The sequence below is a fragment of the Dendronephthya gigantea genome, unplaced genomic scaffold (genome assembly GCF_004324835.1).
Source record: "Dendronephthya gigantea isolate DGI-Jeju-01 unplaced genomic scaffold, DenGig_1.0 000072F, whole genome shotgun sequence".
NCBI classification, from domain to species: Eukaryota; Metazoa; Cnidaria; class Anthozoa; order Malacalcyonacea; family Nephtheidae; genus Dendronephthya; species Dendronephthya gigantea.
Window position 1 is genome coordinate 935,427 of NW_021163082.1, and position 70,225 is coordinate 1,005,651.

Genomic DNA, 70,225 nt, shown 5'->3' on the forward strand with positions numbered 1-70,225 from the left:
AATCTGGATAGATTGAAGAATTTTTCTTGTTAGTTCAAACATAAATTTTGGTATAACGAATTGTGCATTTTGCATTTTTCCAGTACCATTGAAAAAAGTTTTGAAAATCCATTATTTTAAAACTTGTGTTAATTATATTAAACAGAATACTGTATAAAAACCTTCAGAATTTTATTAGGCATGCATGCATTACCACTTTCGCATTCGGAACCTCTCCATCCTGGGTTACAAGTGCACTTCCAAGGAGCACTGCAACTCCCTTTACCATTACAACCACTGCATTCAGCTGAAAAAAGACATGAAATGGAAACTTTGACTAACAAGACGCCGTTCTGGCGTTAACTCCGGCGCACGTGCCAGTCTTCAATATAGAGCTTCTGAACATAAACAATACAGTTCGCGTATTGTTTCGCATACATATTCGCATTTAGATACCTAGCGAACCTAAATGTTCGATCGCGAAATTCAGAAGCACATCGCAGTATAGAAGTTCAATTGTTCAAAAATGTAAATAAACCGCATGATACATTCGCTTCGTCTTACACTTTGCCTTTGGAATTTGTGCTTATATAGTTATATTATTAATATTAAATCTTCGATCCTGTGCAAACTACTACGCGACGTGTCGACGCGCCCATACACGACGACCACATCATCTTTTTAAACGGCGAAATAGCAGCGAGATTACTAAAATAGGAATCTACATGTATTAAATATATTCTTACCCCAATTCAATCTAAACTTAATCGAACAGCATGAAAAGAACGGTTTATTTGTTCCTCTTGGAGGAATTGCCGTATCATGCGAGAGAAATCGAATCGCGCATTGGAAAATTAGCCAAAGCTGTGCACCACAACTCTTGGGAGATAATACTGGGACGTAGATAAATACGGTCACATACACATTTTAGATACTAGAATATTTTGCGCCATTTCTGACTTGCGACGACGAAAAATAAAAAAAAACAAAAACAAAACAAAACCGGGGCGAATTTTCAACTCCGTCGCTAACGCCGGAGTAATTAGTTTAAACACAGAAAAAATTGTCACCGGTTACGGCTAAACGGCCTTATGTTCTTGAAAAATTAGAAATGTGCAATTAATTGTTCAGTCAATTGGTCCGCGTACTTACGAATAGAGCACTCGGAACCTTTTTGCTTCCAACCATATCTGCAATAGTATATTGGGTGGTATTTCTTCACGGTTTCGTAAATTGTTTTATGGCGAGTACGAAGTTGGTTACTAAAACAACATAATACGAAAGAAATTGTCATTCGCAGGTTCCTAATTACTTTCAGCTGGGTAAATTGTGATATTATTATACTTATCGTAAGTGAATATGTCTATGCTGTGGACCAGCGGTAACTGGCATCCGAAACGTACCTATATAGAGGCGTTTTCTTTTACATGACATATGACAACCATATAGGTAAAACTCTACCATGTAAATTAATAAACATGTCCCTCATGCTCCTGTAGTTTGAATGTAGCTACCGCTGACCAGAGCGTACACGGGTAATGATGAGCTACAGAATAAAAAGTGAACAGTAGGACCACTTCATTATGTAACCCGGTCAAAAATAGTCAATATAGTCATGTGAATATAGTAATGCATTGCGTAATAAGATATGCGCAAAAGTTAACACAAAAATTCTCACTTGAGTGGTCCCACTGTTTATTCCTCATGATAATCTGGGTTGCTATATGACCCACAGGCAATTATGTTTTGAAAATATTAGAACATAAATCCATTATCATATCACAACCTTATGAGATTATAGAATTATATAACTTACTGGCAAACCGTTTTTTTCTTCCAACAAATCCCAAAGCGGATCTTGCACGTTTTACTACATGTTTTAACGTAGTATGTTTCAGGAATTGATCTCCCTTCGCTGTGATCAATCGCCTTGTACCTCGTCAGTACATTTTTTCTGAAAAATTTTTTTAACCTTCTAAGTATTTCTTCATGTAAACGTAGCGAATATTAAGACGGATGTTGGTTTATTCTACTGTTTTGATTTGGAAATGTATAATGATATGTTCAATACTGCTGCCAAAGACGTGCCGGGCGGGAAGCGTATTCGAAATATAAATATTAAAGCTCAACTTATGGCTTTAGTGAAAGCACTATGTTGGGCTTTAATATTTATATTTCGTATAATGATATGTACTAGTTAAAATACGAGCTGCCGTTTTGTATAGGTTATGAATACTAATCTTACTTGTATCAAAGTTAATAGTTCATAAGAGCTTTATGGAAAATTACAGATGAATACATATGACTCATTCATTAATTATTCAGGATTTCACGAAGTGAAATAGAAAAACTTTGGGGTGAAAATTATAAAAGTTTTCTTTTTTTTAATACACCTAATAAAAAAATCTTTATAGTATTAAAAGAGATAAAGTATAAAACCATGTCAGTGGCCAGCCATAACCAGTCTGGTGTCTTATAAGCCCTGTGTCTCAGGAAATTTGTATCTCCCCAAAGTTTGGCCTCTCTGAGCAATTTTTAATTCCTAGGAAATATGGGATTTTTTCGGAAATTTTGCATTGGTAATTACGTCATAATTCACACTCAGTATCATCGTATCATGAAAATAAGACCGAAGTGAAGGGATATTCTATAATCTAGCTTTTATTTAAACGTTTAATAACAACAATGTATATACTTGCATACTTACACAGGTAGTGCACATCGATACACACAATACTCTACAGTCGCTCGCTAAGTCGCTCTTCCAAAGTTTACAATGTTACTTATATTTATACTAAAGCTATGGGATGTTATTCTACATATTATAATATATATATATATATATTATATATTATATATATAATATAATTATATATTAACATAGTCGGAATTGTTCCCCAATTGACAGCTAAGGCCCACGGGTGCAAGGCGTGCAATGTTTTCCGCGTCTGATTTTAAAACTATTTTTATATAGCCTCACGTGATGCGAAAATGGTCTCTTTCATTCTTCCAGATGTCGAGATGGGCTTCTATCTGACCTCTTCCTCACTTATTCCCAAAAATGTTCAATGAGGTCTACGTCAGCAATCTCTTATAGCCCTGGAACGGTCAATATCACTTTCTTTCAGGCTCTTTTCTGAATGACATGGTGCCCCCATCTTACTGGAAGATATAATCTCCACCACAAAGCCATCTCATTTATTAGGAAAGTTCTAGGTACAAGCCAAACATACCATTTTCCGTATCTAGTTGAAAATTTACGATTTTGGGACTTTCTAAAAGGTGGAGAGAGCTTTGCGGTTAAGACTTTATCTTTGAACAAGATAGGGCACCATGTGACAGAGAAAAAAGCCCCACCGAAAGAAATATCAATCAGTTCAAGGCAACGAAAGAATTCTGACCTAAACCTGTTCGAATATCTCTGGGAAAAAGTGAAGAAGAGGTCAGATAGAAGACCATCTCGACATCTGGAAGAATGAAAGAGAACATTTTCGCATCACGTGAGTCTGTTGATCCAGATGTAGCAAACAAGCTTGTTAGGTCAATGACTGGGCATTGTGCCGCAATAATGGTCTCTCATGGTGGCTGTACCAAGTGCACGACCACTACAAGTCTTTCTACCTAGCATGTCTTGCAATACCATAAATTTTACTAACAAGTGACAATTTGACTGGGGGCCTATAAAACTTTTGCATAGTACTGTAATTACAAATAGATAAGCACGATTTAAAAAATCAAGTTGCAACGCACTTGAGCATTAGATTCTAAATATATAATAATGAAAAAAATAAAGTATAAAATATGTATACAGCTACATATCTCAGAGTATGCTAGAGTAGTGCTGAGGATGTTAAAGCAATGGCGATGACGCGCGTCAAATAAACCGAACACCTTGCTAAGCAAAGGTCACTCCCTATTTCTATCAAATCAAATAAAAATAAATGTATTAGCTTTATTAATCTTACCTCTCCGTCGAAATTTTCCTTCAAGAATATTTTAAGAAAGAACATGCCTAAGTGGTGACGTCAAAGGAAGTATATATATATATATATATATAGTATATATACTATACGTCTGTCCTTTCTTATCCAATGTAATTATCTGGTTACTAATGCTATTAGTGTTAAAGTGTCTATCAAGTGAAAATTTACAAATGAGACATTTACATATGAAAATGCACTGTGCAAAATCTGAGCTTAATCCATACAATACTTTCCAAGTTACAAGCCCTTAAACATAGGAAATTTGCCGATTTTTGGCGACATTATTTTGAACGGCCAAAAGGTGACCAAAGGTCATGGATGACGTATGCAAATGGACACACTGAACATCGTAGATTTAATTTACTAAACTAGAATACACAACATATTACTTATTTCAAACACAAGTGCTCAGTTTATGGATAAATTTCGGTTTTTCTACGTCTGTGTCATATTTAATACTCTGAAGCACAAAAGTGTTACTGGTAATTGTGCGTTTGAATATAATCATAAATCTGTATACTCGACCAAACTCTTGTCAACCGACGCAAATGAAACATTAGATAAGAAGTCTGTATGGCTACGCTCGTTTATGATGTTTGTTCTTTGCAGTTTTAAAGTAAAATAGCCAAAAGCGAAATAATAAGAAACATTTGCATTTATACGCAATTATGTAAATATTACGAAGTCTTATTCGCGCAAACCCTAATCTCCGCATTTATTTCAAATGAAGCGTCTAGAGCCCCAACCCTGATAATATTGACGCAAATTTACACGCATTAACTTACTGAAATCCGTCGACGATTTTTATATAAATATGGAAGTCTTAGGTTTGTTCACCAGAAACTTTTGTAGCTACACTAGTCACTAAACTACATAAACCGGAATGAACGTTGCTTATAAGTCTGCACATGGCATCGCAGCAAACGACAAAAAGAGGAGGTTTATACTGCGCTTGTGGCGGCCGAGGTGGTTACTAGCTGTACAATTGTACAAACTCGAGTCGCTACTAGCAAGCGGTTCGTTTGAATACGGTACAAAAAGAGACGATTGCTCCAAAAATTTCTTCCTCGCTAGCGCTTTCTTTTGAAGATGTATTCGAGCTCGAAGAGCATTCGCTTTCCTTAGTAACTTCCATCGCCGTAGCTCTATTTTTGTTATGATTGTCTACTATGTTTATCGTGCGTGATAGTCATCGTGTCCATTTGCCTACATCACAAAACATTAAACTCATCCCCAGGTTCCATAAAAAATGGTCACCTAAAACTCTAACTTTAGGCAGCTCTATCTCGGTCACTAATCTACGAAATTTTTTAAAGCAATTTTTCTACTTTCCGTCCATCCCTAATCTATAATTTTAAAACAAAAAAAATGATGTGATTTTTTCACTTCATAGACACTTTAATTAAGCTAATACTGGAAGATAATGCCTCACATAGTGTACGAGTATCACTGGCATTTCTACACCAAAGGGAGAACCTGTTAATTATTACGTCGTTTGCATAATTCACGGAAATGTTATGTATTCTGATAAACACAATAATTTCGTTAAACAAATTAAATTTGTACCCATATTAATTAGGGGTGCACAGGGTGTTTCAAAAAAGAAAACTTTAGATATTCAACTATTGTTGCAACTTAAATGCACCGTCACTATGTTAAGCCTTTGGATGCGTAAAATGGTGTCAGCTTTGTGCATATATTACATATCTTGTCACAAGCACATGCAAGAGCCTTTCTTCTCCTGAAAATTTGACGTAACTTCTAAAAGCAAAATTCTGCACAATAATGAAGGGTGAAAAAGAGTTTTTATCCATACTTATATCCTGACAATGTTTGCCGCGTCAGTGATTTTAAAACTATTTGCCTTTATAAAACAGACTAGTTAATCGTATACGAGAGCTCATCCCGTCTTATAGCTATAATCAGGGTTGAGATACTGAAAAAAGAAGCCAAACATTGTTGTGGTCGGCCTTTTGATATATTTTTGTTTGTTTTAAACCAAGAAAACACGATCAGTAATAATATTTGGCAATTACATTTATTAATCATAATGTGGATTTATGTTGTACGCAGTTACAAATGGATGAACACGATTTAAAAAATCAAGTTGCAACGCACTTGAGCATTATATTCTAAATAATATCAAAAAAAGTAAGCATAAAATATGTATACAGCTATATATCTAAGAGTATGTTAACGTAGTGCCGAGGATGTTAAAGCAAGTTGGTTCTGCGATAATAGACCTCAGTTTACAGTGCAACGAAACAAAACCCCAGCTACTTACCTATTGGGATCCAATAAAGACGCTTTACACAAATACGCATTCACCAGCGCATAAAACAGCAGCAAACTAACGGCGGTCATAGTCGAAGACAGCAGGTTCTTCATCCTACCACTCACTCCAATCTTAAATCAGTAGTTATTTCAGCGAGGGTATTTATACCTCCGTGAAGAGTGAGGGGAAATGTAACTGGAACTGTTTCTTTCAGGAATGGAGTGTCAAACTTATTAAACCGGATGTGTATTTTTTTTGGCGGATTTCGATTTGCAACAATGCATCTGGCAACTCAAAAAACCAATGTGCTGCCAAATCCTTCAAGTCTCATGACGTCAGTGTTGATATTATAGTTTATTCGGTTTGTAATAGCACAGTTAATAGTAGCTAGAAATTTAAATCGCAAGATCATATCTTGTCCCATACATATTACAAACGCTGATAATTACACGGTGTGTATGATCATTTAATTTTTACCGCCGGTGAAAATGCAATCTTTTTATTGCACATGCATGCACCACATGCGGTGGCGTTGACACGACGGGCGGCAAGCGTATTTAATAAAGCAAATAATAAATAACAGACAATGTAAATATAAAACAAAACTTCAAAACACGACATATAAAAATAAATATGTGTATCCTTAGCTTAAAGGTGACTCGATATAGTTATATACCAAAAACCCTGCTCGAAAAACTAGCATATTAGTTTTAAAATCTGCCCCATGGAAAAAATGATAAAATTTACTGGGGGTAGGCGTGTTTCACCTAAAATAAGACTGACTCAGGAGTGAGGGAACCCAAGTTAGTTTGCACTGTTTGCGCTGGACATTTGTGTCAAGGTCAGGCCCGATATAAATAGAATGCGATTGCTAATCAAACCCGGCGTACGAATTATACAAGTTTAGCCCATCCACTTGAACGCATTCCAAAAGTATCAAGTGTCAAAAGTAAAAACCGTGAAAAATTATCATACACGAACAAAATTTTTAAAGTTTTTGTTGAAGTGAGATGTTTGGCGAAAATTTATAGTGATAACGTGCATCATGTAAACCGCACACCTTGCTAAGCAAAGGCCACCCCCTATTTTTCTCAAATTAAATAAAAATAAATGTATTAGTTTTACTAATTTTTAACTCTCCTAGGAAGAACATGCCTAAGTGGTGACGTCAAAGGAAGACTATATACTACACGTGTGACCTTCCTTATCCAATGTAATTATCTGATTAATAATGCTATTAGTGTTAACTTAATACTGGAAGATAATTCCTCACTTATTCCTCACCACTGTGCGCGAGTATCACTTAAATTTCTTACACCCAAAGGGAGAATCGATAATTCACGGAAATCTCATGTATTCTGATAAACACAATAATTTCGTTAAACAAATTAAATTTGTTGCCTGCATACTAAATAGGGGCATATATACAGGGTGTATCAAAAAAAGAAAAGCTTTAAAAATTTAACTATTGTTATAATTTAAATACCCCACCACTATGGATGCCTTTGGATGAGTAAAATATTGTCAGCTTAACCCCCTTTGTGCATATATTACATATCCTTGCCACACAAGCACAAAAGCCTTTTTGCTCTTGGGAATTTGACATAACTTTCTAAAGCAAAATTCTGAACAATAATTAATGCATGGTCAAAAAAGATTTTTTATCGTCCGCACTTACTATCCAGACGTAAGTACACTTGTGGTACAAAACACGTTTTGACAAAGGTTCTTGATCGAAATCCACCGTTGAAAAGCACAACCTTGAACAACGCCGGTGTGAAATCAATAATGAGCAGTAATAATTCGTGCCATGCATTAGATTTCATTTGATTGTGCATGCGCACACTAGCGAGCTTAGAAAATTAGGGCAGCAGGAAGATGTTTGAATAAATGCTCTTTTTTATGTGCCGAACCTAATGTTAATGAGCTAAAGTCTTTGTTCAAGGGTCAAGGTTTGTACTGAAGACTTCCGACTTCCTATATGCATGTATGTGACGATATGACGTATATCATTACGATGAAAAAAAATGGAAATGATTGGATTGTAGCTTTGTATGCTAATACTAATGAGTGAAGAACAACAAATATATCCGGGACACATTGGTACACAGCTCTCTATAGCAAAACTGTTCAGAGCCCAATGGCACATCTCTTGTGGCATTGGCCATGCAATGTGAGACAAGCTCTTTCACCGATTCCGACACTGTATTTCGGCTACAAATTCACATTTTTTGTCAGGCACGAAGTCACCTCCAACAATGTTCATTGCATCTCCTGCACTAAAATCTAAATGTGGTTGACTTTACATCACTAAACTGGAAGATCTCGAAGGGAAATGTTCAGTAAACAGTGTAGCCGTTGGTCGGTCAACGACCGCAATAACACGAAGCCTTTTGCCAGATGGCTTGACAAAAGAATAGTACGTCTAATAAAACAATGAAATATTTATGTCTCTCTACAATAAAAGGACTGAAAAACTTTCTTGAATAAGTCGATGTTGTTGAACAGCCGCTGTATATAAGATTTTGCATTAGATTTTATTCGATTGTGCATGCGCACACACGTGAGCTCAGAAAATTAGGGCCGCAGAAAGATGTTTGAATAAATGCTCTTTTTTTCATATGTCGAACCTAATGTTTATGAGCTAAAGTCTTTGTTCAAGGGTCAAGGTTTGTACTGAAGACTTCCGACTTCCTACATGCATGTATGTGACGATATGACGTATATCATTACGATGAAAAAAAGGGAAATTAAGTTGAATTGTAGCTTTGTATGCTAATACAAATAAAGAGTGAAGAACAACAAATATACCCGGGACACATTGGTACACAGCTCTCTACAGCAAAACTGTTCAGAGCCCAATGGCACATGCATCTCTTGTGGCACTGGCCATGTATGCAATGTAAGACATGCTCTTTCACCGATTGCGATACTGGTATTTCGCCTCCAAATTCACATTTTCAGTTTGTCAGGCACGAAGTCACCTCCAACAATGTTCATTGCATCTCCTGCACCAAATGTGATTTACTTCATAACACTAAACTGGAAGATCTCTAAGGGAAATGTTCGGTAAACAGTGTAGCCGTTAGTAGGTCAACAACCGCAATAACACAAAGCCTGCTGCCAGATGGCTTGACAAAACAATAGTACGTCTAATAAAACAATGAAATATTTATGTCACTCTACAATAAAAGGACTGAAAAACTTTCCTAAATAAGTCGATGTTGTTGAACAGCCGCTGTATATAATTCAACTGCGAAACTTCAACAAAGATGCTTTTGCGATGTGATTTGATGCATCACAAGAATGGTTTCCTGAATGTGATGGACTCGTGTTATTGATTCGTAAGATATTTGTATTTTGATTATATAAAACCTCGCCATTGTCATTGAATTATTATTTTAGATTTTTATTATTATTTAAAAAGTTCGGATTTAGTAGAAAGAAATACTAAATTGCAATGCGAAATGACAAATGACAATAGACTACACATGCACTGATATAAAATTACAATTTTAAATACCCTAGCCTACACTACTTTAGAGATAAGTTAAAAATTATTATATTTGTCAATCATTTACAATTCCACTGTTTTTAAATCTGAGTTCTACAGTTAAAATTATAAAATTTATCGCCACTTAGTCTTGTTACTTTTGACTTTACTTTAGTTTAGGTCATTAGGTGGCAACAAGAATGCGTGTATCTAAGGGCCATTCGTTTTTCGAGACACAGAAAAAAGAAAAACAGTCTTCAAACTCGTGTTTTCATTTTTCAATTGTATAAAATATTCTAGAAAACAAAACAGAACACGTTATAAGTTGTTGAAAGGGCCAGCCGTTTTCCACAAGCTTGAAAAACGAAAAAAAATCATCATTTCTATACTTTGAATTGCTCGAGCAACAAAAACGAATTTCGAAAAAAATTCTGTTTTTCGTTTTTCGTTTTTGGAAATGAGAAAATCTTGTTCGGAACAATTCGGAAAAATCCGGAGCGAACCAACTGTTCATTTAAAACAAATCAGTATCAAACATGGCTGCTCTGGAAGAGCATGAACGTTTTATCCGAGAATTTTTGGCCAAAGAAGAAAACACCATAGAAGATTTATCAGATATATAATCATATGTAATAAACGGATGCATCGGTAGAACAATAAACATTTAAATAACATATTCCCTTAAGAATGACATAAGAATGTTATTTAAATGTTTATTGTTCTACCGATGCATCCGTTTATTACATATGATTATATATCTGATAAATCTTCTATGGTGTTTTCTTCTTTGGCCAAAAATTCTCGGATAAAACGTTCATGCCGTCTTCCAGAGCAGCCATGTTTGATACTGATTTGTTTTAAATAAACAGTTGGTTCGCTCCGAATTTTTCCGAATTGTTCCGAACAAGATTTTCTCATTTCCAAAAACGAAAAATGAAAAACAGAATTTTTTTCGAAATTCGTTTTTGTTGCTCGAGCAATTCAAAGTATAGAAATGATGATTTTTTTTCGTTTTTCAAGCTTGTGGAAAACGGCTGGCCCTTTCAACAACTTATAACGTGTTCTGTTTTGTTTTCTAGAATATTTTATACAATTGAAAAATGAAAACACGAGTTTGAAGACTGTTTTTCTTTTTTCTGTGTCTCGAAAAACGAATGGCCCTTAGATACACGCATTAACAAGGCATGCCGCTTAAAATCAGGATTATTGAAAGATGTGATAAGATTTACACGGGGCCGTCTTGAGAGGGGGACATGGGGGGCATTTTGCCCCGGGCCCCAAACCCGAAGGGGCCTCCGACTTAAGAAAAAACTTAAAATTAAAGCACCTTGAAAAATGTTGGGCGCGGTGTATTATTCGCACACTAGTCGAAAGTATTAGATGAGTGACAGTCATTGTTATTTTAATTTCTAAGATATGTTGATATTGTTTGTAAAAAATTTTGTTTGTAAAACTTTTGCACAACGCTTTGAAGTACTTTATGCCTCACAGATATTTAAAACCATGACGTCATAGGGCCCCAGAAAAATGTTTTGCCATTTTCCGGTACACTCGACCATGCATGGTCGAATATGTCGTTTTCCGGCACACTCTACCATGGTAGAATACGAAATTTTTGGCTGGACTCGACCATGGTCGAATACGCCGTTTTCCGGCAGACTCGACTATGGTCTAAAACGCCGTTTTCCGGCAACTCAACCATGAAGTCGAATACGCCATTCTTCGGCGGACTCGACCAAGGTCGAATACGCCGTTTTCCGACGAAAAAAGTTTGTAAAACTTTTGCACAACGCTTTGAAGTACTTTATGCCTCGCAGATATTTAAAACCATGACGTCATAGGGCCCAAGAAAGAAATTTTGCCCCGGGCCACACGATTTCTCTGGGCGGCCCTGGATTTACACCCTGGACTTTCCAGAGTATTAAGACTATTCATTATTCGTTGACATTATTCATCTAACCATTCAGCCTCTATCAATATATAATATTAATAACGAGTATCGACTTTCACATTCCAAAACATTTACTTCCTGTGAATTTTTTCTCTTCATATTAAGCGCTGAAGCAAATATGTGAGTGGGCATTCGAAATCCAATGCAAAGGAGTCTGCATGTATGAGACAAGTCTGGTCCAGCCCAATTTATCGGTTTAAAAGGTCTGACACTAAGCTATATAATGGGCCTTATTAACAGGTTTGATTAACGTGAATCATTTTTTAACTTTTATTTATCAACCCACACATTACATACCAACAAAAACTGAGTCACATCAATGACTCAAAAACGGATATTAAAAACAAACAAAAAGTGGGAGTAAGATATTAATATATAAGCCGTTTCAAAACAAAATAATACATGTGTACATATGTTCCCCAATTTTAATTTGTTGCCTAATTTTAATTGGTTGGTTGATCGCTTTTAATTTGCTACAAAATTAAGGGAGAAAGCTGTGAGCTAAAACCTCTTTGCGGCTTTGGCTTTGATGACACAGGCTGATGTAAAGAAAGATTTCTAAATATTGAAACTATAACACTATAAAGGCTGTGCAGGTTAAAACTAAAGTAATTTCACAATCAATATAATACATACTACACAGTATCTCACATACAATTTATATTTTTACCAAATAACAGAACTAACCCTTCTGAAAACATAATTACACCATGTAAGCCCTAATTTACAGCTACATGAGCACACAAGTCAAATCTTTTGTGAAAATTTATTCACAGATATATACATATACATATACATATATATATATATATATATATATATATATATATATATATATATATATATATATATATCTATCTGCGGCCAACGTTTTTGCAAATGGGTGTATATATATATATATATATATATATATATATATATATATATATATATATATATATATATATATATATGTATATATCTGTGAATAAATTTTCACAAAAGATTTGACTTGTGTGCCGTAGCTGTAAATTAGGGCTTTCATGGTGTAATTATGTTTTCAGAAGGGTTAGTTCTGTTATTTAAATATACATGGGTCAAAGCACAGAAAAATCTGTATATATACCTCGAAACAAAAAGATATCCTTACAATAATACCTCTACAATGCTCAATTAGTTAAATTTATTACGTGTAGGTAATTATTAGGACACAATTTGATATGCTAGAAAACACTGGTTTATAGCATGCTATGTTTACCATATTTGTGTATATCGCTCTGCATTGGCAACATGTGGTAGCTGCTAAATTTCTTCTTTTTAATACCCCCTTGCAAACAGCTGAGTCTAATATAGTCAAGTAAAAAGTAAAGGAATACCAAACATTACCACAATCTGTGACATGAAAGCAACCACAATATGAGATGAAACAGCCCATCCATGGTTAGGGTGCACAGTACCAGTACCACAAGTTGAGTTACCACAACAAAATTCATTATTTTTCAATTCCACAAACTTTTTCCCAGCAACCTTCTTTGGCTCAGAACATTGCCAATTATCTTTGTCACTTGTCTTTTCAGAAAGATAGGATTGAAGCCAAGCCAAATTGCAATCACAATTGAGAGGGTTATTTGAAAGCTGGATTATGCTGAGTTTAGTTTGGGATGTAAATTCATCTTGTGGAATGGTGGTGAGATTGTTATTCTTCAAGATGATTTGGGAAAGAGACATCTTTTTCAGGAATCCATTGAATGTAACATTGGATGTGAGTTGGCAACCATTACATTGAAACTGTGTCACTTTAGAACCTTGGAAAGCATTCTCATTTATGAATTCAATTAGGTTTCCATCCAGGATTATGCTTGCAATCTCAGTTCCTTTCAGTATATCAGCCCCAATAGACTTTATTTCGCAATTTGAAATTCCTAAGGTCTTCAGTTTTGGCAAGCCACTGAATAAACCATCCTTCAAATGTTCAATAGGCGTGCCAGTTATAAGCAGTATCTGAAAATTTTTACCAAATTGTCCTTCACCTATCTTATAGATTACATCTGGATCCAATCGTGTATTATCAAGCTGTAAGTTCTGGACGTTTGTTGAATTTTCAAACAGATCATCAGGCAATATATTCAATCGATTATTGCTCAGGAAAACTTGATCCAAACGCGGAAGGTTAGCGAACAAGCCAGCAGGCAGTGAGGCAATGTTATTATTATTCAAGTTCACTTTAAACAAACGTTTCAAACCTTGAAACACCAAACTATCGTTAAAGAAAAGGCGTTGTTGGTTAAATATTTCCAGGTGAGTTAGATTGTCCACATTCTTGAAACTGTCCCGATTTAACACCCTTATACCACAATTTTCAAGCTCCAGAAGAGTTGTGTTACTTGGTAGCCAAGACGATAAGTTAGTATTTACATTAAAACCCTCGCATTTGACCTCATAATTACCCAGAATATCGTTACATTTACAGCCATTTGGTACCTGGGGAGGACAAACTGTGCTCTTCGCTGAATCCAGAAGAAAATAGCCAAAAAAAAGCGAAATATAAGACAAGACCTTCATGCTGAATATGGAATGTTTGGTTAAATATTGAATGACGCAGTAAGATTTACTGAAGGCGTTACCAGCCAGCGGGAAACAGCTGCGAGTCGGTAGCGGAAGCAAGGACTTTGGACCACTGATCTGAAATAAGACTGGACTAGGTTACCTGCAAGGTAGGGATTGCTGCGAGCATTTTAGGGTCCAAGTGAATTGTTATGTGATATGTTAGTAAACTAAATCCGTTTTAACTAATAGCAATAGCAGGTCTAAAACACGTAAAGTGAACCTCTCGTGAGCGTTAACTCGCTGGGGCTGTACATTAATTAATACCTGTTAGCGAGAACACTGTCAATGACTTCAATATGTAGGCCATGCAATATATGCTATATCAAGTTCTAACTTTTATCTCGAAATTGTTTTGAAATAGGCTGGTTTATATTATGATTTCGCGAGTAAATTTGCTATAAAGCAAATGTTCAATTGCCCAAAGGATTTGTAGATTGCACTCGGCAAAAACGAATCGTCTGAAAATAGCCATTTTACAGTGTCGTGAATACCAATTTCCCCGGTGTTGGATAGACCCGGGAGTGTTTTTCCCGCTGTCGAAGGGTAAAGGAGAGAACGCTGTCTTGCGAGTTGCAGCTCGTTGAAGTCAAAGTCTTTAGAAGCAGCTAGTTTTAAAAATATTTTAACATACGAATCACAACAGGAGTATTAACAATAATAGTAATATTAGGTAGAACTTTGCGCGTAGCGACATTTTCCCCGCAACAAAGTTGAAAGTATTGCACTTTTCAGTTTCCGCGCGGAAACTATTGTTTGGGTGCAAAAATTCGGCCGCCTAGCGAAAATACAGGCCCTGAGCAGTAGCACATATGCTATGTGAAATATGCTATGTGCTTTGAAATATGCTATTTGTCTTTGTTGTAAGTCCATGTAACTAAACATCACTTAATACTTTGAACTTTGTACGCGCTCGAGAAGACGTGTAATCAGAAACCACGTGAAGACCCGGTAAAAGCACTAAATAAAAATATTTAGCTCATTGTAAAATAGGAAAAAAAACATATGCCTATGCTTACAGTAACCTAATATAAAATAAGTCAAACATTGCAACAATCTGAATGATTCAGTCAGGCAATTTAGACGATCAATTGCATATTTTATCTACGACTGTGTCATGTTATTAAACACGACTCGCAAGCGTCAAGCCGCATATAATATATTACTTGAAACATCATTTGATGCAAAATATGGAAATCAGCAAAAGAATACAAACGTCAATGGGTTAAAAAAGACTTTAAGTTTAAGGCATCTGTATGTAAGACTTGATTTGCTTCACAGCACTGACAGCTCAACTGCTCAAGCAAAGCGAATGAATTGGATAGTACATCTCAATATTCTAGAAGAATTTATATAGTTCGTATATAAACAGCATGAATCTAGCTGTGATCGATTGTATGCTTTTAGCGTTTCATAAATATACAAGCTAAAATTGTAAACAACTGTAAACGTAACATATGAACGAAAGTTGAAAATATCTTACCTTGAATAGTCAAAATATTTTCCTTACGCACAGACGAACTATGAAACTCCGAAATTGTGCTGAACAGTGAATTAAATAATATCTTTGTAAAACTTTATTTGGAAACACTAGGGAAAATAGCTTCTGCGCATTTCCGATCGCCTTTATTTGGAAACACTAAAGAAAATTAGCTATCTGCGCACTTCCGATCGCGCATGACCACAATGCACTGCGCTAGACTGTTTTGAGATAAAAATCCCCATCTACACAAATTATAACACATCTATAGAAGGCAAAAGTTAAGCCGGAAGTGATCTGGCTGCCACCCGATTGTATCATTTAATATAGATTTCTTCAGGGTGTCTCAAAAAAAACGCAACCACTTAAATATGCAAGAATATTAATATTGTTCGGGTTTGCACCATAGTTCAGTTAAAATGACTTTTAGCGTTTTAAATGAAGGATTAAGAACAATTTTCAATTCCTAGGGGTACACTTCAGAGCTGTATTAATGTTCTTGCATATTTAAGTGGTTGCGTTTTTTTTTAGACACCCTGTATTACAGAACTGTATTTTTTTGCGGTTTTTGCTTTGTTCACGTCTCTATCCGGGCCAATTTCACAATCACAAACATACGAAGCATGCGAGAAGAAATTTTAGCAAATAATTTGGAATATTTCGACTTCATGACATTTTTTGCTCAAATTTCTTCTCGTATGTTTCTATGTTTGTGATTGTAAAATTGGCCCGGACAGAAACGTGAACAAAGCAAAAAACGCAGAAAAATAAGGTTCTGTAATAGAAATCTATATTAAATGATACAAAAGTGGGGCCTTTGAATCGGGTGGCGGCCGGGTCACTTCCGGCTTCACTTTTGCCTTCTATAGATGCGTTATCCAGTCTTATTTCAGATCAGTGCTTTGGACGGCACTGTCGAATTTGCGATTGCTTTTTTTTTGCTTATTAACACAGACTTACGAGACTTCTCCGGATATTTCTGTCTGATATAAAAAAAATGGCGAGAAACAACATCTTGAACATTCAAGGTATGAGTTCTACTGAACAAGACTTGATTATTGCAGCGATATTTCAACTTTATCTTATATTAATCCTCAAACCTCTATATGGATATTTACACGCTTTGTACACACATTACTGGGTGTAAGATGACTTAAGACCAATCAAAATATCACTGCATGCAAAATTCTTCTCTAGTTTCTATAAACTCAAATATATTTTATGTTTATGAGAACATGTTTTTCTTAGGGCATTTATTTTCTTTTAATTATGAAACCAGAAATGAAACAATAAACAATAGAGAACGAAAATAAATATCGCAAATTCAACAGTTCAGCCCAATGTCTGGACTAGCCCAAAGTCCAATCCAGTCCAAGCGCAGTCCAGTTTTTACAGTATGCCACATTTTCTTCTGTCACTTATAAGGCTAGTTTCCACTAAGCAAAATTCTCCTTTGGATCAGACAGGACAGGAAAGTTTCCTTTGTATAAACGCCGCCTGAGAACTCACCGACAAAGCAAATTTTCCTGTCCGTTCCGATCCAAAGGAGATATTTCCTGAGTAGAAACTAGCCTTTAACCGAACACTGAAATCTGCGCTCTGTTGTATATTACCCCTGATTCTCCCTCCACTAAGTTCAGAGTTTCCAAAAACTTTCTTAACGCTAACGGGCGACTCTGTTTTGCTTGACATATTCGTCTATACATAATTCGCCGATATAGTTGATAATTCGTCGTGTGTTTGTACTCAGACAGGATGAAATATCGGCTGTCAGACGGATCATACGTATCTATTATCATCGGGCCCATGTTTGACATAAAAGATTTTTATGCATGATGACAGTTAATTTGTTTGAACCACAAATAATTAGGTTTTGTTTTGTTTTTATTTTTTTATTTTTCGTCGTCGCAAGTGTCTTTTGGCGCGAAATATACTAGTATTTGAAAAGTGTGTGTGACCGTATTTATCTACGTCACAGTTTTGTCTCCCAACAGTGGTGGTGCACAGCGCGAAATCTCTGACTAATTTACTTGTCCTATTTTATTAATATCGCTGCTATTTCGCCGTTTAACAAGATGTGGTCGTGTATGGGCGCGTTGACACGTCGCAGTTTGCACAGAATTGAAGATTTAATATAAGCGCGAATTCCAAAGGAAAAGACAAAGTGAACGTATCATGCGGTTTATATTGAACTTCTATACTTTTTAAAGTACTATGTGCTTCTGAATGTCGCCATCGAACAAGATTTAGGTTCGCAAGGCATATAAATGAAATGAGTATGAACTGTATTGTTTATGTTCAAAAGCTTTATATTGAAGACTGACACGTGCCCGGCACGCCGAAGTTAACGCCAGAACAGGCGTGTTGTTTTATTAAAAATGGCCTAATTTATACTAGAGACGGATCATTCGTCAAAACAAACTTGCATGGGCAAGTGCAAGACAGTTCGTCCTCTAGTTCGTCTGTGTGTAAACACGCTTAGCTACGCTTGACATTTTTATTTCTACCTATTTTAATTCGTAACAGTAAATCTATGTAAATATGGTTTATAGATTGTATGGCGAAAAGAAAGCTATGGTGTGTCTTATTGTCAGTTATTGCGATGATTTAGGGAAGCCAAAGTTGTTTTTTACTCCAATTGATCTCCAATTAGGGTAATGTGATTGTTGTAGCCTGTGGGGTCGCGAATCCCGATGTGATTCCTCTTGACGAATCGCAGACTAAAGGCCATGGGCTTTGTCACCGTATTTTGAAAGAGTTTTTTTCTCGCAAGGGATTGTTTCTACTTTGTTAAACCAGTAATATCGGGATCGCATGTCAATCAGTGCACTTCCAGGCTGCGCGATTTTGCTCCGAACTGTATTGAGCATAGCTATATATGTAATAGACACCATTTAACCGAAAGATCTGTCGTGTCACGTTTACTCTATTGTATTGTCAGTCTTGACCCCTGATTCTCCCTCTAATGATCGAGTCTCTACTATATTCAAAGAAGAGAACACGTGATGATCAAGCTCAAACACTTCAAAAACACGGATATTAAAATATTGGTGTTTGTGCTAAAAGATTTGTAGTGCCGCTTGATAATTTTCATTATTTGCCATAAAATGAGATTTTTTGATGGCATTGACTCATGCAAAGAATCTTTAAATGGCGTTAAAATCGGCAAGATCAATAAATCACATACACATCATAGCCACTGTATCTGCGAAAAAATAATGCAATTCTTAGCCGCGGCACCTAGTTCACTTTCACCGACTTTGAATTCAACAGACGGCTGTGATTTAAATACGTTTAAGTTTGTTGCTTTTTGTTAGGTTTCGCGCGCCGATATTCTTCCCTAATACACCCAGAGTAACTGAAAAAATATTAAATGAATATAGTTTTTGTAAATGTTTTAAGTGTAAGCAGTGAGTATAGCACTGTCAAAGCCAATCTACAGAGCAAAACGCAACAATCTCTATAGGGAAAAATATAACTGAATATACCTATCAAACAGAATACGTAGTATAAGTAAGTATATAGTAAGTATAAGTAAGTATATAAGTACATGGAATGTATTGTTTATATACTATAGCATACTATTGTATGAATCTCAACAGTTTGTATGTTGCTCAACCTTAGCAAAACGTTACATTATATATTTATAATTGGTGAGAAAAATCGTTAGTTGGTGAGAAAATTGTTGGTGAGAAAATTTAAAATGATCAAACGAAGAGTAAAGGAATGCCAAACACTACCAAAATCTGGGACAGGAGGGTTACCGCAATATGAACTGAAACAGCCCATCCATTGTTAGGATCTGGCACACCACAAGCTTTGGTTGATGTACTATTACCACAACAAAATTCATCAAGTCTAATGTCCATAAAACGTCGCCCAGCAACACTCTTTGGCTCCGAACAATTCCACCAGATTCCGTCCCCAACAAGTTTCTTCTCAGTGTAAAAAGATCGAAGCCAAGCCAGATTGCAATCACAATTGAAAGGGTTATTTGAAAGCTGAAGTACCATTAATTCACTATGGTATGTTAATGCATCCTCTGGAATGGTGGTGAGATTGTTATTTTTTAGGATGATTTGGTAAAGAGACATCTTTTTTAGGAATCCATTAAATGTGACTGTCGATGTAAGTTGGCAACCAACACATTCAAATATTGTTATTTTAGTACCTCGAAAAGCATTCTCATTTATGAGTTTCATTGGGTTCCCATTCAGGGTTATGCTTGTAATCTCAGTTCTGTTCAGTATATCAGCCCCAATAGACTTTATTCCGCAATTTGAAATTCCTAAGGTCTTCAGTTTTGGTAAGCCACTGAATAAACCATCCTTCAAATGTTCAATGGGCGTGCCAGTTATAAGCAGAATTTGAAAATTTTTACCAAATTGTCCTTCCCCGATCTTGTAGATTACATCTCGATCCAATCGTGTATACCCAAGCTGTAAATTCTGGACGTTTGTTGAATTTTCAAAGAGATCATCAGGCAATATATTCAACGGATTATTGTTCAGGAAAACTCGATCCAAACGCGGAAGGTTAGCGAATAAGCCAGCAGGCAGTGAGGCAATGTTATTATTATTCAAGTTCACTTTAAACAAACGTTTTAAGCCCTGAAATACGAAGCTGTCGTTGATGGAAAGGCGTCGTTGCTGGTTGAATATTTCCACATGAGTGAGATTGCTCAGATTCGCAAAACTGTTCCGATTTAAGACTGTTATGCCACAATTTTCTAGCTCCAGTTGATTCGTATTATTTGGTAGCCAAGAGGACACGTCAGTAATTGTGGCTATATTCTTGCATCTAACCCTATGATCATCCAGAATCATGTCGCATTTACAGCCATTTGGTACCCCGGAAGGACAGGCTGTGCTGTCCCCTGAATCCAGAAGAAAATAGCAAGAAAATAGCGAAATATAAAAAGGCAAAACTCTCATGTTGGATATCGAATGCTTTTAATGCAAGCGAACAACTGCAATTTTCAATTGCAAATGTCAATGGCGATGGTGGTTAGGCTAGCATAGCCTATAACTATGCGGCCAAAAGAAAGGAAACCGGAAAGCTATTAGGCTGCCGGATTACTGAATGCATTTATTGAATGCACCGAATTGCATGATTTAATGAATGCAATCTGAACTGAGTGCAATTACTGAATGCAATTAAGCCAAATACTATTATCATAATCTATGTTTTCTTTTGTCCTGATTGTTAAGTGTTGTTGTTATGAATATTAATCTGGAAATTGCGTTGTGATTGCCGCAAACAACCGAGAACTTGTAGCAAAGGTTCTTTCGAATAACAAACGGACGGTTGATAGTTTATAAATATTATTTAAGTATCAATAAAAGGAAAAAATACGCGAGAATAAGTGACTACAAAACCTACTTGAGTTAATGTCCAAAAATCCAACTGTTCATTCCCGCTCTTTCCTTAACATTAACCAATAAGGTTCAGAGACTGTTGCTACGGTAACATGTCCTACTGATCTATATCTTATATTAACTGTACTGTCGCTAATCGGCGACAACTTTGTCTAAAACAATGAACTCAAACGACCGCCTATATATTACCCAGGGTAATTTCGCTGTATCTATTCCGGAATAAATATTTTCATACCTTTGTTGTTACGTCCCATCTAGTCTACTGTAATTCCCATCTTAGTCGGAGTCCCTCAGTACCAACTTCAAAGACTTGAAAGAGTTTTAAATGCTGCAGCAAGGCTTATTCCAAAGTACAAGATCCTACAAAATACGAATGTACAATTATGATCAGATCAATATGAATAGAAAATGTGGTATTTGTAGTTTGGTTACTTTTGTACAGTTGTACCATAATTTTTATACAAGTTGTAACAACGAATTTAAATATGATTTTTAGCCGCAAGCGGTAGGAACATAATCCTGCGCTTTCAATGTGGTATTTAAGTGCTTTGCTTGAAAAATAACGCTTCGAAAACATTCAAAAAACCAAAATCACTAACGCGCACTCCTGAGCAACGGCCATTTTGAATGTATTATTAGGCAATGACATTAAATTCCATACTGTTTCAACGACCAGTCAGAAGCGCTTCTGATTTGGATTATCCAAGAGCCCCCTACTCCTTTCCCCGATGGATCGCGCACTCTGGGTTCGAGATTGCCGTCATCTTGGCTTCAAACTTTCGACAGAGTGAGCGTTCCAATCTTATTTGAGCTCACTGGGTTCCTGAGACGTCCATTTGTTCGATTTATGGCAGGCATCTATTCAACATTTTTTGTTCTCGCTTCCCCGACTCAGCTAGCCCAAGCCAAATATGCAAATTTTGGATTGGACTTAAGGCTAGCCTGGACATTGGGCTGAACTGTCGAATTTGCGATTTTTGTTTTCCTCCTCTATTGTTTATTGTTAACGCAGGCTAAAAGACGTCACTTTAGGATATTTCTTGTTTCATAATTAAAAGAAAATAAATGCTCTGAGAGAAACATGTTCTCGTAAACATAAGATTTTTATGAGTTATAGAAACTAGAGAAGAATTTTGCAGTGATATTTTGACTGTGCTTTAGTCATACTACCCCCAGTAACATGTGTACAAAGCGTGTAAATATCCATATAGAGGTTTGAGGATAAATATAAAATAAAGTTGAAATATGGCTCCAATAATCTAGTCTTGTTCAGTATATAACTCATACCTTGCATTTTCAAAATGTTGTCTCTCGTCATTTTTCCTTAATACATGAAACAGGAATATGCGGAACAGTTTCGTAAGTCTGTGTTAATAACTTAACAATAAGCAAAAAAAGAAATCGCAAATTCGACAGTCCAGTCCAATGCCCCAGTACAAAGTCCTTATGCTTTACGTGAGGTTTCGCGAGTAGATTACCCCCCCCCCTCCCCATATACGGGGATGCCGCCAATGACGTCACAATGGGTATACACGAGGATGCCACTTGAACATGATGTGAGAATACATGATAGTTTCACGTGAACATCATGCGTTTAGTGTTCAAGATGTCAAACTAAAATGTACACGGGTGTTTCACGTGTACATCATGCATTTGATGTATGTAGTGTTTATGGGCCGGGGTATTGTGTAGGAGTCAAAACCAAATTTTAGTGTAAATCATTTATTGTTTCCATTTGTTGAAACATGATGATACAGTACGATTTATCTATAAGATAATTTTTATTAATATAGTTTAGGTAATTTATGATACGAATAACTATATTGTTCTATAATCACTTAAACTTGCGGTTCGTTGTATTTTGATGAAATGTGCAATCATCAATCAGTAAAAATTAATGTTTGAGGGAAATATGAACGAATCTAGTAGAAACATCTGATCACGTCTCAGCATAATACAGTCGGTGACTTCTATCCACCAGTCATTATCATAGATCATACACCACGTGTCGGAAGTGTGCATGTGTATATACTCGATTGGTTCTTTGACGTTCATATGGCGTTCATACGACCTTAAGCATGTTGGACGGCAACACGACGACGACGCGGCTTAAATTCTCCTTTAAATAATTGCTATGGCAAAGTGGTTGTTGTATATTATTAATTGTACCGCTTTAGTAAGATATAAGGCGTTGAAAACATTCTGTTTATGTTTAAGGACAATTCTATAGAGCCTAATTCGAGGTAGGGCTCGCTGGGTCCTGAAATGCAACCTAGACAAGACGTAAAAAACGACGTTTTCCCGTTGTAAACAGAACGAAGAAGACGTCTAAAACCCATCATGGGTCTTTAATTATTCATTTCTTTTCAATGACCCATTGTATTGATAGCCGTCGTCGTCGCGTTCGCGTCCTACATGCTTAAGGTCACTAATGTATACATATTACGACGCTGATGCGATGTCTACGTTAATATAGGTACAGTTTTATGCAATGGCCATATAAATCTAAGGCCACTGTTAACAAAATGTTTCTTATCCTCAAGTTTCAAAGTTGGATTTCGCGCAGAATGCAATCATAACTTCGAAGGGAAAGGGAAAGTGTTCCGTGTGTTTACTCAAACAAACTGTCATAAATTACTATCTATTTAATAGTCGTAAAGTACGTGGCATCCTCGTTTATACCTATTGTGACGTAATTGACCGTAACGAAAAAGATGGCGGCATGTACATTTTACCAGAATGCATTGCGGCCGTTAAGAATGATTGACTAAAAAAAGATGGCAAGAAAAACTCCTAATGACGTGAAATTTTAACACAGCGAAGAAAATAACTTCCTGCTCTATGCCTGTCCTTTAAAAGACGTCAGTTCGCTTTTTTAAATGATTTCCGACCGCAATGTTTTCTGGTAAAATGTACATCTGCAATCTTTTTTGTTATGGTCAATTGGCGGAATCTTTTTCATCCGTATATATTTGGGGGGGGGGGTAATCTACTCACGCTGGCTGCCAACGCCTTCAGTAAATATTACCGCGTCAATCAATATTACTGAAACTAAACATTCCATATTCAGCATGAGGGTCTTGTCTTATATTTCACTTTTTTTGCCTATTTTCTCCTGGATTCAGCGAAGAGCACAGCTTGTCCTCCTCAGCTACCAAATAACTGTAAATGTAACGATATTCCGAGTAATTATAAGGTCAAATGCGAGAGTTTTAGAGTAAATACTAACTTATCGTCTTGGCTACCAAGTAACACAACTCTTCTGGAGCTTGCAAATTGTGGTATAACCGTATATAAGCGTGTTAAATCAAGACAGTTTCAAGAATGTGAAAAATCTAACTCACGTGGAAATATTTAAACAACAACGTCACCTTTCCTTTAACGATAGTTTGGTGTTTCAAGGTTTAAAACGTTTGTTTAAAGTGAACTTGGATAATAATAACATTGCCTCACTGCCTGCTAGCTTGTTCGCCAACCTTCCGCGTTTGGATCAAGTTTCCCTGAACAATAATCCGTTGAATATATTAACTGATGATCTTTTTGAAAATTCAACAAACGTCCAGAATTTACAGCTGGGGTATACACGATTGGATCGAGATGTAATCTATAAGATCGGTGAAGGACAATTTGGTAAAAATTTTCAGATACTGCTTATAACTGGCACGCCTATTGAACATTTAAAGGATAGTTTATTCAGTGGCTTACCAAAACTGAAGACCTTAGGAATTTCAAATTGCGAAATAAAGTCTATTGCGGCTGATATACTGAAAGGAACTGAGATTGCAAGCATAACCCTGGATGGAAACCCAATTGAATTCATAAATGAGAATGCTTTCCAAGGTTCTAAAGTGACACAGTTTCAATGTAATGGTTGCCAACTCACATCCAATGTTACATTCAATGGATTCCTGAAAAAGATGTCTCTTTCCCAAATCATGTTCAAAAATAACAATCTCACCACCATTCCACAACGTGAATTTACATCCCAAACTAAACTCAGCATAATCCAGCTTTTAAATAACCCTCTCAATTGTGATTGCAATTTGGCTTGGCTTCAATCCTATCTTTCTGAAAAGACAAGTGACAAAGATGATTGGCAATGTTCTGCGCCGAAGAAGGTTGCCGGGAGAAAGTTTATGGAATTGAAACCTAATGAATTTTGTTGTGGTAACTCAACTTGTGGTGCTGGTACTGTGCACCCTAACAATGGAAGTGGTAACTCAACTTGTCGTGCTGGTACTGTGCACCCTAACAATGGAAGTGGTAACTCAACTTGTCGTGCTGGTACTGTGCACCCTAACAATGGAAGTGGTAACTCAACTTGTCGTGCTGGTACAGTGCGCCCTAATCATGGAAGTGGTAACTCAACTTGTCGTGCTGGTACTGTGCACCCTAACCATGGATGGGCTGTTTCATCTCATATTGTGGTTGCTTTCATGTTACAGATTGTGGTGGTAAATGGCATTCCTTCTCTTTTTACTTAACTATATTAGACTCAGCTGTTTGGAAGGGGGTATTAAAAAGCAGCTGCCACATTTTGTCCATGCAGAGCAATATACACAGATATGATGAACATAGCATGCTATAAACTAGTGTATTCTAGCATATTAAATTGTATCTTAATTATTACATACATGCTAAGAGCAATAAATTTAACTAATCAAGCATTGTAGAGGTGCTATTGTAAGGATATCTTGTTGTCTTGAGGTATTTTTTTGTACAATTGGCCCAATATATAAGAGAGCAATAAATGTTACAATATAAGCGTAATAAATAGTATAAGAGCAATAAATGTAACTATTTGAGCATTGTAGAGGTGCTTATGTAAAGATATCTTGTTTTCAGGTATATATACAGATTTTTGTGTGTGTATATATATATATATATATTTAATATATATAACACCTTCGTCCACCTTACTAAGTTGCTTGTTGGAGCCAGATTGCGATCCCTACGGCATCTTAAGCTGAGCACTCCCCCCCCCCTCTCCTCTGAAAGCTGACCCTTCACACCAACTTTGTTGGTGGAGGAAAAGACAGACATATGAATAAAAGTAAACAAAGGGAGAAAAGAAAGAAATTTACTAATAGCACTTTACCACAAGCTGCTCTTGTCGACGTTATCGCTCGTTCGCCGACGGGTTGTTAATGCCCTCCGCAGGCTTTGCTCCGCACCTTGCCACCACTCGCCCTTTCCATTCGGTCACGTGGTTTGCCTGACGTCATTGAAGTGGTCTCCTCCCTCTCAACCCTGGTTATTGCATAACCCCATTTAAAACCTTCGTCCCCTTACTTACCCGTTTGGATGGTTAGGTGTTAGCTCTGCCGCTCGCGGGAGGGGTAGCTTGCAACGAGTGCTGTTACTTGGAGCCAGGTTGAGATCCCTACGGTATCTTAAGCTGAGCACGCGGGGTGATGTTAACTGACATTACCCCTCCAAGTAACTACCCCTGATTCAGCCTTTTTTAGGGGCGAGCTTGCAAGAACGGTGATCCCTATCACGATTGTGCCGACTGTGCAACGGATGTTGTTACCAACCGACATGGTTGCACAAGCTTAACCCGAAGACGCTGTACTTCTCATCACACTGCGTGGTAAGGCAATGCCTGCCCTGTGACGCTCTGGACGTTGTTCCCAGCTTCAATGAGAGCACAAGGAGGCCGAACCAACCTTGGCACCGAATCTCCTCGCCACCCTCGGTGGAGAGGACACGCCTGCGCCGACATGAGCCAGGTCGTTGTTACCATCTGAGATGGTAGCAACAACGTGTACCTGTTGGGTTGCATTCCCTTCTCCGACAAGATGGTAACGTGACAATGGTACCGACTCGTGCGAGGACGTTGTAGCTAGCTGGAATGGCAGCACAACGTTCGTTCTCGCCCATCCTTTGGGTTGACCCTTACCGGTTAAGCTCCAAGGTTGGGGAAAGCACCGCATGTATAAGTTTGATAACTGACATACCAGGCCCGTCCTAATGGCACTAGATCGATAAGTAGGCGGACCGGACTACATGACACAAAGCCAGAACCCAGGATCTTTTATTGTTATTGACAACCAAACGTATATACACTTTTGGGGGGGGGGGAGTTGGTGGTTTTTTTGTCTGTAGCTATGGTCTGCGCAACGAGACGAGCAGCTGCGCCGTCAATTACACTCGGCGGAGTTCTAATGTACCCTTGGCATGCGTCGCTTACCCACATGCCCATCGTTTTAATCAGATGGTCCGGAACACCGACCACAGCGGCTGTAGTCGCCGCACCAATGCGGAAGCTGTGGCCTGAAAAAGTACCCTCCAAACCTAGGCGTGCGAGAGCGTCGCGTGTCTGATTTCGACAAGAGGTGATTTCCGGATAGAGGAGTGCAGTTCTCGAACACGAAGAGTGGGCCTGGAGAGCAGCCCCGGAGATGGAGGAAGTGGACCAGGGCATGCACGGCACAGATCGAAGTGTTCGTAAGGCCCAGTCGCAATGTATGTCCTCTACGAAAATGATCCGTTTTTGAAGCTTTGATACGTAGAAACAGTACCGACGGATTCACTCGATATGTCCGACAACGACAAATGGACTGTAGGGTCGTAGGTACCGGTCGTGGTAAACTCGCCCGAACGCAGAAAACCGAAGACCCTGTACAGCACGCCGCCCAGAACAATGCGTCCCGATAGTTGCGCAGGTCAAGTAGCGAGTATATCGGACGAGAAATGGAGGCCGTTATCGGTAAGCGCGGCCGACTGGCGAGACCTTGAGTGCGTTTTATCCCGCAAAGGACCTGTTCCAACCAGGGACCGTTGGAGAGAGAATTCCCGAAGCCGCTTTCGACATGTAAGGACCAAACTCCTGACAGATATACCTTATAAGTTTATCGAGCTCGCCTTGAGGGATGAAGAAAACGGGAAAACGGCGTTGGGCCGCACTGTATGTTCGCCAGGTCAATTTGGCTTAGCTGTTGATAAGCAAGACGGCAGCTTTCTCCCTCAAAGATTTCAGGTCAGTATCAGTCAATTATTCTATTTTAGAACCTCGGAAAGCATTCTCATTTACGACTTTGATTGCGTTTCCATCCAGGGTTATGCTTTTAAGCTCAGTTCCCTTCAGTATATCAGCCCCAATATACTTTATTCCGCAATTTGACATTCCTAAGGTCTTCAGTTTTGTTAAGCCACTGAATAAACCATCCTTCAAATGTTCCACGAACGCGCCAGTTATAAGCAGTATAAGTGGTCATATAAACACTAATTAGTGTTTGTATTACAAGCAGGATTTCGGAGACTATCCCGTCCCGGCTAGGCGGGATCATATAAACAGGCCCTTAATGAAGCGAAAAACTGCGATTTTCAATTGCAAATGTCAATGGCAATGGTGGCTAGGCTAGCATAGCTTATATTTATGGCGAAAGAAAGGAAACCGGATAGCTATCAGGCTGCCGGATTACTGAATGCATTTATTGAATGCACAGAATTGCAGATTAATGAATGCAATCTGAACTGAGGCATTACTGAATTCAACTAAGCCAAATACTATCATCATAATCTATGTTTACTTTGTCTAAAACAATGAACTCAAAGGGCCGCCTAAAACGATGTTTGGCACATCTATTCCAACCTCGTACCCAGGGTAATTTCGCTGTATCTATTCCTGAATAAATATTTTCATGGGACTTTTTTGTTCATCACAAATGTCGACATACCGTGTATCTCTAACAGAACAGAAAACGGTTCAATGTTATCTATTTGTTAAATAGCATATACTATATAAACATATGTTTGATAGCCTTAGCCAGGGAAAAACCCATAGTTGCAGTCAAGTCTAAAGCCGGTTTTCCACCAGCGATATTTTTCGCGCGAAGCGTCTTTATTCTTTTGTATTTGAGAAATTTGTTTCACATGGTTGCAGTTGAGAGCTCTGAAACAAAAGTAAAATGTCGTTTCGCGCGAAAATTATCGCTAGTGCAAAACAGGCCTTAAGCCGGTTTTCCACTAGCGATATTTTTCGCACGAAGCAACTTTATTCCTTTGTATTTGAGAAATTTGTTCCAGATGGTTGCAGTTGATAGCTCTGAAACAAAAGTAAAATGTCGCTTCGGGCGAAAAATATCGCTAGTGGAAAGCCGGCTTTAAGCCGGTTTTCCACTTGGCGGAATTTTTCGACCGAACGAAATTTTTCGCCTGATATTCTTTTCAATTGCGAGAATTCGGCCGTAGCGGATCCCCTTCACCTGTCACAATTGAAAAGAAAATCGAGCGAAAAATCTCGTTCGATCGAAAAATTCCGCCTAATGGCAAACCGGCTTAAAGGCCCATACAAACAGGACGCGAATTGGCAACGCGACGCAAATTTTCAACGTTTTCTATTTTTCAAAATCAAATAAATTTCAACCTATCAAAATATTCTTGTATATTACATAACAATAATACATTTTGACTGCTCTGGCGCCCATAGATTCCAAATTTTGCTTCCAGAAGTTTATGCTTCTGAAAACTCAAAATTCGCGTCGCGTATCCGCTTCGCGTCCGGTCTGTGTCGGCCTTAATCTGATAGTCAAGCAAAATGTAAAGGAATGCAAAATATTACCACAAACTGGAAGATTAGGGTAAACACATATTGAGCTGAAACAACCCACGCATTGTTACCACAAATTTTGGTCGAGTTACTATTATCACAGCAAAATTCATCAAGTTTAACATCCAAAAAACCTCGCCCAGCAGCACTTTTTGGCTCAGAACATGTCCATGAGGCTTTGCTACCTAAAATTTTCTTTTCGGGGTCATAGGATCGTAACCAAGCCAGATTGCAATCACAGTTGAGAGGGTTATTCACAAGGTGAATTATCTGTGGTTCACTATGGTATGTAAATGCATCCTCTGGTATGGTAGTGAGATTGTTATTCTGTAGGCTGATTCGAGTAAGAGACATCTTTTTTAGGAATCCATTAAATGTGACTCTTGATGTAAGTTGACAACCAACACATTCAAATATTGTGATTTTAGTACCTCGAAAAGCATTCTCATTTATGAATTTGATTGGGTTTCCATTCAGGGTTATGGTTGGAATCTCAGTTCCGTTCAGTATGTCAGCCCCGATGGACTTTATTCCGCAATTTAAAATTCCTAAGGTCTTCAGTTTTGGTAAGCCACTGAATAAACTATCCTTCAAATGTTCAATAGGCGTGCCAGTTATAAGCAGTATCTGAAAATTTTTACCAAATTGTCCTTCACCGATCTTATAGATTACATCACGATCCAATCCTGTATACCCAAGCTGTAAATTCTGGACATTTGTTGAATTTTCAAACAGATCATCAGGCAGTGTATTCAACGGATTATTGTTCAGGAAAACTTGATCCAAACGCGGAAGGTTAGCGAACAAGCCAGCAGGCAGTGAGGCAATGTTATTATTATCCAAGTTCACTTTAAACAAACGTTTCAAACCTTGAAACACAAAACTATCGTTAAAGGAAAGGCGACGTTGTTGTTTGAATATTTCCACATGAGTTAGATTGCTCAGATTCGAGAAACTGTCCCGATTTAAGACTCTTATATCACAATTTTCTAGCTCCAGTTGATTCGTATTATTTGGTAGCCAAGAGGACACGTCAGTAATTGTGGCTATATCCTTGCATCTAACCCTATGATCATCCAGAATCGTGTCACATTTACAGCCATTTGGTACCCCAGAAGGACAAGCTATGCTGTCCGCTGAATCCAGAAGAAAATAGCAAAAAAATAGCGAAATATAAAAAGAATAAACTCTCATGCTGACTACCGAATAATTTTAGACCCACCAGACGTAACCTGACTCCTGAGCATCGCGAGCAATTTATTTACTCAAATATTTATCCAACTGTACTAGAAGTTCTTATCAGAAGGGAAAATTGCTGCCGAAGATACATCATTTAAGTGCAAAAATGACGAACCAGTTGCAAATAGTCGAAATCATTGTCGAAATCTCGATTCGTATCCGTTTTTCCGAATGATGTCTGTCCATTTGCTCCGAGGTAAAAGGTTGATCATCAAGTCCCTTCTAAAATTTGGTGAGTGGACAAAATATTGTACATATGCTAATATTGCAATTGTTAAATTTATGGGTGTGAAAAAGTTTTACAGAAGATCGAAATTTTCAGAACAGGGAAATATTTCATTCCGCTTTTATACAGAGCATATACATCCAGGCGATTAACGTTTAATGTTCAATCTCAAGAGGAGCGCTTTCATGAGTTCATCGGCTACATGTTCTTATGGCAAAAAAAATTTTATTGCTATAGCTAATATGGTTCTTCTTATATGACTTCATTTAAAACAAACACATATTAAATATATACGCAAGCGAACGATTATAGTAAATATGTTATTGCATACACAGTAACGCAGGATAAGAACGGAAGATCGACAGAACGGGGATATCTCTTCTGATTTAGTGCTTTCACACAAACACGTACATCAAGGGGATTAACTTTTATTGTTCAGTCTAGAGGCGTGCTTTCATACGTTTATTGGCAATAGCCGATGAATTTTGTGACTTTTTACGCACGCTTATAGTCAACCTTATGCGCGCGTCATTACTTTTCAAATCTAAAGTCGTGAGTTTATCGGCTATATGACTTTCAGGGTACTAGACAAATACAGGATCTATACATGGTTCGGAGTAATAAACTCTGGAAAACCAGTGTCAAGAATAGTGTGCTGCCTTGCTAATGTTTGGTAGCAAAAAGCTACCGATTACAGCGGAATGAGATATAAAATTGGTTACCACGCTTCCAATCCAGTGCTGGGTTTAAATCAGTCTCCACCGCAGAGACTTTTAAAACTTACACAAAGACCTCTGCGGAGAAGAGTGGGTTTATATCGCGAAATGGGGCAAATGACTTTTAAAATAAGCAATTTGCGCAAGCGCCCGGCCACGGTTTGCAGGGGCCCCCAAAATACAACATGAATAGAATAAAACCACCCTTGAAAATATGTAGTCCTTTTTCTATATAGGTAATGCAGAATATTATATTTAATTCACCATAAATTAAACGAAGCAAATCGCATGCATCTGCTCTATTCTAATGTTCAAAATTTTCTTAGCCTTTAATAGAGGAGTACGCCCAAAAAAGTGTCACCCCAACAAAATAACCTGTGAACGCCACTTTCTGGCGATGAATTATCGCATCACTGTGGCAAAAAGTTACATGAACAAACCATATGATTTTCGGGTCTTTTTTGCCGTCGGATTCCTATAGTTCACTAATTCGAAAACAATCATTCACTACTAATTGGAAAACAATCATGCATTAAAAAATACAGGAACACCAAACACTACTAGGAGCTGAGACAAGAGGGCAACGACAATGTGACCAGAGATGACCCATCCGTTATTGGGATTCGGATCAGGCAAACCGCAAATCTTTTTCGAAGTGTTATTGCTTTCACAACAAAACTGATTGATATTAACCGATACCAAACTTTTCCCAGTAAATCTCTGTGGTTTCGCACATTTCCAGGAGGATTTGTTACCTTGAATACTGTCAGCAAAGGATCGGAGCCATGCTAATTTGCAGTCACAATTGAGAGGGTTATCACGAAGAACTACACAAGTGGTTTTATCACAAGATGGAAGGTCGGCGTAGGGATTATCTTCAATAGTTTCAATAAGGTTTTCCGACAAGTCAATTGTGTGAAGAAATCTTTGGTTCATAAACGCATCTTTGGGAACGTAAGTGAGTTTGTTGCGCTGTAGGCTGATTCTATGAAGTGACATCTTTTTCAAAAAGCCATTAAATGTAAGATTGGAACAAAGATGGCAACCGACACATTGGAAATTCGATATTTTTGAATTGCGGAAGGCCTTCTCGTTTATGAACTCGATTGGATTACCATCAAGCTTTATATTTGAGATCTTAGTTCCTTTTATTATGTCCGCCCCAATAGTCTTAATCCCACAATTCGTAATTTCTAAGGTTGATAACTTTGATAAACCACTGAATAAACCATCCTTCAAATGTCGAATTGGAGTGCCGGTGAGTTTCAAATTGAGAATATTCTTACCGAAATATCCTTTCCCGATATTATCAATCGCACTTTCATTTAATGATGTATTCTCACATTCAAAATGCTTAAGATTTGTGGAATTTTCGAGCAAATCAACAGGCAAGGTTACCAATGGGTTATAGTTGAGAGAAACTACTTGCAAACGTGGAAAGTTTGCAAACAATCCTGCGGGGAGAGAATCAATATTATCACCACTGAAGTCAACTCCAAATAGACGTTTCAAGTCTTGAAACATCGAACCATCTTTAAAGTAAAGACGTTGTTTATTGTTTCGAATTTTTAAGCCAGTCAGATTAACTAGATTTTTGAAACTGCCGCGATGTAGAAGGCTTATACTACAATTTTCAAATGTCAGAAACTTTGTATTGTTCGGTATCCATGACGGTATCTCAGTGATTCCCTCATCATCTTTACATTCAACACTTTTCCGTACCAGATTACACTTGCAACTACGCGGAGCCTCAGAAGGACAAGAATAATTTCCAGCTAAAACCAGATAGAAACGAAATAAGTGAATGACGCCTAAACACGGGCAATGTTTTTTAAATAAAAAAGACTATTCGATCAGTTTGAACAAATCGAACCATCCAACATTGAAACAATCAACATGTTCTTACATAAAATAGAGTGCTTTAGCCGTGACTGTGACAAAGAATACGTATTATAAGTAGGGTAACTAGAGATTATTTTTGTGTCCTCAAATTTCCCCCAAATGTACACGTCATGCACACGTCACGACACTTGCTGGAAACATGGCCACTCTTCGAATATTTTACTATTTCTGCCGCTTTAGTAGTAAATTGTTGGCTTTTAATTGATATAAATAAATAAATGAATTTTTATCTCCGCAAATGCAAAAAAATAGTGAAATAGGTGACACGGCACTCACGGCAGAGCGCATAAAAAATGACGTAATGACAAATGAAACGAATATTACGCATTGTTATATTGGTGCTGTGTATTTTAGATGTGATTGGTTTATTCGTAGTCACATGACTTTAAATAAATGCAATAAGTGAAAAATTGTTGCCCGCTTCTTGTCATAACAAAGTAAAGTAGGTTTTTTTTTAAATGAAATTGTTGTGTAACATGTATGTTTTTGTTCCTATATAACAAAACACTTAATGTACACTACCTCGGGAAATAGTGTTTTCTCTCGAGTCTCCATGTTTCAGACATTCAAACATTCAGACTCTTGGGAAAACAAAACTCATCGGGAGCATACATTAAGTGTATAATATCCGGTTAAATTTCATATTTTTACTAGGTGTGACGTCATATCGAGGGATATTGATTTTTTGTTCAAACTTTGATCTCGCAGCACCGCGGCAGCAAAAGCCCGCGAAATCAATAATTCAGAATTGAAAAAAACAAATATAATCATACAGTTGGGTAAATTGGCCACATTAAACGCGGAAGAATTAAAATGTATAATAAAACTTAAATTATTAGACTCGGCTTTCGCATGATATCAAGAATTATTCAAACCGGTCAAAGGTATCCGTCTTAGCTTCGCTTCGGCAGATAACTTTGACCTCGGTCTGAATAATTCTTGTTATTGTATACCCAAGCGCCAGATATGAGGTATGCTGCAATTTCATTGGTTGGCTACTAGACAGATATTTAACAGTTATTCTGCGAACTCGAGTCGTATATGAGCTGATGGCTATCGGCCATATAGTGAACATGCACAATTCAACGAGAACGAACGACTATGCAGTTATGTTAATAAGGGTTATGCTGTTGGTGAATTGTTTATGCTAATCGGGCTTGGAACGGAATAAAGTTATCACATTCGTCTAAGTGCTTGTCGAAAATTCATATTTAAGGTCTCATCCAGTAGCCACGCGAGTTTAAACGAGTGCAGACAACTGAGTCGCTCGGTTAATGAGGCTACTCCTTCGTTCTCGTTGAATTGTGCATGTTCACTAATACGACGAGAGTGAGCAGAATAACTGTTTTATTATATACACAAACTTTGTCGCCCTTTCGGTGCATTTTGGTGTCCTATTATCAACTAAAGCTTGGATTTCTATTTCACTCAACTCCCCAAATCTTTCAGCTATTTTGTTTACTTTCTCTACTAGACAGATATGAGCTAATATCTGTCTAGTAGCCAACCAATGAAATTACAGCATACCTCATATCTGGCGCTTGTGTATATAATAATAGCTGATATCTATCTAGTTATTCTAGTAGAGAAAGTAAACAAAATGGCTGAAAGATTTGGGGAGTTGAAAATAGAAATCCAAGCTTTATTTGATAATAGCACACCAAAATGCACCGAAAGGGCGACAAAGTTTGTTTATATAATAAAACAGTTATTCTGCGCACTCTCGTCGTATATCAGCTCATATACGACTCGAGTTCGCAGAATAACTGTTAAATATCATGCTTAGCCTCATCCAATAATTGTAAAATATTCCGAGGTCGGAGGCAACCTCGCACCCAGGGTCTTTCCTCATGGGTCGGAGGTCGCTTGACTAAATCAGAGGCCAGGATTTACAATATTCACTTTTGTAATTATACTAACACGCAATAAACACTTGTCAGCAAGAAGGCTGATATGGCTGTGGAACATCTGCACATCTTTTATCTATGACTGTGAGTATACGACCATTGTCGCGTTTGGGCAGGCAAAAGCACCGAGTTTGACGAAACTCAAATCAGCAGATTTTGTCCTCCACAATTGCGCAACACTGCCGTGAATATTGCAATATTACTCATTCGCTACTTGTCCTAGCATGTTTGTAGAACAAATTTCAAAGGTAGCATGCATTCCCTTTCGGTGATTTCAAAATTTCCATGGTATATTTTCACAGCAAAATAATTTGTATACTGCAAATTTTAGGTTCATATATAGGCAAAAAAATTATCACATTAACAAAGAGCCAGGACTTGCTTGAAACAACTGATTTGACCCTTAAGCTCACCCCAGTCTTTCCCATTTACCCTTGTTATGTAAAAATGAAAATAATTAAAATAATTGTGAAGATTCAAAAGAATATGCTCAATTTGTCAAATCATATGCATGGTGATCAAATTTATGGGTTTTTTAAATCAGACATAAAAATTCCTGGAAAGCTTACATCATTGCTGGCTGACTGACTGGTTCTATTTCTTGTCAGTCATGATCATCAGATAATGCAGTTTCAAAGAAGTTTCAAATAGTTTAACATCAGCTCTTGGCAACCATGACAGCAAATTAAAAGTTAAATTTAGCACACAACACACACTTGAAACAGAGGCTCAGGAATGAACACTTCATTACATATCAGGGAAGCAGGGCATGTTAGAATGTCATTTCCTTTTCGAGACATTTATCTTATATCTACACAAAAGCAGAATTATATACTTACATTGGTAGCAAAACTCTTCTATTTTAAGCGAAACAAAAATTTGGCCAGCAACACTCTCTGGTTCAGCACATTTCCAGGATTCCTTGTCACTTGAAACTTTCCTGGGTAAGGTTTGCAGCCAAGCTAAATTGCAATCACACTGGAATGAGTTATTCGATAGCTGAATAACATGGAGTTGTCTATGGTATGTAAATGCATCCTCTGGAATGGTAGTGAGGTTATTATTCTGGAAGCTGATTTGAGAAAGAGACATCTTTTTAAGAAATCCATTAAATGTGATAGCTGATGTAAGTTGGCAACCATTACATTGAAATGTTGTCACTTTAGAACCTTGGAAAGCATTCTCATTGATGAATTTGATTGGGTTTCCATCCAGGGTTATGCTGGTAATCTCAGTTCCCTTCAGTATATCAGCCCCAATAGACTTTATTTCGCAATTTGAAATTCCTAAGGTCTTCAGTTTTGGCAAGCCACTGAATAAACCATCCTTCAAATGTTCAATAGGCGTGCCAGTTATAAGCAGTATCTGAAAATTTTTACCAAATTGTCCTTCACCGATCTTATAGATTACATCTGGATCCAATCGTGTATACCCAAGCTGTAAATTCTGGACGTTTGTTGAATTTTCAAACAGATCATCAGGCAATAGATTTAATCGATTATTGCTCAGGAAAACTTGATCCAAACGCGGAAGGTTAGCAAACAAGCCAGCAGGCAGTGAGGCAATGTTATTATTATTCAAGTTCACTTTAAACAAACGTTTCAAACCTTGAAACACCAAACTATCGTTAAAGGAAAGGCGACGTTGTTGATTAAATATTTCCACGCGAGTTAGATTGTCCACATTCTTAAAACTGTCCCGATTTAAGACGCTTATATCACAATTTTCAAGCTCTAGTTGATTTGTATTATTTGGTAGCCAAGACGATATGTCAGAACGTACGGTTATATCCTTGCATTTAACCTGGTGAATGACCATGTCACATTCACAGCCATTTGGAACCCCCGAAGGACAAGTACCGCCGGCTGAATCCGGGAAAAAATAGCAAGAAAATAGCAAAATAAAGCAGGACAGAACTTTCATGGTGAATGTCGAACGCCTTTCCCTTTTGCTTTATATTAAACGCTTCAGTGTTAATATTTACCAAAGGTGGTTTAGCAGCTGCAACAAAGTCTTTTGTGATTGGATATAACTAGCTTATTGCTAATATGTCCTTAAATATATTAGCAATATATTAAAATATTACTAAAGGCTAGTTTCCACTCAGGAAAATTCTGCTTTGGATCGGACAGGACAGGAAAGTTTCCTTTGTATAAACGCCGCCTGAGAACTCACCGACAAAGGAAATTTTCCTGTCCGTTCCGATCCAAAGGCAAGTGAAAGGAGATTTTTTCTGAGTGGACACTAGCTTCGGTATCCGGCGAGTGGCGACCGCATTTGATTAGCCTGCGACTGCGTGGCAGCCGTGGCAGAAGGTCAGACAAAGCCCTGTTAACACTACGCGCGATATTTGGTACGGCACGGGTAAATCTGACACCTACACCATTTTTATCCGTGCTTGGACTACCTATTTAACTAATTTAGCCCCGTTTACACTACAATTGATTTTTTGGCACGGCACGGCTAAAACGGGTATATCTGTGCCCATTTCATCCGTGCTTGGCCTTTGTTTTGGTAGCCTGAGCAATAATAAAATTGGGCACAGTATCCGTTCTAGCCATGTCGTGCTAATAAATTGAGTGTAGTGTAAACGGGGCTAATATAGACGAAGCAAAATGGTAAAATATCAAAAGCAAAGCACGATTAGTTCGCTGAGCACTTCGCTAAGTGCAGAGTTGCAAAAAAGCGCGGGTAGGTGGGTACCACCCGTGAGGAAGGTTTGCTTTGAATGAGGTTTGTGAGGAAGTTGAACACTCTAATTGATCACATGCATGTACTGAAAAACCTAATATTTCTTTATGCTGGTTGCCACTTGACTTAGTGACGTGACGTCATTTTGAGGAAGGTTTTCAAAACTTGAAATCCTACCGGAGGAAGTTTGAACTCTTTTTGCAACTCTGGCAAATCACTGATCAAGCTTTGATGTGTGGTCTGATGAACTGTCTTGATCTGAACTACCTTTCCTTTCCTTCCTTTCACTACCTTTACTTTCTTTGAACTACCTTTGAATCTTTGTAAAACAATCACCCATAAATGAAAAAATGCAATGGGTGAAATCAAACCAGTCTAGTAGTCCTACATCTGTATAATTTTCTACTCTGCTAAGACACGCGTAAAATACCGTAAATTCCAAACATAGCAGAGTTGGTTGTATGCAAATATTTCAGCCTTTTTCGGGCCAAAATAAATTATCATTATTCATTAGTATTATCAAGACAACAAAAGACCACAAAGATGTTGCTTGCCCTAAAATATGCAGCTATCTACCAACCCTGATATATAGTATCTTCAGCTGTTTGCGATTTACGTACCGTTTAATATGAGTGAGGAAGGTTACGACGGTTATAGTCACGTTAAACAACTAAATGCTGACACTACCGAAGAAGAACTGATTCAACTTTACTCAAAATGGTACAAGACATATGACAAGGTACTTAATATATGTAATCAAAATACCTTCAACTTCTGGTCTTGGTAAAATGTTGCAATTTTAATACCCATTGCTTGGATATTTGGGGTTGGTCAGAAGGATCGGTTGCTAACTGTAGCTCTTTGTTAAAGATTCGATATTTAGGAAAACAGGTTTGGTAATAAGGAAGGGCAATTTAATATAAGGACATTTAATACAAATAATATTAATGATAATATTTATTAACAAGCATATAGGATTATAAATAACAGATTATTTATGTGTATGTTCTATTCATGCCCTCTCAGAAAATAATGTGGACAATTTTGTCCACTATTTCCATGGGTGGCTTGCGCAGCATATGTCACAATTAAATGACAATTTAATCATGCAATTCCTAGCTGACAGGTTGTCACAAAATAAACCCCTATTTGATTTTAATTATCATTTTGGTATATAATATATTTTATAAACTAAGATCAATTAAGTGATAACAGAATTTCCTGTGAAATGTAATTGTCCTGGTTATGACCTATATGTGCCCTGGTTTTGGAGGAATAGGCTTTTCTTCTAAACAAGGGGCCTAGAAGGGGAATTAATTAACTCCCCACTAGCTTGTCCATACAGTACGTGATAAAGGTCATGCACACATTGCAATATAATTGTAATTTGTTTGTGTAAAATAATATGTTTTAGGCTTAGAAAAATGTTAAATTTAGGAGTGGAAATATCTCCTGGAAAAATAGAGAGGCAAATATAGAATGAGGATAATAGTGGATACAGTTCCAACATAACCAGAGAGCTGAGCATGGCAGCATCTTCAAGTTAACTTAGCAACAAATGTGGTATAACAACTGCCTATGATAGACAAAAACATTTCTCAACGTTTCGTCCTGAAGCCTTCGTCAGGAACATCTTTCCAAGGAACATCTTTCGAAGGCCCTCAGGTCGAAATGTCTAGAAGTGTTTTTGTCTATTTTAGGCAGTTGTATTATATTTGCCACATTTGATGGTAGGATAATAGTGCATGAGTAGAAAATACCTTCTTTATTGTTATTTTAGTTATGCCTTCCAACTTTTTCAATAAATATATGTATTATTTAACACAAGAGTTAAGTGAGTGTTTTATCATATTTAAACGAGATGTGTAGCGAAGCATTTTAGATATTATAAAACATTAGTTCAAGTGTTTTAAATTACTTCAAATACACCACATTGTTCCAAATTTTTGCCAAGTATACAGTGCTAATTAGAATGAAAAATTATATAAGGAATACTAATGAATGAGACAAATTATATATCATGTGCCATCCTAATTAGCACTCATATGGTACTTTATCACATAACACATATTATGACTTCTTAATAGGGTTGATTTCACATGCACAGGCTAAAATGCTTATGGATTATTAATCAGTTTTTGAAATGTAGGATTTGTTTAAGTGGCAAAAATAACGAGTGAACACAAGTAAGATTTTTTTTGCCATGAGACTAAATCCATATCTTATCAAAGCCATTTAATGCTTAGACTGTTCTATAGTTATTTTCGTCGCAAGAATACAACACAAAAATTAAAGCATTTTAGTAAAAAGAAGTTCAAAAAAATCAACAAAACACAACAATGACGTAATAATAATCCCTACTGCAGCTTGTTGTTTTGCTTTTCCCAGCCAGAGTTAATAAAATATCAGCGAAACTTCAACTTCAAAATTGAAAAAAAAAACACTGTAAAGAGCTGCCATTGTAATATTACCCATAGAGATTATAAATAACACTAGAGGGGGCATTGGTATCGGAAACATCAGTCGAAAAAGGGAGCGCGATAATGGGGGGCAAATTCAAGTCCCGGATGCTAAGCCAAGCGCTGATTGGCTAGATCAATGCCTCCTTAGCAACCACGTTAGCAACAATTTTAAAAAAATTATATTCGTTATTTAGGTCGCTTTGCCGATTTTTTAAGGAAAAACAGTGCTTTTTGAAACTGGTTTTACTAATTTAGACATCCTGAGACGATATTTTAGGCAAAAAAACATTTAGAAATAAAAAAAACTCGTTAAAAACGACATATTTTGGCCTCGGACATCATGAATGAGTGAACATCCGGGACTTGGATTTGCCCCCCATTAACGCGCTCCCCAATTTCTCCTCGATGACTCCTCTAGTTTTATTTATAATCTCTATGATATTACCGCCATTTTTCGTTATGGCGTGATCACTGAGCTATCATGTCTTCTGGATTGTCTATGCTGTACGTAATAAACCTGGAACGCTAACTTTGCCGCCATCAGTTTGAAGCCAAATTTGAAGGTAGTTTTTGAGCCTTCGAAACAGACGTAGGGAATAAATATCTAGGAATATCTGGAACTATGTAAAATACTATATATTTATAAAAATTGAACGAGAAACAAACAAAAACTCAGTTTTTTGCCTTAACTTTAATCGATAAGGAAATATTGTCAGTCGAAAAATTATATGCTGCATGCGAGGGCAGTAAGATTGTAATGCCATTTAGTGATTATCTGATCTGAATCATCTCATTCTGAGGCAAAAGTATTATTTAATTTCAATAATAATATAGATATTAAACGGTAGATAGCAGAGCTTAAACTCCACTTTATAGGTTAATGAATGGAATTCCCAAAATGCAACTGCTTACAAACTAATACTGTGTTCTTTTGCATAATATATTGCATAATGCAGAAATAGACATTCAATTCTGTTCTTTGTTTTAAACTTTAAAGATTCCGGCTTTTGATCATTCCTTGTTTTAAAGATTCCGGCTTTTCGCATTCTTCAGTTGTTTTAAAGAGTCTGGTTTCTCATTCCTTGTTTTATCGTTTCCTGTTCCCTTCCCCGTTTCCTCGATCCCCCCAAAAAACAAAAATTTTTGCCGACATTTTCAGTGTAATTTGAACAAAGTGATAAATTGTACAATTGACAATTATAAGTGAAATCGGCAACTATTTTGTATCTTGATGAACTTCTTATTATTTTGTAAGGATGTGCATGACCTGGCTTACATTGGTCCAGTTGTTGCAGCAAATCAGTTAATGAAACACCTAAAAGATTTTGGGTATAACAATGACGTCACCATTCTTGATCTTGGCTGCGGAACTGGTTTGGTTGGCGAACAGTTACATAAGAATGGTTACAAAAATATTGATGGCTTAGATTGCTGCCAGGAAATATTGAAAGAAGCAAAAGCAAAAAGCATATACAAGTAAAGTCATTATAGTTGATGTCGAAATTAAAATTATAAATATAACTGGGATATTTCAAACTCATAATTAAGTTCTTTCTGCTGTTCAATGTGTCTTTCAATCTGTGTGTCCTACTTTCTGTCTTTACGTCACTTTAATATTTAGGTACAAAGTATAAAATGTACGAAAGTTGAAAAATATTTTAATCACCTGATGATTTATATAGGTCACTGCAGGAGGGTTACATGGCATCCGATGAATGCAAAGATTTGGGTGTTGGTGCAGACCTATATGATGCTGCCATTTGTGTAGGAGTGTTCACTCTCGGTCACGTGAAAGGTAAAGGCTTCGATGATCTTGTTCACGTGGTCAAACCTGGTGGCTTAGCGTGTTTTAATGTAAATGAAAAAGTCGCAAATAACCCTGAATACAAATACGATGAAAAAATGAGTCAACTCGTTAAAGAAGGAAAATGGAAACTATTATCAAAATACTATGAACCGCAATATTATGAAGAAGGCCAGGCCTGGTTCTATGTTTATCAAATATTGTAAACCTTTTTAGACATATGAACGTAAATTAACTGTTCTCTCTCTCTGAATGATTCTCTCAATTTTTTGCAACAATTTTCACCTCCTATTTTACGGAATAACGATAGAAAAATTAAAATTGTGAAACATGGCTGCATTTAGCCACAAGGGCATAAAAATAAACCAAGTCAAAAATTCGATGAAATATTGCCAAAGAATAGTATATCATAACAGCATCTATAAAGACAGGTTGGTTGTGCGCGGGATATCCACGTGTGAGTACACAAACTCGAAACGTTGCTTCAGCGTTGTACGGTAACCAGAGTTATACATGGCAGCGATATATATTGCTGGTCGTCGTGTTAAGGCTAGTTTCCACTCAGGAAAATTCTCCTTTGGATCGGAACGGACAGGAAAATTTTTTTTGTCGGTGAGTTCTCAGGCGGCGTTTAAACAAAGGAAACTTTCCTATCCTGTCCGACCCAAAGGAGATTTTTCCTGAGTGGAAACTAGCCTTTAAGGCTAACTAGCCTGTAAGGCTAATTTCCACTCCGGAAAACGAGCAGCGGATCTAATCGGATATTTTTCCGAGCTGGTCCGATCCATAAAGTGATTTCGAATCGGATAAAAAAAAGTTAAAACTATTTGAACTTTTTTTTATCCGGTCTCGGACGCTTTCGGATCAAAATAAGCCAAAAATTTCAACAGACGGCGCACGCGCGGATTATCTTTCGTTCCCATCCGATCCGCTGCTCGTTTTCCGGAGTGGAAATTACCCTTAATGTCATCTGATATGTGCTATGTTCACACTGTCGTTCTTGCTGATGGTATCCGATAGCCAAAATAATTCACCGTGAGTACTTAGATAAGACCCCAAACACGCCGAAAGGTGTAGTAATTCTAGTTCGGATTTTATACAAATTTAATATATTTATGAGTTGAAAATTTGCCATGCACGACTAGTTCATATTACAAAAATCATGTTCCAGGTCTGGTCCAGGCCATCTCTTCTCTTGGCCTGAATTTTGCGCCCTAGACCTGACCTGGTCCAGGTCAAGTCAAACGGCACGTAGTGTAAATGCGGGATTAGCCGCATTTTTACAGTGGATGGACGGTGGACTAGAAACTAGACACAGCCACAGACTATACTCTTGGTTGATGAGCATGAGATCAATTAATTTCAAAACCACATTTAGGTCTGATCTTTCGCTTGTATCTCCGCATGGATTTTCTGGCATTAAGGGCATAAACCTTTGGTAGCTTGCCAAACCTCCGAATCTTTTAGCTTGTCTTTAATTTATTCTGAAAAACCTAACCAACTGACGACCGGAAATGAAGGTATTCAATGGGTAAATTCACACTCAAAGTAATTCTACGTCTGTATAATTTTCTACTCTGTCTCAGTAAGACACGCATGGTCTTCACAACGCAAGGAAATTTCCTTGTAACTGTGATAACCACGAGAGAGGGAATCTGAATATTTTATGCATCTTTTTCAAAAGTTCTTTGTTGCTCTCTTTTGTCATTGCTATCCCCCTATGAGGACATTCATATGCAAATACGTTCTCGAAACCCTGAAGACACGCCTTCCATTCATAATATGTATAAGTGTTTAGCATTTGCGGCTCATGAAAGGAATCCAGCCCGGGCTGTGATTTCTAGCTTATCTTGTTTGGGACCGACTGCAAAAATTCTTGAAGGCAAATATATTTAAAAATAAACCTGTTCCTTACCGTGAACCCTAAAACTAACCAGAAGGTATTGTAGATTCAATTGTTTCAATATTAAAAAGGGTTTAAGAAAATTCGAAAAAAGTGAAAATAATAAAGAACATACCAAGGATCGAACTAGGATATTCCGCATGAAGAGCTACCTTTCGACCACTGGATCACTACTGTTGTAGTTTAGCTGTATTAATACTGCTCAAGAACGAAAAGAGATCAAACAGACGTGGTTACAAAGCTATACAATAACAAGCTGGACTTCCTTTCTTTAGCAGGGCTCTCACTTTGGGGAAATTTCCCCAAAACGAGGAAATCTGTGGAATTTCTCTTTTGGGCATATGATTATTTTGGTCTAGTTGGTCACATGTGGCCAATTAAAGTTGCAAATTACGCAAATAGCTATACTTTATGTTACTACGTTATTTATGTCTAAGGAATTCTTCGGAAATCTGGGGAAATTTTGAGAAATTTTTGAGGAATTAATCAATTTTGTTGTGAGAGCCCTGTTCCTTACCGGCAATTGTGTTTAGCTAATAGTTAGTTTGAGATCAAAATCTTTGCTGCTGTTTGCTATTTACATAACCGTTATGAGTGGAAAAGGTTACGACGGGTATAGTCATGTAAAAAAGCTAAATGCTGACACTACCGAAGAAGAACTGATTCAACTTTACTCACAATGGAGCAAGACATACGACAAGGTATTTAATATATGCAATCAAAATACAAGAACTTCAATGTAGCCTTGTAACATGTTGCCAAACTTAATACTGGGATATTATTGACTGACCCAGAGGGAAGGAAGTTTCTCGTGGACCCGAGACCACCAGACGCAAAGAACGCGTGACAAGCAATGAAACATAGTGGTCGATCTCCACAAAACATGTTTCCTGATGATATCAATCAATAAGTGTTTTATTATATAGCAAGTTTCAAAAGAAACAACGAGTGAAAATACGCGACAAAAACGTAGGCATAGACACTTTTCATCCCCGAGCCGGTGCGGAGCACCGCGCGCTTGCGAGGGTACTAATTCCGCTCGGATATTTACACCCAGTCACCCACGATGTGCAAATGCGAAATCAAAGTCACAGAATAGACATTATACTGTTAAAATGGGCAGCTATTTTGTATCCTGACGAACTTCCTATTATTTTGTAAGGATGTGCATGACCTGGCTTACATTGGTCCAGTTGTGGGAGCAGATCAGTTAATGAAACACCTAAAAGATTTTGGGTATAACAATGACGTCAGCATTCTTGATCTTGGCTGCGGAACTGGTTTGGTTGGCGAAGAGTTACATAAGAATGGTTACAAAAATATTGATGGCTTAGATTGCTGCCAGGAATTATTGAAAGAAGCAAAAGCAAAAAGCGTATACAGGTATCTATACGGTCATTACAGTGAATGTCAAAATTAATATCGTAAGCATTCGGTTGGCATTTGTTGCTTTTATAATTAAGCAATAGGCATATAGCCATAGGGCTGTACTACCACATACGTTCATGATCGACACATGTGTCATGTCCTATAATTTCACTTGTAATATAAATATAATTGTGATGTTCACAGTTAAATAAGTTTGCGAACAATAGGAGTTATCCGAATAACCGAATGACGGTTTTTCAGTGTAATATGTCTTGTATGAAGTGTTTTGCAGTTTAATAGGAAGATTTAGCATGCATGAGGACGTGAACGTCAAAGACGACATGAAAATGGCGAGTAAATGGCGTGGCATGTCCATATTTGGGCGAATCACGCCATTTATTCGTCATTTTCACGTCGTCTTTGACGTTTACGTCCTCGTGCTAAATTGCCCTAATATGTCTTTCAATCCGTGCGCCCTACTCCATGCCTTTACGTCACATCAATGTAATAAAGACAAGTATGGAAGTACCTGCTCAGTACGAGAAAGATTTTAATCACGTGATGTTTTATATAGGTCACTGCAGCAGGGTTACATGGGATCCGATGAATGCAAAGATTTGGGTGTTGGTGCAGACCTATATGATGCTGCCATTTGTGTAGGAGTGTTCACTGTTGGTCACGTGAAAGGTAAAGGCTTCGATGATCTTGTTCACGTGGTCAAACCTGGTGGCTTAGCGTGTTTTAATGTGAATAAAAAAGGCGCAGATATTCCTGAATACAAATACCATGAAAAAGTGAATCAACTTATTGAAGAAGGAAAATGGAAACTGTTATCAAAATACTATGAACCGCGATTTTATAAAGAAAACGAGGCTTGGTTCTATGTTTATCAAATATTGTAAACCTTTTCAGAAATATGTACGTAAATTAACTCTTCTCCTTCTGAATGATTCTTTCTAATTTTTTGCCAGCATTCAAAAAGCGCGGGCGTACGTTATGTATCAAATTATACTAGGCTAAGATAATTTAAACTTAATTTAAACTTTAAATTTTAACTTATAATTCTACATCAAATAGAGTGTAAAGACCTGGGTTTTACCGAAAAGAATAAACTTGCTGGAAAAATGACATCTAGGGATCGAGTATGTATGGTTAAACTTCCAAAGCAACTATTACTCTAGTAAATTGAATTTGAAAATAATTATTTAAGACTGATTTTCACCAGTACAGCTGGAATGAGCTCTCAAAATAGAAAGTTTGGTTGTGATATATTGTTAAGTGGCAATTTTGAAGGTAAATATCATTTATCGGCGCGAAGAAGCATTACCACACAAAGTTGATATTTGTTATCATCTTCTTAATATGTAATAATAATCAACAGGACCACGAGTTTTAAGGCACACTCCATGATTTCGAGTTATCTAACAGTCTTAATCTTTATGAATCGAAGTACGCACGTGCTATATTTAATCTCGGGTAACCGGATGTTTTTTTACCTACTTTTTTATCACCAAGGACCGGTTATATAAAAAGGGAGTTGACTTATAGGTAGTCGCAAGAATTAGCCAATCATGAAATTCTTTATGATAACTAAGATTTAACTACTGATATCGTATATTAGAGTTTTCTTACGATTGGGTACCACGCCTCTGCCACAACAATCATGCAGTTACACCTCCGAGATATTTTTTGATTGAAATCCGAGTGGTACTGTTTGTTTACATCCTTTTATATGAACATAATTTCTAAGCAAAACATACAAAATTTAATTTTTCTACTACAATTAGTTCTACTTTCTCATATTCATGACGCTGACTGCACGTTTCAGCCCGTTTACGTGGTTTTTATATTGTCCTCGTTTTCTTGAAAGTTGATCTGAGAGACTACTGCAGGAAGATGCTGATCGCGGAATCTTTCGTCGTTTTGCTTGAGGGAGTTCGTTTTCCTTTGAATGGCACCTTCGAAAAGGGGGAAAATTATAAGAAAGGAAACGTTTTTGGGCGTAAGCCGTTTTGTTTTTTGTTTTCAAAAGATTCAAATCAATTTCTATTTATCTTTCAAAAGTAAAATAAAGCGCATGTATTGTTGGTTAGGGAAAAAACTGATTGTTGATGATAATGGCGATGTTAATCATTTAACAATAACCAAAATGAGCGAGGTGAGATTTGATATGCAAGCCATATTGTTTTAAATCAATTTTTAAAATTTGAAGTTTCGCATGATGTGAGTTGGGTAAAGCCAGGACATTCCGAAGCTTGTATTCAATTTATTTTCATACATATATTTATGTGTGTAGACTTTGACTACGTTCACACTGAACCGGACCAATTGGATCCGTGCTAAAATTTGACTGGTTCATTTTATTTCGCCAGTTTTTATTGGACCAGTTCTACGTGTTAACGAGCACGGTCCCCAAATTGACTGGTCCTGTGTGAACGTAGCTTTGTTTCAATCATGAACTCATATGCTAGTTATCATCACATTCCATAGCTGGTTTTGAAACGAGTGTAGAACATCAGCTGCTACTCTACCAACCTCTTAGGCAGCATATCTATTGCTGTGATCTTCTGTGCAGCAGACTTTGTCAGAGACGCGTAACCAGGAATTCGTTTTCCATTTTCACCTCCTATTTTACAGAACAATAATACAAAAATTCAAAAATTGTGAAACAAGGTTGCATTTAGCTACAAGATCAGATCATGAAAATAAACCAGGTGAAAAATTCGATGAAATATTGCCAAAGGAAGTTTATATGAAAACAGCATCTACAGAGGTTGGTTGTGCGCGGGATATCCACGCGTGGGTACACGAACTCGAAACATTGCTTCGGCGTTGTACGTTGTATATGGGCAGAAATATATCGCTGGATCATCGTATTAGGACAGCAACCTTATGCTGATTTTTGCTTAGCGCAACATGCTTGGCGCAACGTCTTGCATCTGGTCCATTTCGGATATTTAGACCGAACCAGAGAGCTCGCAAATGTGCAGCTTTAAAATATTTATTAATCAATTAATCAATCAGAACAATTTATATAACAGAGAAGCTCAAGTTCGATAGTTATACTAAAAGATATTTAAAGATTTACCTGAAGTTAAATTCGCCCTTTTTCTTGAATTTGAAGTATCTATATTCGTCGTATTGCTTTGTGCACGAAGTGGTGGCCCAATACATCGCTTTTTAACCGCGGGTGGCTTTCCTTGTAAACGTTTATCAAATGCGGTCTTAGGCGCCTAAAAGAATATAATTTTCGTTATATTTTTATACATACTTGTAACACAACAGAAAGAAAAGCTAAAAGAATATTTTACTCTCATGATTTTCCAGCATGATAGTAAAATACCTTAACTGTGCTTAAACAGAACGTACGTCAAAGCGAATGGCATTTTAAAATTAGTATCAAGTTGGTTGAAAACATGCAAATTCGCATAATACCTTTAACCTAAAAATATATTCCATATATATACTGAAAGTTTGTCTAAGTAAGGGCCACAGACATTCTAACATTAAAGATCTCTTCTGTCTTATGAATTCTTACGAAACCAAATTTCTAACTAAAGGCCTCAGAATTGCGACCTCAAAACTCCAGGTTTAAATGCTTCGAAATGACGATCTTTTTATATAATTCAAATTATCTTACCAGTAATGAAGCATCGTTCAGAACACTGGACGTATTCTCCACCGTCTGTTTAGGGTCTGAGTCACTTGCTAATCCAGCAGACGTTGACGATGGCATTATAAGCTCGATATTTGTTGAATTACCGTTCCCGGATGATCCATCTTGATTTAACGCACTCAGTAAATTCAATCTCACAGGACAAGGGGATTTTGCTTGACTCACTGCAGTTCGACCCGAGTTAATATTATAAGTTCCTGGAGCGACTTTCGTTGTCGAGGTTTTATTGTCTACCGGAGATGGCAAGGTTGAACTCAGTATTAAGGTCGGCGTTTTTACCACTCTTCTTGGAGTGCGATCAAAACTAGTGTCGATAATCTTTGACCTTGATGGCGTTCCATGTGGTGTGTCTGAAACACACAGCAAGTATTCAGTTAAATGGGATAACACGTTTACTTAACTATTACTAACTAGCCGTCCAACATTTTTATTGGCCCCAGAAAAATCCTAAAGAATAGACCTGAAAAATCGGTTATAATTCCATGTTGTTTTAAAATTTAAAAGGACAACTCAATTCACAAAGGAAATTGACCAAAAAGATAAATGACCATCTCATGGAAACCCAAAAAAATAATTCATCAGGACTTTTTTAACTTTGCCTTGACCCTAAAATCCTGGTCTGGGATAAATATTTCTCTGCATAATTACCAAAACCGTTCTTTAATTTATTTTCAGCATTTTTAATGACATCAAGCGGTTCAGGCTCTTTCTCAGCGACGACCACACTCTGGTCGGCCCAGGCTACCTCCCGGTTATCCTCAACAATAGTGACGATATTTTCATATTCTTCGTTCGTCTCATTCGTGTTCATGCCAGATGATTTAAGAATCCCGTGTTGCTTCCGTACAAACTTTAATAAAGAATCTATCAAACTAGGAATAGAAAAATAATCCATGAAAACCCAATTATTCATAAATAGACTTTATGAAAAGGTCATGGGTTAGTGGAAATACACTTCCGGGTTCAAGATTAATCGACTGCTGAATTGGTCATAAACGTTCAATAAATATGTATATTCAGAACACAGGTGACGTCATGCAGGTATTTTGAGACGTGAATGAATCTGAGCTGCTGTAATTGTTTTTAATTCACGCCTTTTAATTAGCGTGCATTTCATGGAAATATGTTACATACCGTTTTTCGCGTTTTCGTTGTGATTCATGATTCTGAAGACATTTCTTATAATATTTACACTCTTGTTTCAGTTCCTTTGCGATTAACTCATTCGCACATGAAGTTTCATAAACATTAAGAAATGTACGAGAGTTAAACGAATCATCGACTGGAGCATCAATCAAATTGATTTCTTCCTCAGTTCGTCGCAACCAATCTTCATTCTCCTTCGCTTGCTCGTTCAGTTTGTCCCTTCGTTCTTTCAGATGCTTTAGTCGAGACTTCGTGGCAGACAAACATTTTCTCACTCTGGTTTCAACCTGAAGGATTGGAAGAGTAAGAATTCGAAGTGGAAATTTGCCAGTATACACTGGGAAGCTGGGATTTATTAAGCCAAAGTTGAAAAATATTATTAGTGGTACTGCATGTCATTTGTTTGTTAAGCCTCGACGCCAAGCTGAAGACGAACATATACATGGTATACAATGGTACATTTGTGTACTTAAATAAACGGACGTGAAAGAAGTCGAGTATGAGTTTAATAACTTGGCAAATCCAAATATAATACTGTAGCTTGGAAAATCTCTGGTACATCACGTCATCTTCTCGTCACAGTCTGATTTGTTCAGGTTGAAGTATTCAAACAAAAATGAAGTTACCTTGTTCGTTTTTGAATCGTCGTGTGAGAGAATATTCATCCATTCAGCATTTCTTTGCTGTAAGGAGATGAACAAAGAAATTGTTATATTACCACCAAGTTACACAATGAATTAGTTAATTTAAGATTTTGAATCAAATGAATATGTAACGCACTAGCTGAAAAAAGACTTGAAGAAAGTAATTTGAAAAACACTTTAAATGGCGAACTGATTCAGTTACCTTTCTATGCAACTTCTCCATCATTTCCCTTTCTAAGCATTCTACATCACGAATGTTCTTTTTGATGTCAGATTTTTGGTTGTAAACTGACTTGATTTCAGATTTTATCCTAGGAAGAGAAATATGATCTGAGAGTGTTCTTAAACAGCTGTATAAGTTTTTTAAACATGCTTGGTAAACCTCTCGAGTAAATAATATTAAAAACATGAGATAGGGTTAAATAATTCATGTTTATAAAAACGGAGATGTATTCACCATGTAAAATAATGTTTAATAATAAATTAAACTCATTCGAAAATCAATTACGCGTTAACAGCACTGTATGTAAAATGTTATTTTTTTATATCTTTGTGTTTAGGGTCTTAATATACCTTTCAACTTCGACTTTCTTCCGTGCTTCCACTTTTCTATTCATTGGTGTAGCTTCTCCTGTTTCAAACTTATTCAACCTTTCTTTCAAACGACCGACCTAAATTAAGTGTCAAAATTTGCCGGGTATCATATTAAGTAATTTCTAATCAATAACCAATACTCACTTTTCAGACTATATCAAAGATTTCAGGCCACCAAATATTTTTCAGACTGATCAAAGATTTCGTATATTTACCTCTCCCTGGAGTTCTGAAACCAGCTTAGCATATTGACTGACATGCACATCAACACTAACAACATTCTTGATAATATTTGATTTAATGTTTTTAGCCCGATCAGCATACTTCAATGTGTTGTATGTATCTTCATATGACAGACTAGAAGGACTAGACAGGAATAAACATTAATGGATCAGAAAATACAACATGAACAGAGACTAACGCTTTATTAGCGGTAAAAAAACTAAATTCTATTAGAAAAAAAAACAATATTAATATTTCAAAAATAAAATTCATGTACTGAGAGCTAAGCTAAAAGTTTTAACGACATCGCGCGCAGGTTTAAAAATTCTAAAGTTGAGATGACGCAAACTTGGGACGTAACCGTTACAAAATATTAGCAATTAATTAGCAAACAAACACTATTTATTGTCGCAGCTCACCTGACAGCAGCAATCATTACCGTTCTACAATTCCCGCCAAGGGAGTCCTTCAAGATTCTCGTTAGTTTGCTATTACGATATGGGATATGAACATTCTTCTATATAAATGAAAATGCATACAATGCATGAGCTTATAGTTTCTTATACTGGAGAAGTCACATAGTTCGAGCGTATACAAAATGCAGTGCGCACCGAGAGTGGGGTGGGGGAAGGTTTGCGTATTCTTGGTAATTCTTGTGGGTGTGATCGTCTCAGACCGTCACGGTGCAGGTCGTTAACAGACAAGCCCGATTGCAGTCAAGTCACATTAACTGGTAAGTTAATAAGTACTATATTTTTATTCCTAAAGAACACGGGTGGATCCAGCACTTAGAGTGCACTTATTTGCATGACACAAGAAAACTGCTAAAAATAACCACTTTGTTTTTAATGCAAATTAGTGCACTAGTGCTGGATGCATCCGTGCCTAAAAACTCAGACCACAAATGGCTTGATCGCAATTAAGCGCCATTTTTTCTTCAGCGCACGCCATAGAATGTGGTTGGCAACTCTCGCTCAAATTCTATTTTGTACGTTTTATATTAAATTCCTTTTAGAGAGCTAGTTCAGATATTTTTAAACAGAAAGCTTGAAGTAATACAATATATATTCCTACATGGAACTCTACTGTACCTTATTTTCGGCTAAAGCGTTGATACAGTTTCCAAGAGCCAACAATGACTTATTGATATTCGCTCCTTCGCGCATCCTGGGCCCTCGATTCTTAGTAACGGTCGCTCGTTCAGAACCAGCAAGATCTATCAGAGACATCTTTGCAATTTGAACATCAGTTTTGAGACCGGATGCTGCATTTTTCTGTCTGATATAAACTTGAAAAACTGCATGAGATCGGGATGAGGTGGCATTGGCGTCTGTTGGATGTTGACTTCTGTTGTTATTACCATATTCCAACATCCCAAACAACTCTTCTGCACTCTTTGGCTATAGACGTTTGTTAACAGAGATGATGATTGTACCAACACTATATTCCCGGATATATCGATACATGGTCGCGTTCTGCCCTTTCAATCAAATGGCTGGTGCGCATGCCCAGCAAATGCAGTGACGTAGGAGAGCTAATGGTCAAATTCATGACCGCAACTCCACAAATTCTGAGTCAAACTCAATGCAACTTTATCAAGAACTATTTATCCACTTTCTAATTCGGCGAGTTCAATCATACTGACCAGCTATAGTCTTACATGTTTAAATGTTGAGCATGCGCACATTAAGTTCGAATGACCATGCATTGAACGTTTAATGTTCACGGTACAATTAATATGAGATAGAATTTGAGCAACCTTGGATTCCGCTCTGTCACATGTATACTAACATACCCGGGTGTATTGCTAATATCCGGGCGGAATTAGTACCCTCACCCAGCGCTGCCGGCGCGGGGATTACAATAACAATAAAGTAACTTATAATGGGGAAGTTATAATTACCTGATGTAATGTGAGATTCTTGACACAGACACCTCTCTGCGGGTCTTCTCTCATTGCAAGTTCTTTACCAGGCATCAACAGATCTCGTATATTCTCATTATATACCTGAAATATTGTTTAAACAATTAATGCCAATAGACCAATCACCATTTAATGTCAATAGATCATTTAATGTCAATAGATCATTAAATGTTTTAAAAAGCGACTGGAAAATAATATAGCCTTGCCCGATAAGCATGTGGTTTCGTCATAGTATTTCATATGTATGCAACAAGACGCGAGATAGGCGTTCACTCTGGCTGCTGGACGCGGTACGTATTAATCAAAAATATTTGTAAATCGGAATTCGTTTTCATGTACAGATCTCAATAATATGAATATATAGTGCTCACAACCAGTCAACCACAATGTCAATGATACATTCAGTTCACTTCTTTCTGTGTCAAACTGCAGGCCAGTACGACTCAATCAGTCACTTCCAGTTCCAGGACCATGGCAAAATCTTCCAGGATCCTACAGGATTATTGGTAGATCCTGCAAGATCCTGGCATCCCGATCTTGACATAATCTTGCATGATAATGATGATTTAGATCAGATCTTAGAAAGATCTTGGGGTACACATTAAGCTGATAACAGAATGATATGAGTAGATTGCTCGGTAAACCAATGCCTGATCTCCATTTTGCAAGTCTATATCCTGCAGACACTATATCCAATGCCCCCTAACTGTAATAATTATGTCCACCCGCTGATCATCATGGTGAACAGCAAAAGTTGTGAGGCACGTACCTCAGAGGTCTATTTTATCTGCATTTGTACACTACTGGTTAGCTTGGCTCGGGGTGGCTGAAATCATCAATGGGGATTACTGGCTATTTCAGACAAAAATGCCTGATTTGAAGCACAATTAATCGCCCAGAATTTAATTGCTGCTCACCATTGTCATGCAAGTGGACAATATTGGTTATAGTACAGTGTACATCCGACTGGATAGTGGCAAAATGGTTATAATCTCATGGCTGGGTACCTCATAATTAAATTGTTTCCCTGAGGTGATCGATGCATATAATAATAAAAAATTAAGAAAATTGAAGTTAAACATCATCAACATACCGAAAAACAGTAACAAGATCTCAAACAAAAATAATTCACAGTCAGAAGTTGAAGGAATTAATAAATTAAGATACAATTTCATATATCTGACCTGCATGAGGTAATGCAGCAGTGGTGATTAATTAGCCTTGGTGCTGAAATTGATGTTGAATGGGGAGCTGGCTATTTTCATTCAAAATGCCTGGACAATTAACAATTAACTTCTAGACAATCTGGGGGGGGGGGGTTGCAAACATCCTAAAACTCTGTCTCCACCTAACTTTTATTCCTTTACTATGATTACTGTGAATTAATTAATACCTGGCAAGATTATGATGATGCAGGATGACATATTAGGCTAACATTATAAGCTTGCAACTCTATTCATATATATAAACATTAAATTATTGCACATGAATATGTGTGAATAAAATATATATGTGGCTGTATAAAGGTGACACTATATTATTGAAAGCAATCCTACCTCAAGATAAGACACCGCGACTTCACACGTTTTCTCATGTTTCATTTCCTCAATCCTCTTATACAAATCTATCATAGTTAGAAGCATCACGCCCGGCGTTTTATCATTTCCCAGCATCGTATGTGTTTTCCCTGCACCGGTAGCTCCGTATGCAAACACAGTGCAATTATATCCCTGAAGAACACCGTCAACAATGCTTCTCGTGGTGTGTTGAAATATATCTTCATTCGTTGCATTTTCATCAAATACACGATCAAATATGAATCTTAAATCTTTTACCCGCCGATCTAAAATGTTACTGCGTCGACGGGATCTTTTACTTGGTATAAAACTGTTGGCGTCAAAATCATCCACAGGATCAAATACAATCACACGTTCGTCCATAGGTCTCACGACATTTTTGTTATTCTTTAAACATTCTGCACTGTTCAAAGGTCTTACACGAACCACAACTTTCACGCTACTAGATTGCTCCGTCTTTGACTTTGCACCTTTGTATACCATCTTCGATCTAAAATGTGATCAACCTAAAGAAATCAATTTATTTTTATACGTTCTTTTCTAGTATTTATATGCTTCGAATAATCGAATTCTTCGAGTTCACAACATACATTTGAAATTTCTGTTCTACGGAATATCCTCCTCTGATTGGTCCATCTTTGTGCTAGCCACATTCTGATTGGCTCATTTAGAAAAGTCGTTTGGCATCTTAAACTTGATACTTCATGTAAAGAAAAATGAACTGTATCAATTTGAGCTATTTTACTATAGTGAAAATGTGAAATACATAGGCCATATTAGCCATATATAAAGAAACTTGCTCCAAAAACAATCATCTTGTTAACTTGGGAATATGAATTGTATAAAACAAGACAACAATTTGGGCTAGACTACAGTTTAGCGGACGCCTTTCTATCGCTGACCTACAAAATCGGTTTACGGGCCCCGACTATGGGCCGAGCACAAATGAATTGGGCACGGCATGTGGGCACGGGTACCCATTTTGGCTGTGCCGTGCCAATAAATTGCGTGTAGTGTAAACGGGGCTTATATATAGTTAATGTAGTTATTGGGGTGCTATAATTTGTTCACATCGCGACAAAACAGATATACAAAGTAAGTAATAGAGACAAACGGCTGGAACTAGTGTACCCACTTTTTTAGTGTTCATATTCGCTTCCGGCGTGTACGCATTAGCGAATACAACATCTATTATACGACACAATCGCTTGCTTTTTGCTAGCAATTTTATCATATAAACATTTCGTAAAGTTGTTTTGGGATGTAAGGTGTCCCTGGCTGGTACCCGAGATCATATAAACAGCGCCGAAATCTAAAAATCCGAGGTGGGAACATCCCACCTCTGCCTTGAAGAGCTATTAAATTCACGAGCGAGGTCCCTGAAGGATATTTTATGCTTGTCGGCTTTTCCTATCAAGTATAAACACAACAAATTTCGCCCAGAGCATGGTACACCCACAAATGTATTTGAATATGCACCTCTGAACGAAATATTGTGACATGTTGAATATATCACTTTCTAAAGTAGCGAGCTTTTTACATGCTTTGTGTTTACACGCGCGCGGGGAAAACTGATCCATTTTCCATTTTCTCGGAAAAGAATTAGATATCAAATTCCCGCGCGAAATTCAAAAAGAGGTACACACACTTGCCGTTCTCTAGGCTATATATTCACGGCATTTACAGTATTATTAACAAAAATGATATGCTCTTGTGTAGCATTGGCGTCGAAACACAAGCTAGGTCTTTCGAAGTATCCAGTTGTAACTTGTAAAAATTATGTGGCAAGCTGATGACAAATTGACAATCTTGTTGTGACTCGTAGGCAGTGGGCTTCTCGTGGGCGTAATGTGGAATATCTCTATCGTCACCCAACCATCACCCTGCCCACTTTACCAGCCAATCAGAACTCTAATTTCCGCCCTCAATTTCCGCCTGGCGAGGTCGACTGCTGAGGCAAATAACCGGCAAAAATCGCATTGAATGTTACATCAGAAAAATTCTTGCGGACTAAAATTACTCCCAATAATGGCTCTTTCTTTACGATCTGCATCAAGACTTTCTTCAAAGGTTAATTTGGCAAGAAAATCTGCTTGTATTGCTTTGGTTTGTACCGTTATTTAACATTCCTAGTTCTGTAATTCATATAGTCCGTTTACCGCCGTGTTGTGAATATAATTGTTTAATAATTGTTCTCGATGTAACATAACACGTTATACGTACTTCTTAAATTGAAGTTTTGTTCGATTTAAATATTGTCTTATCTGTTACCAAACAACACGACAACGCTACAAGCTTATCCTCTATACTTATCAGTGAACGTCGTGTATTAAAGTTGAGCAATTAGGTCGTGTGGTAATTGAAAACAAAGTCGGATTATTCATGCAATACAACTGTTATATACGTGGCCAGTTAAAAATTTCTTCGTCATAAAGCTCAGAGATTGATTAGTATTATAAATAGATCGAGATTAACTGAGCAAATTCACGGTGATTTGATCATAGATCAATCTTCGATGTTTCGGTCTTTTGTTATGTTGCACTGAAGTAAGCAATTAATAGTATGAAATTCTACCATAATTGTAGTGACTTTCCAATATTATAAAAATAACGTTCATTTATAATCTGGTACTCATGTTTGCATCTGCATTGTTTCATCTTGATATGATATTTAGGATATATTCCTTGCCATCTATATTTAGAGATATTTTAGTATTTCCTTATCAAATAAATTCAGTAACCCTGGACCCCCTGCTATGAAATATGTGCTCATTTTGTTAATTAAGAGACTAAATTGCATGGAGATTTCCACCCATGCTTAACTGATATTTAATGCTTAAAAGGTGGCAGGGATTTCAACTCGAGCAATTTCTCTATCCACGCAGTTAAACTTGTTTCATCATTTTATGACAATAATGTTGAGTTACAGCAATGAGGTCTGAAATTTCAGTCAATGTACCTTTAACTGATAAGCTGTATTTTTTCAGCCTGAGGGGAAATTATTATTATGTAACCCCAAACTGCATTTTATCAGAATTTTGTAATAATAATTCTGGACTGAAGCTTTCCTTTAAGGCTGGGCCAATTAAAATGGTCAGACCTATCATATTTTGAATTGAAATTATTTCATTGAAAGTTAAGCACTGCATTTCAAGACAGAGGTAAATAACTGTATATATTTGAATCGAGATTCCTTGAAACACTCTGTCTGTTTTTACCTAAAGGCCTCAGTGGTAATTATGAGCACCTGGGCTGCAAGGTCTCCATGTATTAGTCTCTGAGGTGAGGAAAAGGTTCGTTATTGGTAGAACCAAATAATCGGTAGAGAAAAATAGGTAGAGAAAAAATCTGAGGTGAGGAAAAGGTTTGTTATTGGTAGAACCAAATAACCCACACAAACTCACCAGATCAGTTTGGGTAAAAAAATGTTTTGAATGTAACATTTTTAAATTTACTTATAGTAGCTTCTTCTCATTTCTCTCTTCTAATAACAATGGTAGACCAATATATCTTACTTGAATTTTATATATGCTTCATATGTTTCCTTACTTATACGAGCAATTAAAGCAACCAAAAATTGGCATTTCAACCCTGTCATACATACATGTAAAAATTTCATCATAGTAATTATTCTACCATATTTAACCATGGTAATAATTAGACCACACAGTACTATAACTTTAACTAACCCTGTCTGTTACAAAATAATGCGCCACCCCGAAGTATTATTGGCAGTGGCCTTTTCTTACGGTTCAACCTATTTTTTCATTTGTAGAAAGTTCTTCCAAGATGTATGTCATCTTTGCCGGATATAATGGTAAACAAATTAAATATATTGCATTTAAAATCAGCTTAAAGTCAATGTTATATAACACTGTTAAATATGAAGAAAGGAAAGGTTTCAGAAATTAAATTCAAGACTGAAATTTTGCCAGTTCAAGCTAGTTGATAGAGGTGTTGTATTAAAGAGATGTAGTACAGAGTTGTAGGCAGTAAAGAGATGTAGTCTCTGTAGTTTACAATATTTTGCTTATTTGAGTTAGTTACTGTACAATAGTATTTTAGTCTTCAGACAATTTTTTTGCAGTCTTTAAAAACTCACTCAATACATGTTTATCCATACAATTGCACATCACTATATTCATGACTATTATTTATTGATCAGCGAAACGAAAATGCAGTGCACATAATTATGTGACAACAAAAGACTATTTGCAAAAAAACTATCATACACAAACATGGGAACATAGACCTGTATATCTTGATTCTTCAAATACTGCAGATTCAATATTACCAAGGAGCAGTTTGGCAGCGTCTTCAAACCATTACACTTCAAATGTGGTATAACAACTGCCTAAAATAAACAAAAACACTTCTCGACACGATGTTTCGACCTATGGCTATAGTAATTAGGCATAGCCAGTGTTGGGGCTTTGTCAGGACTCACGAGAGGTCGCCTGCGTGCCCAAGAACCTATTAAAATTTTCCACTTCCACAATTCAAAACATATATTTTTAATGAGAAGAAAAACAGTAAATCGATGAACCGACTAAAATAAAAACAGAGATGTCCGCACGCTCGTCTGAACACACAATGAACGAGCTGTCCAATCATATTCATCGATAAGCGTTTGGCGGGAACTTGTTGACAACGCAACAGTGCCTAGCACTGGTGCGCGTCACTTTTCTGGCGCCTATTTGAACATGACGCTTGCAAATAGAATTGGGCACGGTTCTCAAGAACGTGCACTACCTCCAGGGGCGGTACTCAACAAGGGCACTGTGTTCAGCATGTTTTATGAACCTGTTTTGACTTTGGGCACCGGTGCCGGGCATTCAGTCTGAACACCGGCTTAAGCCCCATACACTTTGGTCAATTTAAATTTTGTTAAGGATTATATTGAGAATGATGAAATTTTGACTACCTAAATAGATGGCCGAACTCTCCTGACGAAGGTCCCTACTAAGGTTGAAAAGTCGAGAAGTACTGTATTTTTGTGTATTTCAGGCGGTTTTCATACTACATGTGAAGCATATAGATCTCCATACGCCTTTCCTTCAAATTGTTTTAGTCTGATAATCTTAAGTTCACAAAACGTTCAACGCTGAAAGACAAACCTACGGATGTCAGCAATATTGAATTTGGTACAGTGTTCACTGATCATATGTTAACAGTACGGTGGTCATCACGTGGTTGGGAAAACCCAGAGATCAAACCTTATGGAGATATCACGTTAAGCCCTGCTGCTAAAGTCTTTCATTATGCTGTTGAGGTAGGACTGACTGTACTGTCACGAATTAAAATTTAATTAACAACTGTCTAAAATAGACAAAACACTTCTCGACGTTTCGACCTGACAATGAAGGCCCTCAGGTTGAAAAGTTGAGAAGTGTTTTGTCTATTTTAGGCATATGTTTTACCACATTTGATGCTAAGATATAATATCGAACGAGTGAGCGCTGCGAAATAATCGAAGTAAATTAATAATAACTCGAAATAAATTCCATATTTTCGCGCAATTAACCATGTATTCTCTATTCCCTCATTAACGCAGAAAGCCTAATATTACACGATTCTTTATTGGCTGAAAAGAGCCAATCAAATTTCGTTTGAAGTCAGCTATTTTCCGCGGCGTTTGATATCATTATGAGAAAAATATATGCTGTTATATAAATGAGTGAATGATGGGTGAGGAACACGACAATTCAGACCAAAAAGGAAACATTACGAAAAATAAAACTCAAATCCTCTGCAACAATTATTGCATTGACAATTAAATTGGTTAATCAAATTTTGGAGGCCCGCCGTGGCCATCTCTTAGTGATAGCTGCCTCTGATGAATTAATATATTTTGTGGGGACACTAAAACCAACCCCCCCGCATTTCCTTTTGGGGGCTGAAACAATCGTACCTCCCCCATGCATGCTCCGCGGCCAATGCCATGGCGATCTTAATTTCCGAAGTCAATAATTATGAGAATTCTTTGTAATTTTGTTTAAGGGTTTTGAAGGTATGAAAGCGTATTTTAATTCGTCTGATGGCAGTATAAGATTGTTTCGACCAATGGATAATATGAGGAGACTTCAAAGAACCGCTGAGAGACTGCGTTTACCGGTGGGTTATATCAATATATGATTAGCTAAGTTTTAGACCACGAACTTCGCTAAGATAACTGAGATACAGTAGAGGTTGTGGGATACAGCAGGGGATGTGCATGAGATACAGTAAGGGTTGTGAGATACAGTAGGGGTTGTGAGATACAGTAGGGGTTGTGAGATACAGTAGAGGTTGTGAGATACAGTAAAGGTTGTGAGATACAGTAGGGGTTGTGAGATACAGTAAAGGTTGTGAGATACAGTAGAGGTTGTGAGATACAGTAGGGGTTGTGAGATACAGTAAGAGTTGTGAGATACAGTGTTGTGAGATACAGTAAAGGTTGTGAGATACAGTAAAGGTTGTGAGATACAGTAAGGGTTGTGAGATACAGTAAGGGTTGTGAGATACAGTAGGGGTTGTGAGATACAGTAGGGGTTGTGAGATACAGTAGAGGTTGTGAGATACAGTAGGGGTTGTGAGATACAGTAAGAGTTGTGAGATACAGTGTTGTGAGATACAGTAAAGGTTGTGAGATACAGTAAGGGTTGTGAGATACAGTAAGGGTTGTGAGATACAGTAGGGGTTGTGAGATACAGTAGGGGTTGTGAGATACAGTTGGAATTGTGAGATACAGTTGGAGTTATGAAATACAACAGTATCAAATAGGTAAATTAGCTTGTAGATACACCACGTAAGTATTTAATACTGCAAACCTTTCGGTGCGTTAACCCGAGCCTTCATCAGTGCAATAACGGACCGAAAGCTTTGCAGTATTAAATGTAAGTAGCTACGTAGTGAACCTAGAAGCTAATTTGTCACCATACACGAATATTAGCATCAGATAGACTGTTTTATCTTCACAGAATTTTGATGGGGACGAGTTCTTGAAATGTATAGTAGAGTTAATAAAGATAGATAAAGATTGGGTTCCTAAAGAAGATAGTTGTTCTTTATATATTCGACCAACGTTTATTGCTACAGGGGTAAGTACTGTAGCAAACGTTTTCATGCATATAAATGATATGTAATACTGTAGAAATAATGAAATTGTTTTATAATATTGTACTAAACGTAAATTGTGCATGACAACAGATATTTATCTGTCCCGCGTTTTTAAAAGTAAAAAAGAAACGAGATTTCCCCGAATCCGTAAAAAAAAACGGCCTGAAACGTAGTTTAATTATCATTGCGCTGCAAATAAAGAGATATCTCCGTAGATATCGCCGGTCAAAGTGCATGGCCGCTGACCTTATTTTAGCTCAGAACCGTTAAAATTTGTTGTCAGTATGTGCATGCAGCTATATTGCTTTTGACGAAATCTCTGTGAACCGATATGCAACATGTGCAGGAAAATTTCTGAATATTTATGGTTTTAGAATAGGCCGTTACATGCCTCTTGCCTATTGTTAGCCACCTTCCCACATTGTATTTGCCATTTAATAAACAAAGTGTCACTACTGCATAATTATTGAAATTGATCAGAGTATATCCAAACAAATAAAAATCGAGTATATACCGGTATTGGAAGGGGGGGAAATGAAGTTGCATTAAACTTGGAATATTCTGTGAGTCCGTAAGGCGAAAATATGGAAGACACCGGATGCAAAAGTGAATGTCTTCATCATAAAAGTTGATCAAAATAACACGCGACAACCCCAATCCTGACTCGATCCTGCACCGCGCCCCTGCGAACTGCATTTTAGCCGGTCGTTGTTCGTCGATCGGCCGTTCTTTTTAGCCATGCTTGACAAAAGATTAATGGTTAGCTCATGATGCTGGGATCTAAATCCGCTTTGTTAATCTAGCTGGTACTTGATTGAAGCATATCATGACGTGGTAAGCCAGTCTTGTGCAGCCAGTCTTGTGCAGCCAGTCTCACTAAACCTTGATCCTTTTTCTTTCAGCCCACACTAGGAGTAAGCGAAGGAAACGAGGCGTTATTATATTGTATTCTATCACCAGTTGGACCATATTTCAAGACTGGTTCATTCAAACCGGTGTCTTTAATGGCTGACGCAAGATTTGTGCGTTCATGGCACGGTGGTTCTGGTGATAGTAAAGCTGGAGGGTAATCTATATTACACTATGTTGATGCATGCTGCGATACAAATCCAAGTATATATGAGCATATAATTTATTTATATAATTGTTTATTGAACTACAAAAACATATCGGTTAGTCTTATTAATCCTGAAACGTTTTTGTAAAGTGTTGGTCTATAACTTTAACTGAGACAACACGAGTATTTCTTTCTTCTTAAATTATTGACGAAGTGCATGGCTTTGTTAAAATTTTTTGATAACCTATGCGAAATATATATAATAAAAAATGATAAAATTTCACTAAAACATTGTTTTGTGAAAAAGCAGTTTGGTAAATTTTTGGCTGTAATTACGTGACGTTGTCTTTTGAAAATCCAATTTTGAAATTTTTCTTTATATATACTGAATAAACTGAAATTGTTTGTGTATACATAAAAATTCTTGAGGCTTTAAAGGATGTTAATTTCGAGTGAAATTATACGCACTTCAAATTCAAGCCAGGAACAGTTAATGCCACTCGAGATTAAGATCCTTTAAAACCTCTTGAATTTACCTGCATCGAGTGAAGTGCCAAAAATCATAATCGATATACATAAAAATATTTGTTTTAGGAACTATGCTCCTACTCTATTTGCTCAGGCAGAGGCCGTGAAGAAAAATTGTGAACAAGTTCTCTGGCTTTTTGGTGACGATGAACAAGTAATATATACAATATCCTAAATATATAATAATAGTGCATAAGACTCAGGTATATGAAATTAAAATTGTGATATTGCTTCTATAAGTCACCAACCAGGTAAGCTGAATCTTTGGTTTGCTAGTAATGGTCACATGATCCAAATTTGTCGGATTCAAATCACTTCTTCTATAGCTGCTTTATAGTCTGTTGACTTCCAAAGTATATGACAGCAAATTAACTAAAGCCATTGGAGTACAGCATTATCAATACCAGACTACATTCCATACGTCAGAATTGAATTGGATCGAACGAAATTGTATCTTGTGAACTGTTCTTCTGATAATGTATCAGAAGCACTCATGCAGCGATTAAAAACAATCGCTTCCAACAGCTGAGAGACTGCTTCCAGAGAAAAATTAATTTGGAATCTTAAAAGTTTTAATGTATTAACTAATATATTGAATTTTGTTGTATAGATAACAGAAGTTGGTACGATGAATTTATTCATCTTTCTCGAAAATGAGAATGGAGGTAAAAGTTGCATTAAGACTTTTTTAATGGCAAGTAAAGCTTATACGGTTCTTTTATTCGGGTTGGATTTATAGGCCTGGTTTTCGTATCGTTCTGTCCAACTGTTTCATCCAAGTTTTCACCATATAATTTAATGTCTGCATGGATATGAGTAGATTTGACTGAGGAAGAGAACTGTGTGAGTTCACTGGTCTAAAACCAATGATTGTGCTATTTTTGCTGTTTGTTGAATTGAAGTTCACTTCTAAGATATTTTCCTGTAGAGAAAGAGCTTGTTACACCTCCCTTGGATGGTCTTATTTTGCCCGGAGTTACACGAATGGCTATGCTCGATCTTGCCCAGCAGTGGGTAGGTTGCATAAATATACTACTTCAACATTAGTGCAGGAGTGTTTTATCACGTGCATGTATAAAATATGCGGCGAAGATAATTGCATTTATTAAACCTGCCCGGCTATTTACGAGTGTTTTCGTGCCCAAATGCATGCGCTAAATTTTTTTAAAGTTAACATAGAGGTAGCGAAAATAAAATTTAAATTATGTCTTTTTCTGTATTACTAAAAATGGTTAATTTTATAACGTAACGAACATATCTGTATTTATTCAACTCTGAAATTCTTTGAGCCAAGTCACATTTTTTGTTGTTGTCAATTGCATGAATATTTTTTTACAATTTCACTTTTTTAAGGATGAATTCAAGGTTTCCGAGAGACGTTACACAATGAATGATTTGAGGAAAGCCCTCAAAGAGGAAAGGGTAATTATCAAACACGACTCAATTGGGAAACACGTATATAATAATATAGATGGTTTCCAACTTTCGTGAAAATAATTTAAATTTTAACATAAAAATGCCGTATTCAGGGAGTATAAATCTCTGTGCTTGGGCAAACTTTAATGATTTGTTATCCTGACTGCTGTCTTGCAATTATCACCATTGCATGTTTCGCAATTTGTGCTTAGTAACATGCAATGCAATTTAATGTCGTCCATGAAGAATTCTTAATTTTCAACTGTTTCTTACAAATTTAGGTCAAAGAGGTTTTTGGTGCTGGTACAGCATGTGTTATTTGTCCTGTTAAAGACATTCTATATAAAAACGAGGTAATTTATTAGAAATCTTCTTAGAACAATATTCTAATCGTTTTACTAACGCAGTTTCTATTAACGTTACACTACAATCGTTATAATAACTCATTTTAAGGTTCTTCACATACCAACCATGGAAAATGGACCAAAAATTGCCAAGAAATTTTACGACGAATTAACAGGAATACAGGTTGGATACTTTTGTTCCGTAATTTCCATCAAAGACATGCATGCATACTTTATATACTATATTGCAATATTTGCTGGGTATGATTAATTAACTTGTAACGAAAATGTAAAATTCTTTAGGACTTTTGGTTTTTCCTAGTAACATGTCGGTACTATAGTATCCATACTAACTCTCCCGGCCCCTTATATCCAGGAGGATGTATCTTATTACTTATTGCAATTTGCAAATCGTATAATGCCCCCGTTAAAGTAAGTCAAATGGGACGAAATGAAGCCAAAATCAGATCTTTTTTTCATCAAATTTACTTTTGCATCTCTTAGTAATAGATAATTTACATGGAATTCGGAGAGAAATAAACCCAACTTATATCAGACCTGATGAATAAAAACAAAAAAATGCGACCGCTTTGAAATACTCACAACACATGACTGTACAGCTGACATGGGTAATACATGTACTATTGTCAGTATTGACCCCTAAATCTTTGGACAAGCATGAATCACGATAACAATAATTATGGTATTATATTCAAACGACGTTTTCTTTTAACAGTATGGAAGGATTCCAAGTCCATGGTCTGTGCTTGTGACAAATTAGCCACAGACGCAGTGTCGATCCGATGCCTCTATTCATATCTGAACGAAATAATCATGTTCCGAATTCTGGTGTCGTTAAAAGCGAAAACTTCAGTTTATATCTCAATACAAATAGCAGGTTAACTATAGCGATATGCCTCTCAGAAAAAATTAGATCAAGCTGGATGAATCAGTGCCACCTCGATTTTTAGTTCATATTGCACTTCATTATTCTTATTCAATATTCAGTTCACTTCAAAATACAGTTATGTATTGAGAACAGATTGACAAGAGAACATCGCTAAAATAAGCAAAATGTATAATTATAGCAAGCAAAATGTATAATTATAAACTTATTTACTAAAAATATTTTGGCACCAAGTATAAAATAGTAATTATAATCCAAAATATCGTCGTATAGGTGGTGTGCAAGTATCTCATGGGACGTATAAGACAAAGGGATTTTCGCCATGTAAGATGACATTTGAATTGCAAAAGAGGAAAATCCTTTGTTAAAATCATCCAACATGGCGACAATGACGAAACGTGAACACCACCTATATATAAAATATCATTGTTCTTCCTATATATAAAATATCACTTTTCTTCCTATATATAAAATAACATTTTTAGTGCAAAGTTTGAGAAACTTTGCAGTATTGTGATGGGTGGCGAAAATTCAAACGAGTCAGTAAGTCAGAGTCAGTCATAGTGTAAACTTTACGGGGGGTAGATATATTTATGCGTATGGTAACTTTTTGTGTATATGATCAGTAATTTAAAGTTTTTAAATTAGTTTAAATTGCTTTATGTATTAATGCACTATATCCCTTTTGCAAAGGTCACCAAAATATTGAGGAATTTTGACGGTTACTGTAAATTTTGAAGCATTGCTTTTCCGCGGTTTGGGTTTTGTTTTAAAGGATATGCGCAGAATTTCCCCCCGAAACACCGGATTTTTTCTTATACGTCGCAACTGCGCATGTGCCGTCGAGACTTAAACATTATTCACGATGTAAAGAAACGAAGAGCATTGCTTCAAAACATTCCTGGCGTAAAAATCGAGCAATTCTTTGAGAATCTACGCAATTTATCAACTTATGTTATGAATTACGAGCATTCAATTCAACACAAATATAATTGGGAAGGTTTATTCCATAAATAGAGCGAAGAGGTTACGAAGAAACGACGCTGTGTTGTTTATGTATTGATAGATCTCTTACACGAATATATATTATGTCGATAGCAAGTCGATACCTGATATTCTGCGTACAGTACATAAATGATACTATACAAAACGGACATTTTCTGCAGTAATCAAATCATTTTGGCATTATACAGTATTGATTATAAGTATATTGTTTTGTATCGATTTACGCGTCGAAGTTATCCACATCATAGGCATAATATGCACCGCGGTTTATTAAAATTATTTACAACGCAACTATTTTGACTATTTTTATGAAGTGACGGATAAATTGTTGCCATCATATAAATGTAGTGAATGTTGTCGCAGTTGTTTGACGAAGAAAAGAGACTAAACTGAGAAAATCGCGTCCGGTTAGGCTAATAGTGACAGTATTGAGTATCCGCAGCTAACGTAACTTGAGTACTTTGAGTAATTTCCTTTTGATTAATGTTTAACCTAGTTCTTTATATTTTTACTGGCATAAGTCAAAATGTTTATGCCGGGACAAACGTCTGGTTGCTTAGGGCATGAAAACTTTGCACTATCCTTGGATCCCTAGTTTACTCATGCATGCATGCATTCATTACGTCTTAATTTGGGAAAAAGGCGATATTAATAGACGGAAAGAAAAAGAAAGACAAATATTTTACACACAAGGGTAATGTCTTGGTGAGAGTCTATTTTGAACTTCTCTGAGTCTAATGCGGCATGACATTAACAGAGGCGTGGAGCATATAATTATACACACGATTCAACTATTTGAATATAATGGCTTTTCGCTATATATGCCGGAGAAAAAGATAAGATTATCCTTTGCAACATTTTCTTTCAACTCTTTTATTTAAAGGAGACGTCATACCTATATACTCCATTTAATTCACAGTAGCAGATTTAAATTTCTCAATTGAAAAGAAATGAACTGAACATGAACCATCGCGAAAGCAATCGATTTTTTTGCTCGGGACAACTTGCGTTTTGCGTTGAAATTAATTTTGATGACATATATCGATTGTAAATATCCCCAACGAAATCAGTACCTTACACCCCGGGGACACATATTAAATACACACACCATATTAAATAGTCCATATATCTAAAATCTATCTCTGAAAATCTCTGTGTCATCATTTGGCACGCAGCATGTACTCTGCCATACGTTCCTTTTATGCATGATTCTTTTATGCATGTTTCTTCATAATTCATGAAATAGTTTGTACTAATTTTTATGAGGTAAAGCAACAGTGCATAAATTTAGACAAAAAAACCCGCTCAGATCTGAAAAAAGCGTTTTATGGCCTTTTATCATTATCGTTAAGCTAGAAAGATATGCCGGAGATAATCGACATCCAAAGTTTATCATCACAATACGTGATATGAACAAAATTGTAAACATGCTTGTTCAAAAATTGTCACAATTTAAGTTTTTTTCAAACAAAAAACTTCTATGTAGTCTGTGCCAAAGGCTGTTGTATTGCTTCCATAAATAAAATTTGTGAACGGTTGATCTTGTGGAATTTGGAAAGCAGTGTTGCTGTTGTTAACACTACAGTAGGATGGCCCGTTTGGACAATCCATGAACCATATATTGGTGCCATTGGCCGACCCAAATCCAGGACCATAAGACGGGTCGCACCAAATTCCACCGCTGTTATCAGATTGTGGAAGTTTTGTTGGTCGGGCTCCAGTTGGGTTTGCAAGCGTGAAAAGAAAGGCATTTTCATCTTTTACGAAAGACGAACCTAAATGAGTAAAAGATATAATTATCTAGCTACCAAAAAAGACGTTCCATTCATTCGCTTTGAACATTCTGTATTGTACTGCTGCCATGATGATTCGGATGTTTATAGTTAATGTAAGATTTTGAACTGTTTCTTAAATAAAACATGACAAATGACTGCATACCTTAAACAATACACTTTTTTATGTGAAAACTTAATTGTGCCTAAAGTTTAAAAAATCGAGACCCTTTGCCCTTTATTGCCGAAAATTTTTGTTCACGCACCAGGCATTTGCCGTTTTACGTTTTATTAGCGGGTCCCGCATTGTTATATGAGCAAAACCTTTGCACCTTCCAATGTATCAAAATGATTCGAAATATTCGAATAAAATTTTCAGTTCATGTTCCATACTCTAATTTGGGATGTGAATGCATGGGAAC

At 36.9% G+C, this 70,225-nt stretch overlaps 10 protein-coding genes across 15 annotated transcripts in view; 3 read left to right on the plus strand and 7 right to left on the minus strand.

Annotated features, from left to right (window-relative positions):
* LOC114531490 overlaps nucleotides 1–1,986 on the minus strand; it is a gene marked incomplete at its 5' end in the record, with an annotated part of 11,075 nt that extends 9,089 nt beyond the window's left edge. The window contains 4 exons of the mRNA XM_028553093.1: nucleotides 1–3; nucleotides 194–286; nucleotides 1,132–1,241; nucleotides 1,796–1,986. The exon at nucleotides 1–3 is cut by the window's left edge and continues 129 nt beyond it. Of these exons, the coding sequence (XP_028408894.1) occupies nucleotides 1–3; nucleotides 194–286; nucleotides 1,132–1,241; nucleotides 1,796–1,986 (397 nt within the window). The remainder of the gene's footprint in view (nucleotides 4–193; nucleotides 287–1,131; nucleotides 1,242–1,795) is intronic.
* Nucleotides 1,987–12,663: 10,677 nt separating this feature from the next.
* Nucleotides 12,664–14,299, minus strand: LOC114531452 (phospholipase A2 inhibitor-like). The gene has a single exon (XM_028553063.1). The coding sequence runs from the start codon at nucleotides 14,220–14,222 to the stop codon at nucleotides 13,014–13,016; it is 1,209 nt and encodes a 402-aa protein (XP_028408864.1). The 5' UTR covers nucleotides 14,223–14,299; the 3' UTR covers nucleotides 12,664–13,013.
* Nucleotides 14,300–19,158: 4,859 nt separating this feature from the next.
* LOC114531450 (slit homolog 3 protein-like) lies at nucleotides 19,159–20,789 on the minus strand. The gene has a single exon (XM_028553061.1). The coding sequence runs from the start codon at nucleotides 20,676–20,678 to the stop codon at nucleotides 19,452–19,454; it is 1,227 nt and encodes a 408-aa protein (XP_028408862.1). The 5' UTR covers nucleotides 20,679–20,789; the 3' UTR covers nucleotides 19,159–19,451.
* Nucleotides 20,790–29,571: 8,782 nt separating this feature from the next.
* On the minus strand, nucleotides 29,572–30,895 carry LOC114531451 (slit homolog 3 protein-like). The gene has a single exon (XM_028553062.1). It carries the CDS (start codon nucleotides 30,868–30,870, stop codon nucleotides 29,656–29,658), a length of 1,215 nt encoding a protein of 404 aa, XP_028408863.1. The 5' UTR covers nucleotides 30,871–30,895; the 3' UTR covers nucleotides 29,572–29,655.
* Nucleotides 30,896–32,097: 1,202 nt separating this feature from the next.
* On the minus strand, nucleotides 32,098–37,747 carry LOC114531445 (protein slit-like). The gene is made up of 2 exons (XM_028553056.1): nucleotides 36,506–37,747; nucleotides 32,098–33,632 (listed from the first exon to the last, which is right to left on the minus strand). Exons 1-2 carry the CDS (start codon nucleotides 37,587–37,589, stop codon nucleotides 32,383–32,385), a joined length of 2,334 nt encoding a protein of 777 aa, XP_028408857.1. The 5' UTR covers nucleotides 37,590–37,747; the 3' UTR covers nucleotides 32,098–32,382.
* A 777-nt stretch (nucleotides 37,748–38,524) lies between these two features.
* On the plus strand, nucleotides 38,525–43,000 carry LOC114531467 (methyltransferase-like protein 27). Its single transcript, XM_028553075.1, has 3 exons — nucleotides 38,525–39,096; nucleotides 42,075–42,295; nucleotides 42,502–43,000. The coding sequence occupies exons 1-3, from the start codon at nucleotides 38,986–38,988 to the stop codon at nucleotides 42,827–42,829; spliced, it is 660 nt and encodes a 219-aa protein (XP_028408876.1). The 5' UTR covers nucleotides 38,525–38,985; the 3' UTR covers nucleotides 42,830–43,000.
* Nucleotides 43,001–45,033: 2,033 nt separating this feature from the next.
* Nucleotides 45,034–47,172, plus strand: LOC114531497 (methyltransferase-like protein 27). 3 transcript variants are annotated; one of them, XM_028553103.1, is made up of 4 exons: nucleotides 45,034–45,227; nucleotides 45,689–45,909; nucleotides 46,469–46,581; nucleotides 46,972–47,172. In XM_028553103.1, exons 1-4 carry the CDS (start codon nucleotides 45,117–45,119, stop codon nucleotides 47,073–47,075), a joined length of 549 nt encoding a protein of 182 aa, XP_028408904.1. In that variant the 5' UTR covers nucleotides 45,034–45,116; the 3' UTR covers nucleotides 47,076–47,172. The 3 variants fall into 3 exon arrangements, with proteins under 3 accessions (XP_028408904.1, XP_028408903.1, XP_028408902.1); XM_028553102.1 differs by having other exon boundaries at nucleotides 46,469–46,812; nucleotides 46,972–47,044; XM_028553101.1 differs by lacking the exon at nucleotides 46,972–47,172 and having other exon boundaries at nucleotides 46,469–46,957.
* Nucleotides 47,173–47,525: 353 nt separating this feature from the next.
* On the minus strand, nucleotides 47,526–56,233 carry LOC114531502 (kinesin-like protein KIF18A). Its single transcript, XM_028553107.1, has 14 exons — nucleotides 55,657–56,233; nucleotides 54,080–54,184; nucleotides 53,268–53,576; nucleotides 52,596–52,693; nucleotides 52,170–52,320; nucleotides 51,934–52,031; nucleotides 51,563–51,671; nucleotides 51,343–51,399; nucleotides 50,705–51,003; nucleotides 50,219–50,442; nucleotides 49,535–49,920; nucleotides 48,983–49,127; nucleotides 48,430–48,520; nucleotides 47,526–47,852 (listed from the first exon to the last, which is right to left on the minus strand). Exons 1-14 carry the CDS (start codon nucleotides 56,158–56,160, stop codon nucleotides 47,684–47,686), a joined length of 2,745 nt encoding a protein of 914 aa, XP_028408908.1. The 5' UTR covers nucleotides 56,161–56,233; the 3' UTR covers nucleotides 47,526–47,683.
* Nucleotides 56,234–57,626: 1,393 nt separating this feature from the next.
* LOC114531496 (branched-chain-amino-acid aminotransferase, cytosolic-like) lies at nucleotides 57,627–67,451 on the plus strand. Of its 4 annotated transcripts, XM_028553099.1 has the most exons (14): nucleotides 57,627–57,783; nucleotides 58,752–58,837; nucleotides 59,452–59,493; nucleotides 60,748–60,948; nucleotides 61,677–61,790; nucleotides 62,636–62,755; nucleotides 63,677–63,840; nucleotides 64,426–64,513; nucleotides 64,970–65,024; nucleotides 65,288–65,373; nucleotides 65,713–65,781; nucleotides 66,057–66,128; nucleotides 66,229–66,303; nucleotides 66,856–67,451. In XM_028553099.1, exons 3-14 carry the CDS (start codon nucleotides 59,470–59,472, stop codon nucleotides 66,898–66,900), a joined length of 1,113 nt encoding a protein of 370 aa, XP_028408900.1. In that variant the 5' UTR covers nucleotides 57,627–57,783; nucleotides 58,752–58,837; nucleotides 59,452–59,469; the 3' UTR covers nucleotides 66,901–67,451. The 4 variants fall into 4 exon arrangements, with proteins under 4 accessions (XP_028408900.1, XP_028408898.1, XP_028408899.1 ...); XM_028553097.1 differs by lacking the exon at nucleotides 58,752–58,837; XM_028553100.1 differs by lacking the exons at nucleotides 57,627–57,783; nucleotides 58,752–58,837 and adding an exon at nucleotides 58,866–58,958.
* Nucleotides 67,452–68,979: 1,528 nt separating this feature from the next.
* LOC114531501 overlaps nucleotides 68,980–70,225 on the minus strand; it is a 4,502-nt gene continuing 3,256 nt past the window's right edge. Inside the window, exon 3 of the mRNA XM_028553106.1 lies at nucleotides 68,980–69,806. Within this exon, the coding sequence (XP_028408907.1) occupies nucleotides 69,484–69,806 (323 nt within the window). The 3' untranslated portion in view covers nucleotides 68,980–69,483. The remainder of the gene's footprint in view (nucleotides 69,807–70,225) is intronic.

Bases quoted from the DNA above. Each gene is read 5' to 3' on its own strand.
- LOC114531452 (XM_028553063.1), bottom strand. From the start codon at position 14,222: ATGAAGGTCTTGTCTTATATTTCGCTTTTTTTTGGCTATTTTCTTCTG.
- LOC114531450 (XM_028553061.1), bottom strand. From the start codon at position 20,678: ATGAGAGTTTTGCCTTTTTATATTTCGCTATTTTCTTGCTATTTTCTT.
- LOC114531451 (XM_028553062.1), bottom strand. From the start codon at position 30,870: ATGAGAGTTTATTCTTTTTATATTTCGCTATTTTTTTGCTATTTTCTT.
- LOC114531445 (XM_028553056.1), bottom strand. From the start codon at position 37,589: ATGAAAGTTCTGTCCTGCTTTATTTTGCTATTTTCTTGCTATTTTTTC. The intron at 33,633-36,505 runs GTAAGTATATAA...ATCTGGTTTTAG, and splicing joins AGAAGAGTTTTGCTACCAAT to CTGGAAATTATTCTTGTCCT.
- LOC114531467 (XM_028553075.1), top strand. From the start codon at position 38,986: ATGAGTGAGGAAGGTTACGACGGTTATAGTCACGTTAAACAACTAAAT. The intron at 39,097-42,074 runs GTACTTAATATA...TTATTTTGTAAG, and splicing joins GGTACAAGACATATGACAAG to GATGTGCATGACCTGGCTTA. The intron at 42,296-42,501 runs GTAAAGTCATTA...TGATTTATATAG, and splicing joins AAAGCAAAAAGCATATACAA to GTCACTGCAGGAGGGTTACA.
- LOC114531497 (XM_028553102.1), top strand. From the start codon at position 45,117: ATGAGTGGAAAAGGTTACGACGGGTATAGTCATGTAAAAAAGCTAAAT. The intron at 45,228-45,688 runs GTATTTAATATA...TTATTTTGTAAG, and splicing joins GGAGCAAGACATACGACAAG to GATGTGCATGACCTGGCTTA. The intron at 45,910-46,468 runs GTATCTATACGG...TGTTTTATATAG, and splicing joins AAAGCAAAAAGCGTATACAG to GTCACTGCAGCAGGGTTACA.
- LOC114531502 (XM_028553107.1), bottom strand. From the start codon at position 56,160: ATGGTATACAAAGGTGCAAAGTCAAAGACGGAGCAATCTAGTAGCGTG. The intron at 52,321-52,595 runs GTGAGCTGCGAC...ATTCCTGTCTAG, and splicing joins GTAATGATTGCTGCTGTCAG to TCCTTCTAGTCTGTCATATG. The intron at 50,443-50,704 runs GTATGTAACATA...TTCTATTCCTAG, and splicing joins CAACGAAAACGCGAAAAACG to TTTGATAGATTCTTTATTAA.
- LOC114531496 (XM_028553097.1), top strand. From the start codon at position 57,661: ATGTTACATCAGAAAAATTCTTGCGGACTAAAATTACTCCCAATAATG. The intron at 57,784-59,451 runs GTTTGTACCGTT...TTTCATTTGTAG, and splicing joins AATCTGCTTGTATTGCTTTG to AAAGTTCTTCCAAGATGTAT. The intron at 61,791-62,635 runs GTGGGTTATATC...TTATCTTCACAG, and splicing joins CTGAGAGACTGCGTTTACCG to AATTTTGATGGGGACGAGTT.